The 72,089-nt window shown below is 37.5% G+C and overlaps 1 protein-coding gene, 1 non-coding gene and 1 pseudogene across 2 annotated transcripts; all 3 read right to left on the bottom strand.

The window, feature by feature from the left end:
- Positions 1–34,748: 34,748 nt before the first annotated feature.
- LOC145047029 (CENP-B homolog protein 2-like) lies at positions 34,749–36,072 on the bottom strand (annotated as a pseudogene).
- An 11,901-nt stretch (positions 36,073–47,973) lies between these two features.
- Positions 47,974–48,080, bottom strand: LOC144999061 (small nucleolar RNA R71). The gene has a single exon (XR_013660587.1). It is a non-coding gene; the product is annotated as a small nucleolar RNA R71 (small nucleolar RNA).
- An 11,132-nt stretch (positions 48,081–59,212) lies between these two features.
- Positions 59,213–60,545, bottom strand: LOC145048556 (protein LIGHT-DEPENDENT SHORT HYPOCOTYLS 3-like). Its single transcript, XM_078997089.1, has one exon. It carries the CDS (start codon positions 60,060–60,062, stop codon positions 59,472–59,474), a length of 591 nt encoding a protein of 196 aa, XP_078853215.1. The 5' UTR covers positions 60,063–60,545; the 3' UTR covers positions 59,213–59,471.
- Between the last annotated feature and the right edge of the window lie 11,544 nt (positions 60,546–72,089).

Genomic DNA, 72,089 nt, shown 5'->3' with positions numbered 1-72,089 from the left:
TGAGCTTTGAAGCTCTTAATGTATTAAGTGCTTAGTATGAGGATTGGCTAAAAGTGTTGTACGCAGGGCGTAATGTGGGCTACACCCATCATAGCTTGATTTCTAATCGATTCTAGTTAAGGCTCTATGCCCTGCGTATAGACTTAAAGTACTCCATAAGGTTAAGTATTGACTTTTGGACCACTTTGACTTTTGGTCAACTGTGAGGGGTGGAGGACTTGGAGGGGCAAACTAGTCCTTTGCCCAAATGAGGATTAGTCTTGGTGTTTGGACTTGTTGAGTTGGAATAATTACCTTAATTGTTAATTAGAGCTATTTTTGTATATGATTAGTAGGAAGAGTCTAGTAATGACAGTTCAGGTGTGAGGTTTATCGGTCTTCAATGAGTCGTGAGTCTTCTTACTATATTGTCTATGCCATAGTATGTGTGTATGCTGACTAGTTGGGTCTTACTTGATATTTGTTGTTATGTGTTATCCAGGGTTATTGATAACCCACCGGGCATACTATTAGCCCACTAAGATTGCTGATAGATCCAAGGCTACTGATAACCCACCGGGTGTGTTGTTAGCCTATTAGGATTGCTGATAATCCACAGGGTTGCTGATAACTCATAGTTGTTTATTTTATGGTGTGATGTATGTGATATTTTGGGGAACTTTCTATGTTCCATGCTTATATTTGTTGATTAAATGTTTTTCATGTACTTCAAATAATCACTGGAAGAAGAATGTTTGATTGTACACATTCGCATGCAGTTTTGTGTTTCCGCATATTTTGATACTTTTATATTTTGGGATTACCACATTTGATAATTATGTTTTCTTGATGTGAGTTTTATAAACATTGTTTTATCTAAACGAAAAATGAAAATTTTGGTTAGAAAAAAATGGGATGTTATAATTTGGTATCAGAGCCCTGGTTTAAGGGATTTGGATGAACACTCGTGGGATTTTAGAATCAAACTAAGGATCTGAGAGTTTTCATACAAACTTTTCAAAGGAAACAAATAATTTAAAAGGAGATGAACAAGGTGAAGTAATGTGTATAATTGGCCGGAGCTCGAGCAGTAATTTTCCACAATATCTCTACTTGTTTTATATGTGATGCAGACCTATTATATTATGAGTTGATAGAAATCCATGCTAGATGATATTCTAAGGATCCCTCAGGAAGTAAGTGGTAGTGTTGCTTGACTTGTAATGTCTTTAGCTTAAGAGGTTGCTTTTTAGGAATTCAACCTTTCCTTGTGAATTTCTTTGTGTATGCTGTAGAGTTGTACATAGTTAGGATTTTATAGCCTAGGAATGCATGATTCAACGTTACTTCTTGCTCCTTGTTTGGTTGTTTACTTGAGTTAGAATCATTTATTCAACTGTCTTTCGGGTTCTGAATTATGTACAATTTGTCTACGCAAAGCAATTGGTGAGAGTAGCATATATCTCTGTGAAGCGGAGTTTGTAGCCGAGGGGTAGCCTAAGATGAGTGTATGGATTCTTATTTGTGGTTCTGGGGAACTTATAGGTGTTTAAATACATTGAAGGAATAGTGTTCGTGTAACTTAGGGTCTTGGGAGGACAAACTGACTCAAACACGGATATACATACATATATATATATATATATATATATATATATATATATATATATATATATATATATATATATATATATATGGAAGGTATTATTGGGCATGTACTACTGAAAGCATAAGATCCATATGTGGTTCTGTAAGAAAACTTGGGGCACTAAGGAACGTACAGGAGTTAGTGTAGTGTTTGTGTGCACTTTAGCTTCGTTTTGATGGTTTTTATGTGTATTTCAGCATGGTGATTACTCGAGGTTCAGGCTCCAGCAAACCGAAGAGGTCGGGTACCAGTGACAAGGAAATCTATAGGATCGTTGTTGCCAAGGTGGTCACGGAAATCAGGGAGACTATTCCAGAGATTTTTGGGTCTATCAAGACCACGATAATTAAGCTATTTGATGAGCGCTATGATGCTGTCATTGAGGCTGTTTTTGTCGCAACTACTACTACAGTTGTTGCTGGTAGACCACATGGGGGTTATTCGATGTTATCTCGGATGTGGAGGGATGCTTCTACACTTTTTCATGCTGGGAGAATTTGAAGTTTCCTTTCTTACTGAACCTCCTTCGCCCGAGAGCGAAGCATAGGTGGAAGTTCATGATAGAAGATTATTCACCCGTGGAACTGTCCGTTGTGACTTGTGATCGGTTTAGTGAGATGTTCTGTGCTAAGTTTATGGCTGTGGTAGATAGGGATCGATTGGCCCAGGAGTTCCTATCACTTAGACAAAGGACCGATACTTTAACTAACATCACCAAGATCTTCCATGAGTGTGCCCTATATTCCCATGAGTATGCATCCTCAGAGAAGGCATGTGTGAGTCGATATTTGATCATGCTGAAGAAGGATATTCATGAGTTCATAGTTTACACAAAATATCAGATATTGGTTAATTTGCAGACCAATAACAGGAGGAGGGAGATATAGCTGGAGACCCAGGTGAGAGAGGTTGAGGCAGAGACACATAGGAGAGATAGGAGGCCAACAAAGTCGCAACAGACAACTAAGAGATTCAAACCTGTGAATACTGAGGATGGAGGTCAGAGGGGCCACACTTGCAGCAAGTGCAACAATGGTCATGAGGGTCCCTATCAGTTAGGGATAACTTGCTACATGTGTGGCAAGGAGGGGCTTATCGCGAAGGATTGTCCGAAAGGATTTTAGGTTTGATTTAACTACAACCAGACAAGCCATATGAAGGTCGAGTGTCCACAACTTGCATCGAGGATGGTTTAGGCTTCTGCTCCTATGACCCAACGCATTACCGATGGTCGCCAGGGAAGGTCTAGGATTGCATTTCCTTTTACCAAGTTCACGAGGAAGGGTGTTGTGTTTAGTTGGGGGACTGAGCAGCATGCATCATTCAAACTCTTCGTTAGAGGCTTTTTGAGGCTCCAGTACTTATCCTTTGAGAGGGAGTTGAGGATTTTGTCGTTTATTGTGATGCATCCATCATAGGTCTAGGTGATGTTTTAATTTAGAGATGGTATGTGATTGTGTATGCTTCGAGGAAAATGAAGCCTCATGAAGCAAAGTATCATACTCATGATCCTGAGTTAGGGGCGGTGGTCTTCGTCCTAAATATTTCACAATAATATCTTTATGGGGTTCAGTGTACCATCTACACAAAACAAAAGAGTCTATGATATCTGATGGATCATACTAACCTAAATATGAGGCAGTAGAGGTGGCTCGATGTAGTAAAGGACTATAATTGTGAACTTTTGTATCACCTTGGTAAAGCTATCGTGATGGCTGATGCTCGAAGCTGCAGGGTAGTTAGTGATCCAATTAGCAAGGCATGTTTGAGGATGACAGTGGTGACTCCACTTTTAGAAATGATCTGAGATGCCTAGTTTGTAGGCTGTGACATCCCCATTTTCACGGCCAGAAAAGACCGATTTTGTTTATGCTTTATAAAAATCAGAGTACTTCATTTTATAAAAATGTTGCGGAATTTGTTCCCAGAAAAACATGGTAAATATGTTATTAAAACATTTTCGAAGAAACGTATTTATTTCATTTTAAAACGTTGGGACGTCATCGTTAATACAGAAACATAAGCATAAACAGAACTTACAATTATTTACACTAGTGATCTACATCTCTTTAAATCTCTTAGTGTAATGTCACTTCATATCAACACCTATGATATAAATAAACTGAGTGGGTCAGGTTGGGAAACCTGGTGAGTACATAGGGTTTTCAACCTACAATAATATAATTATTATGTTTAAACAATCAAACAATCAACCCAATTACTCATCCCCATTATCTTCTTTATTCTTAAGGATCTACCCTAAGAATCAGCTATTTCTCATTCATTCATTCCTAAGGATCATCCTAAGGAAACAACATGAAGTCCATTGTTGCCAATGACACATTGGTCAAGCGCAGCTGCTAATATTGTCACTTAGGCTCAGCTGCCAAAATTAGGACATTTTCTATGAGGCGCTTCTGCCGGTATTGACCTTTAAGCACTACTGTCATGGTCATAAGGCTCCCTATTAGGCGCAGCTGGCGATACTATCCTTAGAGCGCAGCTGCTAGGACGTTTACCGTAGATCTAAATCATCTACGGGTTGTGGCGCAGTTGCCAGTGCTCATCTATAGGGTACTAGCTCCACTACTGTCAATGTATACCTATAGGGCACTAGGTCTGTACTACTAATGTTCCTCTATTTCAGCTTTTATCCATCATCATTCATCTACCCATGTTTTACCCAACATATTTTGTAGATATAAAATACTTTATACAGTTTACATCATTTAAAACATGTATAAAAATCTTTCACCGGCATAGACAACAAGTATTCAGACAATATACACACATAACACGTAATTTATATTAAAATACTTCATATCTATGTGTAAGATGAAAGAGACCATGCACTCACCTGATTAGGTGATGATTCCGAACTCAGACAACACTTCGTTATCTCAAAACAATTTTCCTCGACAAAACCTAGTATCAATACCACTAGGGTTTAGTTTTTAACGTTAACCACGACTAATTAATAGTCTAGATATTATTACTATTATATAAGCGTTAAATAACACTCAATATAACTCATAATAATAGCCCAAATAATTATTTTAAGGTCCTAATAATGTTACTATAATTAAATAAAATCTATATTAAATATAGTATAGGCGTAGCTCACTTACAGCGAGTTTTTAATAAAAATCGGGCTTCGCTGGAGCAGCGTTTCCAAGCCGAAAGCTTTTCTTCTCGGAGCCGTCGGGCGCTCTGGGGCTTTCTTCTTGTGCTAGGGAGGTTCCGTAGACTTGGGAGGGGTTTAGGGAGGCTAGAGAGAAGTTAGAGAGAGAAAGAGAGGCTTATGGTGTGAAGAAAATATAAGGAGTTCACCCTTGTATTTATAGGAGTTTTATAGTAAAGTAGTCTCTAAGCTTCGTCCGTAACTTTTGCATACGAGCTTCATTTTTGTCTGTCTTTTTACCATTGAGTTCCTATTAATGAGATCCTCAACTTTCATTTAGACCTCGTTGGCTAATTCTCATTCTATCTCGGATTTACAAAACTGCATCGAATTCGTCGCGCTCGAAAAGTAGGGACTAAGCTTCGACCATAACTTTGGCATACGAGCTCCATTTTTGTCTGTCTTTTTACCGTTGAGTTCCTATTAATGAGATCTTCAACTCTCATTTAGACCTCGTTGGCTAATTCTCATTCTATCTCGGATTTACAAAACTGTATCGAATTCGCCGCGCTCGAAAAGTAGCGACTAAGCTTCGTCTATATCTATCTCATACTATCTCCGTTTTCGACGTTCTTTATATCCATGCGTAGGTAAAAATAATATCTACAACTTTCATTTTGGCTCCGCCGGCTAATTCTCGACCGATTATAAATTTAACAGTAGGAGGCGTTTAGACTGTTAAATGACCGCGAAGAATTCGTAACTCTTTCATACGAACTCCGTTTTCATCCATCTTTTTACTGTTGAGTTCCTATTAATGAGATCTTTAACTCTCATTTAGGTCACGTAAGCCAAAAACCGCTCGAACTAAAATTCGAGTTTCGGGCTGTACACTACTAAGCTGAAACTTTGAAAAATCATAACTTCCTCATACTAAGTCAGATTTGGGCGTTCTTTTTACGGATTTTCTCATTTTAACATACTCTACGACTTTGGTTTAGATAACTAAGGCTAAAAAGTCTTGTATCATAAATTCACTTTTTACGCTTCCCGGTGCTGTGCCGGTTTTGCCATAAAACTTCGACGGGCCATAACTTCTTCGTTATAACTCAGATTTCGGCGTTCTTTATATGTACAAAAACCTTGTGACATATAATATAACTTGGTTAAAATTATTTATTCTAAATAATCTTTTGCCGAAAAGTCGTTTTCGACCTATATTGCCTCTAAATTGACTAGCCCGGATCTACGGGCGTTACAATTATCTCCCCCTTAGGATGATTACGTCCCGGAATCATCAACAAAACAGGATTGTATAATGACTCCATACATTATCTCTTCACCCTAGGTAATAACTGTAACTTCTATGTTGCTTCGAACGAGTATCTAACTCTCGGACTCCTTGACTGCATGCGGTGCTCGGTCTTGCACCTGCTCGTTAGACTTTCAATCATGACCTTCGTGTCACAACCTCATTCTTTATCAGAGACTCCTTCTTCTTCTTAATAAACTTAGGATAAGTTAATTTGATTACTACAATTGACCGATATGTCATATTCTAATGACCTATCATCGTATGTAGCAATGCTTAGACTCAGGTCTCTTAGAGTCAAATTCCGGAATGGAATATGCCTTCCTTCATCGTCTAATGTGATATAATCATCTTTTAACATGTAGCATTTCTAGCTACCAACTTATTTAACAACGATCGTGATACTTCTATTGATCGCTTTGATTTCAATCGTTTGGTTTAAGTCGGATGCTACATCAAACTTGGTTCTCTGAACCACGTAACCTACTCATTGTATTCGGACTCAATGTGATACGACCACTAGGGTCGGGATAACAACAATCTTCTTAGTCATTACCGAAACAATGGTAACGACATACTTGAATAAAATGAAATCAATTACTGGCTTCTTGGTAACCTTGTGACTTTCCCTGATCCAAGTGTGAGTCCTGTGCTTCCAGTAGTATAGGCCTCTACTACCATTCACACCTACTCATATTCGTCCCAAGTATTGTCCCACAGTTTCCCAAGTCACCATGCAGCAAATCACACAATCATTCAACACATTAGATAACAAAACGAAGGTTTTATTTTATTACTTGAAACGATTACATGGGTGTTCAAGTTCACCCTAGATTATGCCTCTAATAGGCTACATCATGTGACACTATCTATATAGCTTCTTCATGACTCGATCTCTATATATCCATCCTTACTCCTGATTCCTTGCAGCGTCAGCTGCTTCGTCAAGGATCATTTGAAATGCTCTTGCCTTTGGTTTTGGCGGCACATTTGGCTTTGTAGCCCCTTCTCTCTTTGGGCAATCTTGCTTGAGGTGCCCTTCCTCGTTACATTCATAACACACCCTTTTGTTGAATTTACACTCGTTGGCATAATGCCCATGCTTCCCACACTTGAAACAAGTCACCTCCTCACCGAATTTTCCAGAGTATTTTTTTTACACTTCTCGCACCATCTTTCTTCACTCCCTCCTCCTCTAAACTTCCTTGTACTGGACTTGCTTCTATCATCGGGCTTCGTAGACCTCTCAAACTTTCTCTTTTCGCCAACCTTGGTCTTGTTGGCGGCTCTTCCCTTGATCATCTCCTCAACCGACTTGGCAGCCCAGATAGTTGCCTCCAAAGTAGGTGCCTGACGCACTGGCACCACGTACTCCCATGGAAGTCCTTTTGCATACTTGTCAACTTTCGTCAGCTCATCCGGAACAAGACGTAATGCGAACTCCATCTTCTCTGTGAAGTTGTTGGTGTATTCATCAATAGACATGCTTCCTTTCTTCAAGGTAAGGAATTTGTTTTCTAGCTCGAGCAGATTTTGGGCTGAGCAGTACCTACGTTTGAATTGCACCAGAAATTCTACCCATGTCAGTTGCAGGGGCTCATTGGGGCTCAGAGTCTTCCCCAAGGTATTCCACCAATGTACAGGGCCTCCTCGAAACTGACGCACTACAAATGTGGTCTGTTGTTTTCCCTTGCAACCGAAAGCTAATTCCATCTCCGCAATCCAATCCATGACCCCGATCGGATCCTCCTTTCCAGTGAAAGTCGATGGCTTGCAAGTCAGAAAATCCTTGTACTTGCATCCATTCCTCTCGACTTCGTCGTCATGGTTCTTTTGTCGAACTATTGGTGGGTTGACTTGACCAACAGTCCCACTGTAGTTCTCATCCTCAGTCTGCCCTTCATTCAACTCGGGACGTTCGATCTGAATAGTCGCTTCCTCTCGATTTTTCTGGATCAAACGTCTGGTTTCCTCCATTTGACGATCCAACATTTCCTGGATCATCGCTTGCACTCCGGCCATCGTTATTGGCTCAGCAGCGGCTACCATAACCGGTATTTGCTCAATCACTGGGGGTTGGTTTCGGTTCCCATTTGCATTCACGTTTCCGCTACGGGTTCTTGCCATCTTGATCTATACACCGAATAAGGTGAATCTAGATCTTTACTTAGGATTGATGGTTAAATCATCCTTATCACTCCGAAACGTTTATATGCTAGTTCTAATATCGTAGTTAAATGCTTAGAATCCTAAACACATAAGGTTTCCAGATCCGGTCGGCAACAGACCATAGATCCGAACAACTAACACTATATCAGGCACAAGTATTTAGCACATAAAAGCATTTTAGGCACAATTCCTAAAATAATCTAGTGCTCACACCTCACAATCATCGCTTAGCATTCTAAGTTTAAGTCTAGAAATAAATCCATATTCCTAGTTCGCTTAAACTAATGCTCTGATACCAACTGTGACATCCCCATTTTCACGGCCAGAAAAGACCGATTTTGTTTATGCTTTATAAAAATCAGAGTACTTCATTTTATAAAAATGTTGTGGAATTTGTTCCCAGAAAAACATGGTAAATACGTTATTAAAACATTTTCGAAGAAACGTATTTATTTCATTTTAAAACGTTGGGACGTCATCGTTAATACAGAAACATAAGCATAAACAGAACTTACAATTATTTACACTAGTGATCTACATCTCTTTAAATCTCTTAGTGTAATGTCACTTCATATCAACACCTGTGATATAAATAAACTGAGTGGGTCAGGTTGGGAAACCTGGTGAGTAGATAGGGTTTTCAACCTACAATAATATAATTATTATGTTTAAACAATCAAACAATCAACCCAATTACCCATCCCCATTATCTTCTTTATTCTTAAGGATCTACCCTAAGAATCAGCTATTTCTCATTCATTCATTCCTAAGGATCATCCTAAGGAAACAACATGAAGTCCATTGTTGCCAGTGACACATTGGTCAAGCGCAGCTGCTAATATTGTCACTTAGGCTCAGCTGCCAGAATTAGGACATTTTCTATGAGGCGCTTCTGCCGGTATTGACCTTTAAACACTACTGTCATGGTCATAAGGCTCCCTATTAGGCGCAGCTGCCAATACTATCCTTAGAGCGCAGCTGCTAGGACGTTTACCGTAGATCTAAATCATCTACGGGTTGTGGCACAGCTGCCAGTGCTCATCTATAGGGTACTAGCTCCACTGCTGTCAATGTATATCTATAGGGCACTAGGTATGTACTACTAATGTTCCTCTATTTCAGCTTTTATCCATCATCATTCATCTACCCATGTTTTACCCAACATATTTTGTAGATATAAAATACTTTATACAGTTTACATCATTTAAAACATGTATAAAAATCTTTCACCAGCATAGACAACAAGTATTCAGACAATATGCACACATAACACGTAATTTATATTAAAATACTTCATATCTATGTGTAAGATGAAAGAGACCATGCACTCACCTGATTAGGTGGTGATTCCGAACTCTGACAGCACTTCGTTATGTCAAAACAATTTTCCTCGACAAAACCTAGTATCAATACCACTAGGGTTTAGTTTTTAACGTTAACCACGACTAATTAATAGTCTAGATATTATTACTATTATATAAGCGTTAAATAACACTCAATATAACTCATAATAATAGCCCAAATAATTATTTTAAGGTCCTAATAATGTTACTATAATTAAATAAAATCTATATTAAATATAGTATAGACGTAGCTCACTTACAGTGAGTTTTTATTAAAAACCGGGCTTCGCTGGAGCAGCGTTTCCAAGCCGAAAGCTTTTCTTCTCGGAGCCGTCGGGTGCTCCGGGGCTTTCTTCTCGTGCTAGGGAGGTTCCGTAGACTTGGGAGGGGTTTAGGGAGGCTAGAGAGAAGTTAGAGAGAGAAAGAGAGGCTTATGGTGTGAAGAAAATATAAGGAGTTCACCCTTGTATTTATAGGAGTTTTATAGTAAAATAGTCTCTAAGCTTCGTCCGTAACTTTTGCATACGAGCTCTGTTTTTGTCTGTCTTTTTACCGTTGAGTTCCTATTAATGAGATCTTCAACTTTCATTTAGACCTCGTTGGCTAATTCTCATTCTATCTCGGATTTACAAAACTGTATCGAATTCGCCGCGCTCGAAAGGTAGGGACTAAGCTTCGTCCATAACTTTCGCATACGAGCTCCATTTTTGTCTGTCTTTTTACCGTTGAGTTCCTATTAATGAGATCTTCAACTCTCATTTAGACCTCGTTGGCTAATTCTCATTCTATCTCGAATTTACAAAACTGTATCGAATTCGCCGCGCTCGAAAAGTAGCGACTAAGCTTCGTCTATATCTATCTCATACTATCTGCGTTTTCGACGTTCTTTATATCCATGTGTAGGTAAAAATAATATCTACAACTTTCATTTTGGCTCCGTCGGCTAATTCTCGACCGATCATAAATTTAACAGTAGGAGGCGTTTAGACTGTTAAATGACCGCGAAGAATTCGTAACTCTTTCATACGAACTCCATTTTCATGCATCTTTTTACTGTTGAGTTCCTATTAATGAGATCTTTAACTCTCATGTAGGTCGCGTAAGCCAAAAACCGCTCGAACTAAAATTCGAGTTTCGGGCTGTACACTACTAAGCTGAAACTTTGAAAAATCATAACTTCCTCATACGAAGTCAGATTTGGGCGTTGTTTTTACGGATTTTCTCATTTTAACATACTCTACGACTTCAGTTTAGATAACTAAGGCTAAAAAGTCTTCTATCATAAATTCACTTTTTACGCTTCCCGGTTCCGTGCTGGTTTTGCTATAAAACTTCGACGGGCCATAACTTCTTCGTTATAACTCAGATTTCGGCGTTCTTTATATGTACGGAAACCTTGTGACATATAATATAACTTGGTTAAAATTAGTTATTCTAAATAATCTTTTGCCGAAAAGTCGTTTTCGACCCATATTGCCTCTAAATTGACTAGCCCGGATCTACGGGCGTTACATGGGCCATCAACGAGGAGAACCGGAAGAGCGAGAGGGTGGTTGGGCAGGTTTCAACTTTTAACATAGACAACAGAGGATTGTTGACACTTCATGCTCAAGGTTGGGTACTTTACACAACTGGAGCGCAATAGGTTTGGATGGAGGAGGCCTACTAATCAAGATTTTCCACCTACTTGGGAGCTACAAAGCTACATCTTGAATTGAGACATGACTATTGTTGGCCATGAATGAAGAGAGATATAGCTTTGTTCGTGGAGCGCTGCTTGACCTATCAGAAGGTCAAGGCCGAACATTATCACTTGCACGATAAGTTACAGCCTTTGAAGGTCCCATTGTGGAAATGGTAACGTATTACGATGGATTTTATTTCAAAACTACTTAGCCTACTAAGGGTTTAGATGTCATCTGGGTGATAGTGGATGATTTGATGAAAAGAGCTCACTATCTGGCTATATGTGAGAGCTCTTCTTCCAATAAATTAGCCGATGTTTATGTTCAGGAGTTGGTAGCCCGACATGGTGTACCTATTTCCATCATGTCTGATCGAGATGTCCATTCACTTCCAAATTTTTGAAAAGGTTTCATGAGGAGTTGATTACCCGGTTGCAATTCAGTACCACCTACCATTTGCAAACAGATGGGCAGGATGAGCAAACTATCCAGAAGCTCGAGGATATGTTGAGGGCCTGCATTATTGATTTTGGTGGCAGCTGGGACTCCTACCTCTCGCTGGCTGAGTTCTCCAACAATAACAACCATCATGCAAGTATTGTTACACCTTGCTTCTAGTTTTTTTATGGGAGGAAGTGTTGGACCCTTATTTGTTAGGTGTAGGTCGTACAGAGGGTCATAGGGAGCACTAAGATAGTGCTAATGAAGATAGAGCTCATACAACAAGTCAGGCAGAGGTTACAGATGGCTCATAGCCTCCAGAAGAGTTATGCGGACAGAAGATGTTCTAAGTTAGAGTTTCAGATTGGGGATATGGTACTCCTAAAGGTATCACCATGGAAACGTGTTATCCGATTCAGGAAGCAGAAGAAGTTGGATCTCATGTTTATTGGTCCTTTCATGGTGGTAGCTAGGGTAGGCAAAGTAGAAAGCTTCCTTGATTCATAATTGAGGAATTGTGTAACCAGGGTAGGCAAAGTAGAAACCTTTGCAGAACAGGGTAGTAAGATTGGTCAAAGTTCAGTGGCAACATCAAAAGGACCCCGAGTAGACTTAGGAGCCCAAGGCTGAGATGCGTGAGTTGTAACGTCCCATTTTCATAACCATAAATTTTCATTTTTATTAAGGTAAAACTTCCCAATTATAAATCCATTATAAGAAAAACCATTTATTCCCAATTATATATATTGAAAATCAGAGTATTATAATAAAAAAATCCTCAATGCTATTGATGAGTGTGTACAGTTCCAGCTTTTCCTTCCCAAGATCACCGAGAGAACTTGAAACATAAAAAAGTGGGTAAGCACAAAGCTTAGTGAGTTTCCCCCAAAATACCCCATACAACAAACATAGTAGCATGCATAACAGGCCTGCAATCACCATATTGGAATATCCTGGCCCAATCAGTCATCAGACTAGAATTCCAAAATGCAACACATCCAATCAATCATTGGACTAGAATACCCATGGTTTGTTGACTTGTCTCCTAAACCTAACTACCTTTACCATGCCTCCATGCCTACAGCTTGCAGTCGGCCAACACCAGGTATCTAGGCCTACAACACATAACAGGACTACTTAAACCTCAGCCACCATCAAATGTTGACATATAAACAAACAAGGATCAATTAGGCACATAATACATGCAATATCAATCATAAATTTCTCTACTACCTACTAGATCTCTCACATCTCACGGCTCTGCTACCAGTTGACCTCCATGGAATGCGTAACCATGAGTAACCGGAGGTGAGATAGCCACTTGAACAGATGATCATACTCTAGAGGCACAACCAAATAAGTAACATGCAAGAATGCTTAGATTAGGAGTTCTTAGGCTATCCTACATGACTACGTACAGTCCGTAGGACACTCTGCTAGACGATAACCTGCCTAATGGTACTCTAACCAGTATACCACTACTGTTGCATCCTATCACACACACACACACACACACACATATATATATATATATATATATATATATGTGTGTGTGTGTGTGTGTGTGTGTGTGTGTGCGTGCATGTTTAGCCCTATATTTAGTAAGGATTTTTATCATTTATTAGCTAATTAATTGCATATTATGGACAAAAGGTACTTAATTATGTTTGTATTATATTATCAGTCCAAAAGAAGTGCTCGGAAGCAAAAGGAAGCAGGAGCGGCTATTGGGAAACTTTGGAGTGAACAAAAGAAGAAAGGACCAAAAAGGACAAAGGACTCGGCAACTAAGGATGTCTACACGACAAGTTCCTACGAAGATTCGTGAAGTTGAAGAGTCCTTGACTTGCCGTACACAGGAATTTAATGAGGGACACGACGAGTCGGTCTTGGACTCGACGAGTCGAGTCAAATCTATAAAAGAAACCGTCCAGATCGATAGATGAGACTTCTAAGAACCCTAGGAGGAGGAGCTACGATTCAGAACGAAGACAGACACCTGGAAGAGTGAAGATCCAACCCAATTCCAATTTTGAAGGATAACTAAGGCATAATTTGATTTCTCCTAACTAGATCTTGTTCTTAAACCATTTTTATGTTATTGAATTTCGTTTTTCAGTTTTCTACGGCGTTAATCATGAGCTAAACTTTCTAGCTTCTGTTTGGGTAAGACAATTTTGAGATTATGGTTTGATTAATGGTAGGATTAACTTTAAATTGGTGATTTTGTTGAATAAGCTTGTTAAAGATCCTTATGCGTTAACGATAACTATTTTCTGTTAATAGGAAGGCAATTAGGCTGCATTAACATCTCTTAATTGTTTACCTCATGTGATTTATGTGAACACTTTATTATGTGCATAGGATTAGTGAATGTGAAACTAGGATTAATTAGAGAATGGGTAAGTTAATGTGTGAGCTTGTTTAATAAACCAACAACAAGAGTTTAATTAAATTGACAATTTGATTAACCATTACAAGTCTTATATAACCCGAATAAATAAACTAGAGAATTAATTAACTTAGACAACTGACCACTTCTTGAATTACTTTATTTTCTAAGGATTAGCATGGAGAATTTGAATCTAATCACCTGAATAGGTAGCCAATAAAAGGTTAATCCATTGCACTATTACCATTAAATCAACCATATGATCAATTGAGTCGAACCTGAACAGAAGTCCCTTTAGATATTGAATTTAGTTGGTCTTTGCTTGCTCGGTTGTTAGTTAGTTATTTAGTTTAATTGTTAGTAAGTTTCTAGTCTTGTAAAACTAGAGAAAACCCCTCTTTTATTATTTGTTATTTCATTTTTAGATAATTTTAGTAATTAGTTTAATTTTCATTCTCTAATTTCGATACCCTGCTTACTAGATGTATACCACCAGTTGACAGGTCCACTGCCTTTTGTGTGATTAATTTACAATTTAGAAGTAGGAATAAAACTGGTTAGTTTAACATACATACATACATACATACATACATACATACATACATAGATACATACATATATATATATATATATATATATATATATATATATATATATATATATGTATATATATATATATCAGATCGCTACAACAAAACAACATCCAATACATAAGGATACATAAGTAACTCTACAAGGAATGTGTAACTATTGGTACTAGTAGTGAGATAAACACCCGGATAGATGATCCTAATTTAGATCCACAACCAAAAAATAACTAGGAACAAAAGCCTAGATCAAGATTTTTTAGACTATCCTACATTACTACATACAATTCCTAGGGCATCCTTTTAATAAATGATAATCAAAGCTAGTGGTCCTACATTAGTGCCTTCAACCCACGGGTACAATGAGGATAACTCGCCTAAAATGAAAACCTCGAAATACTGATACGTGCTTCCATTTCTACATTGCTTGCTCCCACGAATCCAATAATCACCAAAACTAGTTAAAATATTAATCCACAATCGAAAATCCCTAAGTTTTACCCAAAGTCAACCTTTATTAAAAAGTTAACGGGTAATGGAAGTCAAAGAAAATCAAGGCAAGCGGAGTACGCCCAACATACTCCATTTGTACGCATGATCTATGGGACTCAGACCTAGTACGTAGTGCATACTCACGAGTTACCCTCAACATACTTACATCCCAAAACAAGACCTTTGTTTACTGCTTATTCCCTTAAGAATTTTCATCCATACTCAGATCTAGTCCCAAATGACATCCTAAATCATAAAGTTTCCTTCTTTGTGAACTTTCATTGCTAGGAAGGGTCCAAATGCAAAAACCTAACTTATTATAAGATTCAAAGCTTCATTATTCATGCATGAGGGGAATAACAAGACCAAGATTACATTTTTATGACTTAACACTCTCAAATACCAAAAGGAAATATATTCAACATCTAAGATAGATCTATCAATGGAGACATAGAGGTACTAACTTTATACCTCCTGAAGATGAATGAGGGACAAGAGGCTCTAGATCCAAAGTTGTTTCAAGCTTTGAAGCACTATCACCACCTTTTATTCCTTCAAAAGCACCCACAAATATACTTTTTCGCTCACAATGCTCAAACGAGGGTTATGGTTTTAAGAGAGGATGTTGGATTAATGTAGGCTAAGAATGGAAGAGGTCTAAAAGAGTTCTCATTTTGTGTAAGGTGTTGGACCCTATACTAGCTTAACAGTTACCTGATGATCATCATGGGATGGCTGGAGTCCTAGAGACCGATGTTTGAGTAATCAGTTCTTCTATTTATTCGATTGTTGTAGTGGTTGTATTCCTCTGTAATTTTTGTTTATGCTTCTAAGTTCAGTTGTAATCTTGGATGATCAGTTGAATGGAATTATCTTATTTAGCTCTATTTTTAATTGATTTCTTATTATGAATGGATTAATTATCATGGTCCTTGATTGCATACATTTTGGAATTTGTGAATGTTGTGTGGGATTAGACTCTCCTGTATGCCTGTATACTGGTGGTTGGGATCACATAGTAGAGTTCAAGATGGTCTGGGTGTCAAAGGATTATGAAGTTGTCAGATTCTAGCATATTCCAAGTAGGGGAGAATGGAACAACGTAGCAGGAAGACCTTATGCCAAAGTGAAGTTCTCATTTGTTTTTCTCTAAGTTCAAGACTTATGGGCAGTTGTTCAATCTTTCGATTTCACATCAAGATCATCGCCAATTGTTGGATTTCCCTTAAGCCGTATTAGTTTTTTAGTTGCGATAGAAATATATAGGGCATTCTTGTGCTTTTACCTCTACGGTGTCAGGAGACCAGGTTGAGGGATGTGATTTTGTCTTCATTTTTGTTCTTATTTTATTAGGGTGTGGAAGTCCGAGTCATGGCCCAAAGGTTTGATAGGGTTAGTTAATTCTTGTTAGGATTGATGTGTATCTTGTTAGGCTGTGAGTGTTGTTGCTGGTTTATGGATCAGGGATAAGCCAAAGTGTTGTTGTTGGTTACTGGATCGGGGGTAAGATCGAGTGTTGTTTCTGTCTAGTGGATCAGGGGTAAGACCGAGTGTTGTTTCTGGTTAGTGGATCGGGGGTGAGCCTGAGTGTTGTCAGTGGATAGCTAAGCAAGGTTGTCAACTCCGAGTAGGAGCATGGACTGGTTTAGTGTGTGACCAGTTTCTTTTCATCATGATAGTGACTTTATGTGTGGGATTTGCATGATGGTGTTTGGCAGAGAAGGTTTTCGGCAGGTCAAATATGTCGATTTTTGGTAAGTTTGGTTGATGTGAGGGTTGCATCAGGTTCTGGGTAAGGAAGGGGTTCTTTCTTGTTGGATTAATGTCTAAGTCCATAACTATAATTTGTAAGACTTGACCCGACCCGGCATGGTCCATTTGGGTTGCATGGGATCATGCACTTGGATAGACTATAATGAGAGAAATAAGACACTTATGGTTATTGATATATTATAAGTTCTAGTATATCAATAATAAGAATAATAAGATTATTTAATTAGTATTGATCAAGAATTAATCTAGGATTAATTAAGTGATCAAAAGAAGACTAATTAAATATATGGGTTGATTGTACAAATCATCCATACTTGTATAGTGGGCTAATGCTCTATGGATTATCTAGTTGGGCCAAAACCCATATGATGCTCCATGGATGCTCCATGGTGTATTTGAACCCATGGATCCAAGGAAATGGAAAGTCATGACAATTAGGGTTTGCCCTAATTGTAACACTATATAAAGATATTATTCTTGACAAAATCGGCCACTAGAGACAGTAAGAAAGGGCTAGCCGATTTCAAGAAGTGTAGAATTCTCTCTAAGTTATTCCAAGTGCTTATGGTGTTGTGTGAACCATTTGAGGTGTCACACTTGGGGCACTAGGCACTCAAGCTTCATGAAGACAAGCACTAACAAAAGGTATGTATTCTATCTTGTTATATTGATAGTTTTTTTGTATGCTAGATTAGGATAATACCTTGGATGTTCATATTTGTATGTATAATAGAGAAAACATAGATCCAAGGTATTTAGGGTTGCATGTACACTTAGGAGTGTTAGAATGCTCATAACCCAACAGTGGTATCAGAGCCTAGGCTTGTTTTCTTGTTATACTTGCAAATGGAGCTGAAAAAAACGAGTTTTGATGCTGTCTGCCCAGCAGACTCGCCGAGTCCATGAAGGGACTCGACGAGTCCAAGGTAAAAAGCATCCAACTCGCCGAGTTGGTTAGTGCACTCGACGAGTTGGACTCCCAGACATCATAAATTCGACTTTTTTGGCTGGAATTGGACTAAGAAAATTACCCTAAAATGTTTTTGAACTTATAAACATGTTTTTGATGTGGTAATGTTCATGCTAATCCAATTTCAAAGATAATTGTCAATAGATTCATGTTTTGTATTAGTTTAAAGGTTAGACTAATTACATGAAAAAGTTTGATTTGAATTATCTTGTTCTTATGAGTTGCTTAGATTAATAGAAAAGTTGAGTGAAAAAGTTGTTTTCAATCCAAATTAATCTAAGAGTTGATTCTAAAATGTGTTTTTGTAACTTTTCCTCAAGTTATATGAAAAGTCACATTTAAGTTGCATAAAACTCATAAAAGTTGGCAAAAGGTTACAAAATGAAGAGTCTAGTTCTAATTAATTGGAGTTATGACTCCATAATTTGTCCTCAAGTTATGGAGGACCAAGAGTCTCTTCATTAAATAAAAAAATAAAAAAAATAATGTAACCTTAATTAATTCCATAAGTTATAAAATAAAGAAAAGTTAATTCTTTTATTAGTTTAAAGTCTTCCATAACTTGTCCTCAAGTTATGGAACTTGAAGAGTTTTTGGATTAAAACTACTTTAAATACATAAGTTATGGAATTAATTAGTTTTGAATAGTTTCAAAACTTGCCCTCAAGTTTTGGAATTTGTAAAGTTTTCTCTTATGAATACTTTAATTCCAAGTTAGCCCTTAGAATTTTAAAAGTTAAAATTCAACCCTTATACTTTATAATATTATAAGTTAATAATATATATGTATAAGAGTAAAGTCGGTCTTACCACTAGTACGCCTCATTCACGAAGCCGGTCTATAAGGTGGGTATAAGGTTGTTGCCTATAAAATGGCAACTTAATGGGTGTCCACTCTCACCCACCGCTTGCTTGACTGGTGGAGGGTCGTTAGCCGAACGGGTTTGACAGGACTATAATTCTCCCTTCATTAAAAGTATTAATGATAAATACTAAGTAACTAAAATCTTAATAATACCCAATCTTAGTTACTTAGGAAAATGTGAATAAGGTGCTAATCCATGAAATTACACTTTACACTTTGTCTAAGTCGTTAGTGGAGCGTGTGTGGTTAACCGGCACACTAACTTGGACTTAACAAGGTAGGTAAAGGGTAACTTAATGTTTATCATAGTATCGATGGAGTGTGTGTGGTTAACTGGCACATCGATTAAGGGGTAAACACTTAAGGGTACCAAGTAATTTGCATGGTTACTTCACACCTTGTTTTGTGATCCTCGGCATCCCAGTCACAAAACCTAAAGGGCACACTCGAGATTGATACATGCCATTGAACAGTTCAATGAATCTCAAAAGATCTAGGAGTTTCAAAACCAGTTAAAACCTAATAATACATTTCGTTTATCTTGGTGGAAATTGGTGAATCGTCATTCACCTACCTTCAAATTGTTTTATATCTTGGATTACGGCATACCTCTTCTAAGTTATAAAATAGTTTGATGGGTCCTAGCCTTAATATTTCATATTGGGTGTCATATTAAGGACCTTAAAATCAACTATCTTGAATATCTCCCAAAAGATGTCTGGTTTAGACATTTATGATCTTCCCAAATCTCTTGAAACAAGCTTTCCTAAATGAAGATGATGTCCCTTGGAAATCATACTTCATTCACCTCCTCCAATTATTCTCCCTACCCCACAAGTTCTTGAAAAGTTTAAGGTCACTCGAGCCCTATTTGGCAAGTAAAGGTCTTGGTGTGGTCACATCTTGGAGATGTAGTCACATATTGACAAGCCGGGAGAGTTGGGTGTCAAAGTCTTGAGAAAGTTGGTGGTTCAACTACTTTCTAAGTCACATAGTGAGTTCTTTTGGAACACCTATGAAACAGACTATGACAAGACCCTTAATGATCTTATCTATTTGCTAAGATCAACTTCCTAAAACTTTATGGACATTGACAATGATGACATTGGATATCCAGTAAAGCTCTATCTTCCCAGTGGAAAGGGATCGGCCATAGTCAACTCGGTTGAACAAATGGTAAAGAGAAAAGCTAAGTCTGTAATAGTCCCGTGTACCATTATCAAAGGGTCCATATGTTTATATTGCCAAAGGAAGGGTCATTAGTTGTGAAGCTACCAAATTTACCTAAGGATGTTAAAGTCAATAAGGTTGACTCTACTTCAGGTAAAATCCACTAATCTAGCTCTGTTAAGTTTCTATTCCGAGGTTCCGGATACATGATGTGACTGGTTCACATGGTAATGTTTTAAGAATCAAAGAAAAGTGAAGGAACTTAAAGAAAGAATATACTGAATCTGATCGCATAGATGGATTTCTATCGCATAGTTTGAAGATCGGAGTCTTGAGCTACTTCTTAGGAGTTATGAGGTATTGCTTAGGAATAGATAACAACAAGTTTTCATATGGATTGTAAGGATAAGTTTTTCCGCGTAGTTTTAAAATAAAAGGAAATTTTTTGATTTTATTTATTTTAAAATATCCTTACAATGGCATTTGAGGAAAAATTGTTGCTTATATGATTACATTAATAGCAAGAGTGGAAATATGAAATTGATTCCTTCATTTGTGGTAATGTCTATATTTACCAAATAAGGAAAGATTCTCATCATCCAAAGTCTCAATTGGACCGGGACTTGGAATCATGCAAGTTGTATAGCATGATGAATGAGAACTTTCAAGTATTGGAAAAATTAAGACTAATTACTTGTTCACATGGATGTGTGAGTCAAGTAATGGACTAAGGGATCGAGTACATAGTCATGTGCACTGATTAAGTCCACCACAAAAGATTGATAAGGCTATTCGTCATAGTTTACTAAAACTCAGTAAATATGATTATACTTACAAGCTTAAGTGTAACTTTGAGACATTGGAAAAGGTTCCAACGTATGGCAGAGCGAATAAGAAGAATCAACTTAGGTAGAAAGATAAAAGTTTCTCAAATCTGAAAAGATTGGAGAGTACTTTAGTATCAGTTTTATGATCATCTTAATGATTAAGAAACCATATCAAAATTAGTTCTCTAAGGAAGTCTTAGTGCATTCTTATGACTAAGAAGAAGGGATCTTGAATTGTTGAAATGGTTAAATCAAGAAGATGATTCATACTTCGTTCCAATACAAGTCTTAGAGTCATACTCCAAGATTGTATTTTGAGTGACATGTCTTAGAGAAGGTTTAAAAACACAAGTCAAATGTAAGAGTAAAAGTTATCTACTCTTGGACATTTGAAATTGGTAAGTTGTGATGTTTTAGATAAAACAAAGACCAACTAAGGCCAATTGTGTGAAGTGTTTGTCTTGATTAGAATCCGCACTATCTCTTGGATGTTTGACAAGGGAGTCTTATAGGTCAAGAGGACAGCGGGAGTCTTAAAGGTCTTGAAAGTCTCAAGAACTAATCAAGAATAGAACCTGGAGTTTTTCTCTAGCACACGACTTAAGGTTTATAACCTATCGTGTTGACATATTCTGTGCCCATTCCAATTAAAGTTGGCTTTGCATATGAGTTCTTAGAGTTCTCAATTGGTTGCATAACAACTAGGAAGCAATGGCAGGCCCTTGAGCTGCAAGGTGGCAAGAAGTTAAGATTAAGTTCAGTCCATAGGAGTTTGGATTTGTCATTATCCTTGTCTTGTGACTATGGTTTTGATAATTCACATGGATAAGAACACATACACCATTAAATCTAAGTGTCATAAGGTTTCTCTCCGATTCATGAAAATGATGGTGAGGAAACACTTTCACTAAGTAGATTTTAGCTAGATAGCAATTGTGATATTTGCATTCTCAAAGTCGTTAGTGGAGCGTGTGTGGTTTACCGGCACACTAACCTGGACTTGTGAGAAGTGGCAAAAAGGTCTAACCATTATGATTACGTCATCCCTCTTCATAATTGTTTAGACACACAAGTGTGCTATCTAAGGGAAGGTGTATGTTTTTTATAAAGTTTTATCAAAACAATCTGGTATTAGAAATCTGAACTTTGGTAAGAAAGTCAGCTGATTTCTGAGTACATGTCAAAGCTAGTGGGAGCATAAGTGTTATGCTAATAATCATCATCTTAGTGGGAGCATGATAATTATGATAAATATTGCAAGTTAGCAATGTTAATTATAGAAAACAAAACGTTTCAATTGGGAAAAAGTTGTTTTGCTATAATTAAGGGAGAGGAAATTATACTTCATCTCAAATCTATAAGCTTAGATCGTGAGGTTTTAATCATTTAGTCAAGGATATATATATGAATTTCATGTTGGAATGGCTCAACATAAGGAAATTCTGTATATGGGTCCATTATTTGCGTTCTAAAATTCGGTTATGATTACGGCATCCCTTTTCATAATCTGAATTATGAGAACTTGGCAAATAGAAATGGAAATAGTATAGCAAAAGACTGGTTTAGTCTTTATGTGAGACATCATGAATCGTGTCCCATATGCTTCGGATATAGGATCGGTTACATGTGCTATATTCATCCTTTCTAAAATTTTCCAAATGCCTGGGGCATTAAGAAGGGAAAAGGTTTAGAACTGGATATGACTAAAAGGATTAAACAATTGTCGAGGACAATCTAAGGTTTACCAAAGATTGGTTGCTCAAGGACAGTTGCAAGTATAATGATAATTCTGGAAGGACCATATTGACATAATCTGTAAGGAGGCAACTCTTATTCAGAAGTGATAGTCAAAATGAATTTGGAAATGTTTAAAAGTCAGAAATTTCAATCTGTGTAAGATTAAGGAAACTTAATGCAAGAAGGATGTTTCTAAGGAGTTGATCTCCTTTGGAATACTCTGTAATGATTGTTGCCAAGTCTTTGTGAATTTGTGCATAATCGTTACAAGAGGATCAATGCATATAAGTTTAGAATCTAACAGATTTCAGTAAATGGCATGAATTTGGAATTCTTGCTTTTGCAGTAAGGATTTGGAAGTGTGAAAAGAGAATCATTGAAGTTATGTTCAATGGACCTAGTTCACAAAGTAAAGATCATAGACAAACATAGTATGCATACTTGGTGTATGGCATGACTAGTGTTTAGAAAACATAGTGTGCATGCTTGGAGCATGGGACAACTATTGTTTTAAATTCAAGAATAAAGTTGATAGCTGAAACAGTATACAATGAATAATGTGTAATCATATGGTGATAAATAAAAGGTGTTTTATTTATGTTCATAGGTTTTGATACCATATTGGATTAAATTATTATTGTGTTTCACTTTGCATGTTTTGACTTCCCGAATAAACTAGGTTATTCTTCCGGAATGACTAAGTTATTCAGACCATCCACAGTCGGTCATATGTTGGAAGTAGATATGAATTAAGACTGTCATGGGTTGGCTTGTAGAGGTCTAAGGTGTTGGACAAAGGGCTACAACACTCATGAGTGCTCATAAGTTCTGAGTATTGGATTCAACCTGCGCTCATTGGAATCACTTCATGGATTTCATCACGAGTGATCATGAGATGATAATATCTTATATTCTACAAACCTAGAGATATGAGTTGTTACAATGAGTTGATAGTACATTGATTACACGAAACCGCATTTGGTAACTCGGTGCTATAAAACGTGTGTTTGTGTATGATTCAACAAGTAGTAGAACAAGCCATATGAGTTGAAGTTTATCCATTCCTTTTACCTTCGGGAGGTGCTCGGCCGGGCCAGGACTGATTTGATTTGTTCAATTAGTCAGTCGTCATAAATCGGAAATCGAGAAACAACAAATGGATAGAGAGAATGATTATAATCCATGTCTCAGTCCATATGATATCTAGAATGGAGGAATATATGATCCCTTATCTAATGGAAAAGTCATTGACAAAGGTCAGCGTTTATCGACAAGGTCAGAGTTCGACAGAAGCTTTTGAGAACTACGATTACCAGTTGGTTCCTGAAGTCATACGCAATAATAGTTTTAGACTTATCCAAGTGGGAGATTGTTGGATTAATGTCTAAGTCCATAACTATAATTGGTAAGACTTGACCCGACCCGGCATGGTCCATTTGGGTTGCATGGCGTCATGCACTTGGATAGACTATAACGAGAGAAATAAGACACTTATGGTTATTAATATATTATAAGTTCTAGTATATCAATAATAAGAATAATAAGATTATTTAATTAGTATTGATCAAGAATTAATCTAGATTAATTAAGTGATCAAAAGAAGACTAATTAAATATATGGGTTGATTGTACAAATCATCCATACTTGTATAGTGGGCTAATGCGCCATGGATTATCTAGTTGGGCCAAAACCCATATGATGCTCCATGGATGCTCCATGGTGTATTTGAACCCATGGATCCAAGGAAATGGAAAGTCATGACAAATAGGGTTTGCCCTAATTGTAACACTATATAAAGATACTATTCTTGACAAAATCGGCCACTAGAGATAGTAAGAAAGGGCTAGCCGATTTCATGAAGTGTAGAATTCTCTCTAAGTTATTCCAAGTGCTTATGGTGTTGTGTGAACCATTTGAGGTGTCACACTTGGGGCACTAGGCACTAAAGCTTCATGAAGACAAGCAGTAACAAAAGGTATGTATTCTATCTTGTTATATTGATAGTTTTTTTGTATGCTAGATTAGGATAATACCTTGGATGTTCATATTTGTATGTATAATAGAGAAAATATAGATCCAAGGTATTTAGGGTTGCATGTACACTTAGGAGTGTTAGAATGCTCATAACCCAACATTTCCATCATAATTTAAGGAGGTTGCATGGAGATGTTTTCTTCAGGCCACGTGGTATCACCAAAATTTCTAGGCTTGTATAATTTTCGAGAGATGGTTGACTGCTGAATATGCTACAATAAAGCTGAATATGATCTTGGAGTCAGTTTGAAGGACCCTCATAGAGTTACATTGAGAAATGGGAGAGAGAACTGATTTCGAGGACGATATCTAATTTAAGTGAGGGAGAATTGTAACATCCTCTTTCTTGTTATTTTTTATTTTAGGGTCGTGTGCCAGAAGTTGATTGTGTAAAGGATTTGGGCCGTATGGAGATAAACTTTATACCTTTTGGGAGGTGATAATGATAGTTGTAAGATCTAAACCTTGAATTTTGTGTTGCACTGAAGGGTAAAAACGGAAAAATCATATACCTGGTTTCTTACATGAATTATAGCTTTTTACTTGAGAAGTTCTTAGTCCAAAATAACTGTATTAGATTACGGGGCTCTTTAACACCTTTTTGTGCATATAAAGAACGCCAAATTTTGAATTTAAAGGAAGAAGTTGTAGCAGGTTAAATCTTGAGTAGTTATGGAATGTGGTAGAACGTTGGGCATACTCAAGGTACGTTGGGCGTACTGGTTTCCAGAAAATGTGCCTTCAAGGGCGTACATTTGGCATACCATTTGATACGTTGGGCATACATGGCCCGATCCCAAACCTTAAATTTGGGATTTTGAGCCCTATTTAAACACCTTAAGGGAAAACGAGCTCTAATGTCGCCCACCTGGCCGTCATGGAAGCAAACTTGATTACTCCGTCTGAAATCCATACAAAATCGACCCTCCTCGCCACACATGCGATATACAAAAGATCGGCATCATGAAAATACCCACACCAGCCACACTCGGAACTCCTCCCCTCATCTAATCTTAAAATCGAATGGGAGAACTTAAAATGCTTGGTCTTGGATAATATTGTTCTGAAGTTGCCCTCTCTTCCTTCTTCTAGGTCTCTAACTCAATCTCTTTCCTCATGGCACTTGACTGCAACTCAACCAAAGTCCGACATGGTTGGGCCGATACAAACTTTCGAATATCTAATTTGAGCATGCTCATGTATCGAGACATCTACACCTGTTCTGAAGCGGCATACTCTGGGAAGAAAAGAGATCTCTCCATAAAGATCCTGGTGATATCTATCACCAACTCTGACGTCTTCTTGAGCAATAGATACTCCTGATCTAGTCGTTCTCGCTCTACAAGAGGAACATACTCTACACTGAACATATCTAGAAAATGCTCCCAATTTACCACAACTCACTCGGCCTGCAAAAAGCCCTGATTTACAGTCTCCCAACAGTCCTTCACACCCCAACGAAGAAGATTAAGTGAAAATATCACCTTCTGGTCTTGGGGACACAAACACATGAAGAAACATCTCTCCATATCAGAAATCCATCCAAAAACGATGATCGGTTCCATGTCGCCTCTGAACTCCGAAGGCTTCGTATCACTGAACTCCTGCTACAGCATCTCCCCGCATCTTTGAGATCTTGCAATGGCGATGGCTACTATGGATGCATCAGTAGTTACCTGTGTTACGACAGTCAAAGTCCTTGATCAACGTGGTCTTGAATGACCCAAACAACTCCAAAATCACCTCTGTTACTCCGGAAAAAATGATCCTATAGATCTCCTCCTCACCCAGGCCTGCTCTCCTAGTGCCAACAACTCCTGATCCTAAACGTTCAATAGTCTCGATACTTAAAATCTACCATGGAAAGATGAAACAATAAAACACATTGCTTAACACACCTGTCCACACTCCTATTATTTCCTCAGTAGCCTTGAGGTTCCTCCTGAATCTCATATGGATCTTATTCTTTCAGTAGTATGAGCGAATACTACCCTCCACACATATCCATAGTTGACTCATAATTCATCCCACGGTCCTAAGTCACTATACTAGACCACTCTTAGGCATTCTAACACCTACATGCTCCTATAAACTACAACTAACTTCCTAGGTACTCCTAGGATTATCCTCACTCTTGCACTACAAGTTGCTTTTGTGCATGCTTGTTGTACACAATACGAGATCAGATAGACTATCAAATAATCAACTCTACTGTAAGTCCACAACCAAACAAGGAACAGGAAATAAGGCTAACTCGATCATTATAAGGCTATTTAATCCCGACCATATAAAATTAATCAACATGCACGTAGGAATCACACAATCAGGTAGCATATAATAAGCAACTCCCTATATCATAAGGCATCACAAATTTAAGACATTATTATCCGACAGTTCCTAAAAGAACCTTATCCACTAGCATGCTCTTCTAACAATCCGCAAATTAGAAAAATCAAAACTCAGCACATATAATAAGTATGGGTATTTTATGAACCACTCTCCTGTTCGAGCTCTAGCTAATTGTACACACTACATCTACTTGTAAAAACAAAGTTAATTGAAGGTCCATGTCCCAGATCCCATGCCAACAATCAAACAAGAACATGACAAGAGACCAATCCCATGTCCCTAACCCAACCTTTTCTTATAGATTCTTTTCTTAAAACATTTTGTGAAAGTTATAGGATCCAAGTTTGAGCCTGGATTCACACAAGCGCTACTCAAATTCGCTTAAACTAGGGCTCTAATACCAAATTGTAACATCCCATTTTCATAACCAAAAATTTTCATTTTTATTAAGGTAAAACTTCACAATTATAAATCCATAATAAGAAAAACGATTTATTCCCAATTACATTTATTGAAAATAAGAGTATTATAATAAATGCGGAATCCTCAATGATATTAATGAGTGTGTAGAGTCCCGCCTTCACCTTCCCACAATCACTGATGGAATCTGAAACATAAACAATTGGGTAAGCACAAATCTTACTAAGTTTCTCCCAAAATACCTGATACAATGAACATACTAGAATGCATAACAGGCTCACAATCATCAAAGTGGAATATCCTGGCCCAATCAGTTATCGGACTCGAATGCCAACATGAAACGGTTCCACTTAGTCATCGAACTGGAATATCTAATGTTTGTTGGCCTACTGCCTCAACCCAATTTCTCTTCCTGAGCATCCATCCCTACAACTTATAGCTAGCCTACACTAGGTATCTTGGCTTACAACACCTAACATGACCGCCTCCACCTCAACCACCACCATATATCAACAAATAAATAAATAAAAATCAATTAATCACGTAACACATGCAATATCAATTACAAAGTTCACTACTGCCTGCTATATTTCTCATAGAACACTGCTCCACTACCAACTAACCTCTATGGAATGCATAATTGAAGGTGAGATAGCTACCTGAACAGATGATCCTACTATAGACCCACAACCAAACAAGGAACATGCAAGAAAGCCTAGATCAGAAGTTCTCAGGCTATCCTACATGACTATGTACAGTCCCTAGGACACTCAACAAGACGATAACCTACCTACTGGTACTCTAACGAGCATACCACTACTGATGCATCCTATCACAGTAGGATATATATACATACATACATACATACATACATACATATATATATATATATATATATATATATATATATATATTAGATCATTGCAGCATAATAACATCAAATTCACAAGGATATGTGACTAAATCGGCATGGAATGCATACTCGTATGTACAAGTGGTCAGATAGACAAGCGAACGGATGATCCTACTCTAAAGCTAGAACCAAACAAGGAACAAATAGAAAAGCCTGGATCATGAGTCCTCAGTCTATGCTACGTTACTATATATATATATATATATACATATATATATATATATATATATATATATATATATATATATATCCCTAGGACATCCTCCTAATAAATGATAATGGTAGATAATGGGTCGACATTGATGCCTTCGACCCACGGGTACAGTGAGGAGAACTCACCTGAAATGAAAACCCTGAAATATTGAGATGCGCTTCCCTTTCTACACTGGTTGCTCCTACAAATTCACTAATCACCAAAACTAGGTAAAATCTTAATCCACAGTCCAAAACCCCTAAGTACACAAAGTCAAAATTGGTCAAAATTTAATGGTCAACAAAAGTTAAATAAAGTCAAAGTCCAAGGAAGGTTGAGTACGTTTAGCATACTCCATTTGTATGCAAAGCATACGGGATGCAAACCCATTTTGCGTTACGTCCTTACAAGGTACGCTTAGCGTACTTACGTCCCAAAACAATTCCTTTATTTATTGCTTATTCCCTTAAGAATTTTCATCCAAAACTTAGATCTAGTCCTAAATTATATGTTGAGTCATAAAGTTTCCAACTTTATGACTTTGCATGGCCACAAAGGGTTGAATTCCAAAACCCTAACCTATCATAATATTGAAAGCTTCATAATTCATGCATGATGGAAGAATAATACCAAGATTGTATTTTATGACTTAACACTCTCAAATACACCTTTAAATGCATCTCACAAGCTCTGGAACAACTCACAGTCAAATAGAACAATTTGTGGGTCAAAACGACATTACTTTAACATCTAAGCTAGATCTATCAAGGGAGACATAAAGGTACAAATTTTATACTTCCCATAGATGAATGAAGGAGGAGAACTTCCAGATCCAAAATTGTTTCAAGCTTCCAAGCACTAGCACCACCTTTTTCTTCCATCAAAGAAACTTAAAAACACACTTTTTGACTCACAATGCTCAAAATAGGGTTAGGGTTTCAAGGGTGGACGTTGGAGAAGTGGAGACTGAGAATGGAAGAGGTTTGGAAGAGCTAAGGTTCGTATGTAGGGCTCAAACCCCAAATTTATGGTTTCGGATCTGGCTGCGTACACCCACCATACCAAATTCTATGCCCAACATTCACCCTTGGAGGCGTGTTTTCTAGAAACTAGTACACCCAACATAACTTGAGTACGCCTATGGTACTACCACATGCCATAACCACTCAAGATTTAACCCACTACAACTTCTTCATCTTAATTCTAATTTTGGCATTCTTTGCATGCATAAAAAGGTGTTGAAGAGCCCCACAGTATAATCTAATTATTTTGGACTAACAAATTCTCAAATAAAAATCTATAATTCATGCAAGAAACCCGATCTATGATTGTTGCTTTTTTACCCTTAGGCCCAATACAAAGTTTAAGGGTTAGATCTTACAACCATCATTATCACCTCCCAAAAGGTCTAAACTTTACCTCCTTAATCGACTTCCGACCTACAACCCTAAAATAAGAAATGACAAGAACCAGGATGTTACATGAGCATTAACCTGATCTATTCATTGCTGACGACTTCGAGGACAAAGTCTGATTTAAGTGGGGTAGAATTGTAACACCCATTCCTAAGGTATATTTCTTTATGATTTTAAATTTTGATAATTTTTGAGAAATAAGAGTCTACGTTGGGCGTAATTCACTAACCTCATGCGAGGATATTATGCCCTATGCAGAGCGTAACCTTGGTTACATATGGCGTAGTGGCGCAAAGTGCAAAACCTAATTTTTGGGGTTTTGAGCCTTATTTAAGGACCTTAACCCCTTGAGAGATTTCTTATGACCAACCCCCATCTTGAAACCCTTCTCCCTTGGAGTGTGTTTTGGAGCTAGAAAGTGATTTTTGGTGTATCTTTTTTATTTTGAAGGAAGGCCATTGTAGAAGTTATGCTGCACTCAAGCTTGTGGATCCAGATTTTGCATCATTTTGTCCATCTTCAGAAGGTGTCAAGTTCAAACCTTGATGAGTGCTTTGTTAGATCTTGCTATTTTATGACTTTATGTACTTTGTGTCATATATTGTTGGTTTTCTTGGCCATTAACCATTTCATATCTTTTGAGTAGCATTTCTAGACATTTTGGAGTGTATTAAGTCATAAAAATGAAATCTTGGACCCGTCCTTCCATCCATGCATGGGATGTGGCTCATGAGAATGAGTAAATGGTTAGGGCTCTAGATTTAAGCTCTCTTTAGCCTTGCAAAGGCATAAAGCTAGAGAGTTTATGATTTAGAATGGTCATTAGGGTCAGTTATGAGCTTTAAGTTAAAGATTTTAAGATTTTAAGTTCTTAAAATGAGAATTCACTAAACGTGTTGTACACGGGGCATAATATGGGCTATGCCTAGCGTAGCCTGATTTTCAACCGATTATGTTAAAGGCTCTACACCATGCGTAGAAACTTGGAGTGTGCGACGTGTAAGTCAACATAAGGTTGACTGCTGACTTTCTGACCAGTTTAACTTTTGGTCAACTGTGAAGGGGTGAGGACTTGGGGAAGTAAAATTGTCCTTTTCCCAAATAAGGATTAGTCTTGGTTTTTGGACTTGTTGAGTTGGAATAATTAACTTAATTGATAATTAAGGCTATTTTTGATATGATTAGTAGGAGGAGTCTAGTATTGGCAGTAGAGTGTGAGGTTTATCAGCCTTTTGTGAGAAGTGAGTCTTCTCACTATATTCTATTTGTCATAGTACGTGTGCATACTGACCAACTGGATCTTTCTTGATATTTGCTATTATGTGTTATCCAGGGTTGTGAACCACCATGCATACTGTTCGCTGAGTAAAATTGTTGATAGTATCTAGGGTTGCTGATAACCTACCAGGCGTGCTGTTAGCCCATTGGGATTGTTCATAATCCCTAGGGTTGCTGATAACCCTTAGTTGTTTATTTTATGATGTGTTGTATGTGATATTTTGTGGAAGTCGCTAAGCTTCATGCTTACAGTTATTGATAAAATGTTTTTTAGGTACTTTAGATGATCGGTGGAAGGTGAAGGTTTGATTGCACACATTCGCCTGCAATTATGTATTCATGGATATTTTGATACTCTTATATTTTGGGATGATTGTATTTGATACTTATGTTTTCTTGATGTGGGTTTTTTTGAACATTGTTTTATATAAATTAAAAATGAAAATTTTGGTTTTAAAAGAATGGGATGTAACAAAGACTTTATGGGCATGGTGGTTCGTCTCTAAGGTGGGAGATGCCTAAGTATGGTCAAGGCTAATAAGAGGCTCTATAACTGATCAAAAGTTGCCTACAATCTCTAGGTTAGAGAAGATCCTTCAGAAGAAGGAGGACATTTTCTATTTTTAGGGGACCATTAGGTGAAGGAAGTTAGGCCAAACAAATTCAAGCCCAACTAGCCAAGGTTGGGTTGAGCTGTCAGGAAATGCTACCATGCAGGGCCTTCGGGAAGAGCCATCGAGCGGTGCTATATCACCAATTAGTTGACTCGCTATCTAGCCAAAGCACCGACAATCAAGTCTAGCATATAGACCTACACCAATAAGTAACCCCAATCTGATGTGACTGGTGCAGCTACTAGTATTAGACTAAGCATCAAATGTGCACCAACAAAAATGGAACAACTGACCTTGCCCATAATAGGTCAAAGTGTTGTAGGAGATCCTCAGTCATGCTTGGATCTATGTAGTGTAAGGCTAGTTTGTTAGATTGCAACACCGTTGCAGTCTAGATAACATGTAGTAAGGCTGATGACTAGCTAATATGCATTAAGGATGTGTTGGAGATAATTGTGAAGTAAGGTTGCTTTCGAGATGATATGAAGAAATGCTACCATTACGAATGCTTCACGACATCGATGTTGTCAAGATATTCGCCAAGATAGCTAAGACGTGTGACCTTACCATGAAGCCATATCGGTACAATAACACAACAAGGTTGTTGCTGGCGTTATGTCGAGCAAGGCTGCTGTGACAATGCAACATGGATGTTATAATAATGTTGCAAGGCTCCTATGACAAAAATGTAAAAGTTGTGGTTATGCTTCTATCACCTCATAGTGGAATGTCACTGATAATAGACATCACAAGTTTCTTTGCAAGATCTTCAAGAATATTCTCCATACTCTTTCTTGTACTAATTATGCCCAACTAATTTCCCCCATGTATGATGTGGATAAATTAATAGGTACCTGCATCAGACTAAACTAAATAAAGTACAATACTATAATAAGTAGCAGGGTAGTTGTGAAGGCAACAGGTAGTAAGGCCGCTGCCAAGATAATATGAACATGAGAGCTCATGTAGAGATAATAAACCACAGAGTTGCTATCGATATAATATTGTAATTAAAGAATAACCTTGTTGTGGTGATATACAATGTGATAAATGCTATTCATGATCTGACTAGAGGAAGGGATTGTGTTGGTCCTTCAGTGGTTATCTTTGCTGGTTTTGAATCACATCAAATGTATAATGCTAAGCACGACTTAGTCTTATGATGTGCAAATTATGGTTCATGGCGGTGTGCGACTTACATTACGTGGATTATGAGTGAGATTAGTAGCCATTAATCATGAAAGTGTCACATGGGAGAGCATCGTGTGGAAAAAATTGGGCTTACCAACTAGCGATCGTGAAAACATCATGCAGGAGAGAATCGCATGGAAATGAATCAGGCTTAGTAGCCAAAAATCATGAAAATATCACGCGGGAGAGCATCACATGGAAATGGATTGGGCTTAGCAGCCAGTGGTTGTGAAAACGTCATGCAAGAGAGCATCCCGTGGAAATGGATCCGGCTTAGCAACCAACGATCGTGAAAACGACACATGGGAGATCATCACATGGAAATAGATCGGGCTTAGTAAGAAATGATCGTGAAAACATCACGTAGGAGAGCATCTCATGGAAATATATCGGGCTTATCAGCTAGTGATCATGAAAACATCATGCGGGAGAGCATCACTTGGAAATGGGTTAGGCTTAGCAGCTAGCGATCGTGAAAAATCACGTGAGAGACCATCGTGTGGAAATAGATTGGGCTTAAAAGCCAATAGTTGTGAAAATATCATGCAGGAGAGTATCCCATGGAAATGTATCGAGCTTAGCAACCAATGATCGTGAAAACGTCACATAGGAGAGTATCGCATGGAAATGGATCAGGCTTAGCAGCCTGCGATCATGAAATCATCACATGGGAGAGTGTTTCATGGAAATGGTTCGAGCTTAGCAGCCAACGATCATGAAAAATTGATGCAAGTGAGCATCAAGTGGAAATAGATCAGGCATAGTTGCCAACGATCATGAAAACCTCATGCGGGAGAGCATCGCATGGAAATGAATTGGGATTAGCATCCAATGATCATGAAAGCATCACATCGGAGAGAATCCCATGGAAATGGATCATGGTTACCATCCATCGATTGTGAATACATCTCACAGAAGATCATTAGGTGGAAATGGATCTGGTTTAGCCACCAACGATTGTAAAAACATCATGCAGGAGAGCATCACGTGGAAATGGATAGGGCTTAGTAGCTAGATATCATGAAAACATCATGCAGGAGAGCATCAGATGGAAATGGATTCGGTTTTGTAGCCATTGATTGTGAAAACTTCACGTTGGAGTGCACCCCATTTTATCAACCAGCGATCATGAAAACATCACGTAGGATAGCATCACGTGGAAATAAATTTGGTTTAGCTGTCATCGATTGTGAAAACATCAAATGAGAGAGCATCGTGTGGAAATGAATTAGGCTTAGCAGCTAGCGATTGTGAAGATTATTGGATTAAGGTGTCTAATTCAATAACTAAATTGGTATATACATGAACTAAAATCAAAATCCTTTTTGGGTTGCTTCAAAACTAGTAATTGACTAAAATGACTTTTAGAGAGAGAGAGAGAGAGAGAGAGAGAGAGAGGCTGATTTATTGATTTATTATTTGATTAATAAATATAATAGAACATCTACAATTTAATAATCGATAAATTAATAACCTCGATAAAATTAATAATTTGTCCGGTTCCAACTTGGGACCAATACAAAATTGGACCCTAATTGATAAAATAATAAAATAATCATTTTTTGAAGTTCCAATGTAAATACACTGGTCCCAGTGAAACTATAAATTAATAATTACTAAAATAGTCCAAAATTCTAGAATTGTTTAGTAAAAAAATGAATTTATAGTCACTTGTTTTTTTGTGAACTTCAAATCTATCTTGTGTTCATCTTTAAATCTCCAAATTGCACTTAAGAGTTAAGGCTCTATATTCTTGTATTGCAACAAAAAGTTGTGAAGAGTTGTTGCTGCTAGAAAAGATTATTTTTGAGTGACCGGTTCCAAAGGTACTCAATCATTATCAACCGAATTTTGAATAATATCCGCGATGATTTCTTCAATGCTTTGAACCGCGTGACATTCATTATTTTCACCTGGATAATCCAACAACTCATTCACATCCATTTTGCGCCGATAATGCATTCCCGTAATCAAGTTCTCAATCTCACGAATGTCTTCTCCAGAATTTACATCATTTAAATCATTTGAGTCAGTTGTATTAGCCGAAAAAAATTTACAGTCTCAAAAGCAATTTGCTATGGACTCTTGTTTGACATTTCTCCAAGCCGAGACGCCCAAGTTGATGGCATCTAAAATATAATCTTTTCTAGGGAATAAATGTCCAAATCATAACCTTCCAAAATCTTATGATAACACCTTTTACGGTGGTACAGTTTAAAGGCTCTAATTATCCGAACATCACATGGTTGAATTTTTGAAGTCATGTTTGGCGGTAGAAAAAAAAAATTCATGTTTTGCAACCCTTGAATAGTTTTTGAATGGGCTGGACAATTATCCACTACCAAGAGGATTTTTTGACCATGCATTTGATTATCTAGCCAACAAACATATTCTTCGAAAAGCAACCCAGCCATCCATGCTCTTTTGTTGGCACAATATTCACAATCTAGGCTATTCATGCTGACATTCTTAAAACAATGTGGCTTTGCATACTTACCAATGATCCATAGATGAATTTTTTTCGAGCCATCCGTATTGTAACAGATAACAATTGTAAGCCTTTCCTTGTCCTATTTCCCACCTTCAAGTTGTTTTCTTGCAAGTGGATGGTCAACTTGTAACCTGTAAAACAAACCAAATTCATCCATATTAAAAACATATTTCATTGGAAATTGATTAATTTTTTTTCTTCTAGACTCTAATTTTTCTCCATCTCATGTGTGTCGACTGATCCACTTTCTCCAAATTGGCGATACGATTTGATAACATGCCGTAACTTGAATTTCTCAAGCCAACCTTGTGAAACATTAGGCTCAGAAGAATCATGTAGATATAAAAGCTTCATAATCTCAAATGCCTTCTCTCTGATTAACTCTCTTGTTATATTCACATGCTCCTGATGTTGGAGAACCCATTTATAAACAACTTTCTCCATGTTCGAATACTTGGCTGCTTTGTAACGCTCGGAAGCTCCATCACTATCAAAGTTGGCCAATAAGGACTTTGATGATCTCTTAAGAGTGTTTGATATTGTTCCTTGACTAACTTTCAAATCGAAAGTTTTGTCAACCCACTTCACCAAATCTTGTTGAGTGCATCCTTAGCCATCTTTATGATACTTGCATAATAGTTTTCGTTGTTGATTGGTTATCATTGATATTTTAAAACCTTTTAGTTTAAAACCTTTTCGTTGTTGAGTGCATCCTTATCATTAGACATTTTATAGTGATCAATCTAGATCTATCTACATTGAACTTGACAAGTTGATTAATGTGTTAATGTACATGGGAATTTTGAACATCCTTGTTTTTGTTTGATTTAAATAGGTAAATTGAACGGACATGGGAATTTAGAAGGTCGATGCATTAATTTGAGAGTTGCTCACGAATATAAGCAAACTCTTTAAATTAATAATTTATTAATTTATTGATATAATAATATCTTGCTAAATTAACAAAATATCTCAGTCCCAACATAATTAATTTATAGAGATTTTACTGTAGAAATAAATAATTTGTTAATATATTCTGAGAATAATATAATAGTTAGAAATAGTGTTATTTAATTAACTATTAACAATAAATTAAATGGAATTAATATTGGGATTAATATGTTTAATTAAAAGTACATGGACTTAAGCTAGAATTGTTCAATATTTGGATAATTAAGGAGTTGGATAATTAATGAATTTGAAATATTAGTATTATATTCAAATTACGGTTACTAAGGCTCCTTATATGAGCTATAAATAGAGCCCATTGGCTCCTCATTTCCGTCCATCACTTATACCAAAGGAATAGCCGAATTTCCTACTCCCTATCCTCTCTCCTCAAGTGTTATAATTGTTAGGGTTTAGGTACAAACTATTACATAAATTGGATTTATTGTGCTTGCTTTCTAACACATTTGAAGAAAGGATTTAACTTGATTATTTGCTATAATAACAAAAGGTATGTAAACCCTAAGCCCTTGTAATTTTCAATTATTGTGAGGCTTTCTTAGGGTTTTTTATATTCATTAAGTTATAGCTATCAATAGAAAAAACTTAGATTAAAATAAGTTGCATGTGAACTTGAGGGTTAAGTTATCAATGGTACCAGAGACATAGGTTATATTGCTTTGAATATGCAATGGTATGACTTGCATCATGCTTTGATTGTGTATACTAAGGAATAGATCAAAATTAGGGTTTATAGAAATTAAACCCTAAAGGCCTTGGTTTTTTGACTTTGCTAGGGTTTCTTGAAACCTTAGCCTCCCTAACCATTTATTCGAAAAGAGGGTGTGATAATGAGTTTATGTGATTCTAAAAATGAAAATTTTATTTTATAATTTATGGTGTTACAAGTTGGTATCAGAGCCTTGGTTTTAAAGATTTGGATGTACTCTAAGGTATGTCTGGACTCAAACTAAGGACTTGAGAAAAAATTTCGAAAAGAAATGCTTTTTCTAAAACGAGTAAGAGTTTAAAGAGAAAACGAGACGGAGTAGTGTGTATAAACAGCCAGAGCCCGAGTGGTCATTTCCCAAAATACCATTATTTTTTTGCATTATGAGATATTTATGAAATAGTATAGCTGCATGCTAGAGGATATGCTAGTTATTTCAAAATTAGGGCTAGAGTTGCCTGATATTCATGATGCCTTAGCCTAGGGAATGTTGTTGATTGATATTATCTGCTATTTGCTCTGTGTATGTGCTGAGTAAAAGTAACTAGCAAGAATCTTTTAGAGAGAGCTTTCAGTAGAGGAGTAATCTAGGAGAGATACCTAGATGTATATTTTAGAAATCTACTAAGAGAGTAGTGAGATACCCATGAGAGGTAGGGTTGCTTGAGTTCAATAATTCCTTTTAGAGTTGTGAATAGCATGAGTGGAGTTGTATGCCAGAGTTATGTTATGGGTTGGTGGAGGTGATTTGATGCCCAATGTTGCTTGATTTGTGCTTTATGGAACTCTTAACAATAGGAAATAGCTACTAAGTGAATACAACGATATTTAGGAGGTGGATGGCTGGTATCATGAGGAGTTCTTCAACAGATGATGGCAGAAAAGTTTGAGAACCTAGAAAGAGCCTAGGGAGTGACTATAGTCAAATGAGTACGCTGATAGAGGAGAGTATTCTCTAGAGAGTGAACATGTGTAACGAGATTGGTGATCGAGAAGGTTGAGCAGCTACTTAGGAAATCTAGGACGATCCATGTGGAATGTATGAGTAGATATGGTAGGTAGTATGGGCCCATACTACTGAAAGAAGAGGACCCATACTCGAAACAGGGAGGATTCCAGAGGTTCTAAATAGCATGTAGTAGGGAGATAACATGGTTCGGGTACCATGATTTGTAGCATAGCATGTTTCCATCTTTACCAGTTATCCGATGATAGGTGTTCAGATTGAGAATGGATATGGTAAACTGTGCGGCCAGAGGGCCATGATGGTTGAGCTTCGATTGAGTGTACCTTGTGAGGAAATTGAGTTTAGATCCCGAGGAGTTAACTGGTGGGCTGCCAGTTGGAGTCATAGGACTTGAGGAAAAGTAGGGGTGATACACTAAAGAGGATTGCGGTCAGGGTTGAGTGATAGATCGATGGTTGAGATGTCACATCCTATGACGATAATTATACTATTTCCGCTTCTCGTGTGGAGCAAACAAGATAACAAGCTTTTGGCTCCAGAGTTTGGAGGTAATTCCGAGGGGTAGCACATAATTGCGTTATTTTTCACCAGAGTAATTGTGGTATGTTTGCTGCGAGGTATTTCTTATACCGTGGTGGAGTCATCGATGAGGATTGAGATAGATGAGGACAAGGAGATCCCTTAGTTGAGTAAGGAATACTTTTTAACACTATTTGTAGGTAATCAAGAGGAGTATACCGGGGCGGCAACCCTCGTTTCCTACATTGTGTTACGACTGTGATAGTGATGTCTCTTGCTCCTATAATAGCTTCCGCCATGGAATGTTGGTTGAGGAACCAGAGACAAGGTGTGTGATAGTGCATTATTTCGAGATTGAGAGTTATGAATAATTTGGGACAGTTGGGATATTTGGTGGGGTATCGGTATGAGATTTCAGAAGGACTAGAGGCAGTCACATTGGGAGGATTCCAAGGTTTTCCTTTGAGATACGGGATATTTGGAGTTATTTGGTCATTATCTGGAAGATCATCGAGTGTTGCGTAGTACATTCCATTAGTCGGAAATGGTACATCTGGCGAGCCAGTCTGTAGTGTGTCAAGTTTGGTATGTCAATGGATGATGGTTCGAACCCTAAGTGGGGGAAAACTGGGGATTATGTCGGGGAAGGATCCTCAATCTGATGTGGAACAGAAGTTGGGTTATGAGAATCTGCAGTGCGAGTGTATGAGACGGGAGTCATGTGGCAGTCGAGACTATATAGAACACGTGATTATGCATGTCATATACTCGCATATTCTCAGGAGAAAATGAGTGACTTCATGACAAGTTGCCTTAAGACAGGAATCTGAATATGGTTTGTGTTTCTTCGGGTGTGCCAATGTTTGAGTTTCGAGATGGTTGGGTCACCAAGGTCGAGATTTGATTTCGGAGAGACTAATAGTTCGATGTATGGATGGTTATTTGTACTCCAGGAGGGTAATAATTGATTTTTCAATTGACTACAACTCAATATGAAAATTTCGCATGGGCTTGATTAGTGGCAGATGAGGCTTAGGATTGTCGTTAATGTGTTCCCAATCGTGACGATTCCTCCATGCTTCCCATTGTGAGTTGGAATACTTCAAGCCTTCGAGTTGTGTGAGTGGAAGATCAGTGATTGTGAAAAAAACATTGTGAGATTCCATAATGATATCGAGGTATCCATGTATGATGCTTTAGGTTGTTGGATTATTGTGAGACTTGGGTATGTAAGACGGCAAGTGGAACATCAAGCGACTATATTTCCAGATGTCCAATCATCAGCTAATGGTCGCTAGATGGGAATTGTTCAAGAGTGTGGTTGTACTGAGGAAAGTGTCCTGTCTACGAGAACTTAAGTCAAGAGTAGTGATGCATAATGTAGGTAGGTGAGTGCACCTAAATATGATTGGACCATGGACTAATAGATAATAAACTCAATATAGTGACGACTTGTAGATGAGATTGTGAGGTGATATGAGAGTGAACGAATCCAGGTAGGAGTAATCACTTAGGACTATCAGGGGAGACCATGGAGTGAGCCCATGGATTGTAAGAGAGGGTATCATAATACTACGGGGAGTCGTAGCATTTACGATGTCAGTACAAGGGAGTATCGTAATACTATGGGGAGTCGTAGCATTCACGAGTCCGTACGAGAGAGCATCATGATACTACAGGGAGCCGTAGCATTCATGAGTCAGAGAGAGAGAGAGAGAGAGAGAGAGAGAGAGAGAGAGTATGAATACAGAGAGCCATAGCATACATAAGTAAGGGAGAGAGAGAGAGAGAGAGAGAGAGAGAGAAAGAGAGTATGACTGCAAGGAGCCGTAGCATACATGAGTCAGAGAAAGGTTATCGTGTGACTGTGGGGATCCGTAGCATACATGAGTCAGAGAGAGGGTATCGTGTGACTGCAGGGAGCCGTAGCATACATGAGTCAGAGGGATGATATCGTGTGATTATGGAGAGCCATAACATACGTTAGTCAGGAAGAAAGTATCGAAAGACTACGGGGAGCTGTAGCAATCGTGAGTCAGCACGAGAGAGAGAGAGAGAGTGTGTGTGTGTGTGTCTATTGTAAGCCTGTAGGGAGCCGTAGCATTCACGAGTCAGCGAGAGAGTGTCGTAAGCCTGCAGGGATCCATAGCATTCACGAGTCAGTGGGGTAGTCTTATGACTACGGGGAGTCGTAGCACTCATTAGTCAATAAGAAAGAATGTTGTGACTACATGGAGTTGTAGTATTCACTAGTCAGAGCATGACGCATAGGAGTTCTTAGGCTTGGGTAGCCTTACTAGTTGAGTCTATAGGAAACTGGCGGTCGGACCAGGGGCGAGACTGGGGTCTTCATGATGGTTGGGAATTGTTACATCCCGATTCGAGAAGTGGTGTACACATAAATTTGTGGATCGCAGGGCGTAATTTGAGTATTAGATTGGAGATTAGTGGTTCCAATTCTTCTATTGAATCAGACTCCCGAGCTTGAGTTTGGCTCTACTTATGTAATGAGTAGGCAGGATGAGATTTTGGAATTTTGGATGGGTTTCATTTTGAAAGTTAATGGGTATCATCTAATGTCTTAGACCTGAGTGGGTCAGTTCGTTGGTTTGGGGAGGACCACGAGACGCATGGAGCTAGTGAGTGGTAGACGACAGAGTTCGGAGGTGAAGCGACATTAAATAGGGTTGTAGTAGTCACTCGAGGTAAAGCGAACTTTGTGATTAGTGTGTCACATGATGGGAAGAGATAGTTATTCTGTAAAGGAAGTCTATAGAGTCGATTTATTGGGTTTGCAATAGGTAGCCTTTGGAGGCTCCACTGTTGGGTCGGGAGCTTAACTTGTGCTCAGTGTTGGAGGGGGTATTTGAGAGGAAGCTGGGGCTTATGAGTATAGATGTCAGAGGATAATTCCGAGCAGGCATGATCATTTTATTGTGTCTGAGGACAGAGTATTGAGGTTCATTTATTAGATGGAATCTGATAACAGTACAGGTGGTGGATAACTAGTGAAATGTGACCATTCTGTTCCTTTTAAGCTACGATCTAGATCGAGTGGTATATCTTACATGAGTGATCGGTAGCCAATTATTGGTCAACGACTTGTTTCTATCAGCCGCAACAAGAAAATCAGAGTTGCCAGTGTGTTATCAGGGTCTATTATTCGATGAGCGAGTAACATGGTGATATCTTGCATGGGAGGTCTAGAAGGGAGACAGACCCTTAGAGTTTCCGGGTTCTGGAGAGTCAGAACTGGTACCGCAGTGGAAGACGGGTCCATCCTTCTTCAGGAATTGGGAGTTCCTGATTAGGTTCGGGTGTCATGGAAGGGAGATTGTTGTATGATATGAGATTTTTGGTGGTGCTTCTCGAGTTATTGGGTTTGATCTATGTGTTGTCAAGGAGTGATTTTGAGGGCGAAATCTAATTCAAGTGGGGGAGAATTGTAACACCCCAAATCCTGGATGAGAAATTTAAGAGTTATAATGGACTTTGAAGGACCTACTCGACGAGTTGGTTGGTCCCGACTTGTCGTGTAGGGACTGAGCTGGACACCCGAGTTATGAAGCCTACTCGTTGAGTCAAAGGACTGGACTTGACAAGTTAATTATGTATTAAGAAAACCCTAATTTTAGGTCTTGCACCCTGTTTAAAGGCCCTTAAGCCCTCATTTCAACCTCCCTGACCATTTAGAAACATTGAGAGAAACCGTAGATGAGTTGTGGTCATTGTGACAAAGAGAAAGGTTAAACATCTTATGTTCAAGTGCATTTTTAGAAGAGGATTAAAGAGAAAGAACGTTTGGAATGAGAAAAAGCTTTGGATCTAGTGTTCTTTCGATGCTAACTGTCAATTGGAGGTAAAAAGCTATCTCCCTGATCATTCCTTTTGCTAGATTTCTTTTTGGAGATTTTTAGGGCTTTATTCCATCCATATTTTGGTTTGGAATTGTTGAACTGGTCATGGAAGTTGAGACTACAGATCTGAGCTATATGAGTCCCTATGAGCCCAAAGATCTGAGCTTTATCAAGCTTTGGCAAGTCTTCAAGCATAAAGACCTTTATGGAGCTTGTTTTGGCATTTTTAGCCCTATATGCCATGCATGAACGTAAAGCTTGCAACTTTATGTGATGATTCAGCCTTAGGAGGCTAGATCCAAAGTATGAGACCTTATTTCTCTCCAAAATCATCTAATTAAGGAAATGGATTGAAGAGACTCGACGAGTTGGTCAGCCGACTCGATGAGTCGGTTAGGGTTTACCCTGATGGTTTGGACGCTTTACAGACTTGGCGAGTTGGTGAGACAACTCGACAAGTTGAGAGGGTTTTACCCGTCTTTGGATTCAAAGTGGACACGAAGAGTTGGTGAGACAACTCGATGAGTAAGTGGGGTTCCCTGGCCTTTTGGATGTTGCATGGACTCGACAAGTTGGCTATCAACTCGGCGAGTAGAACTGGGTTTTCACGATTTACTGAGTTCAGAGGGACTCGATGAGTTCATGAGCTATACTTGGCGAGTTGAATCAACATGGACTCGGAATTTAGGTATGGACTTTTGTTGACTTTTAGAGATGGATCAGTTTTGACTATTGACTTCCATTGACATTAGAGTTTTCGTCAATTGTGGATTATGGAGACTATGGAAAGGCGGATATTTGACCAACAACTCGAATGTAGGATACATTGCTTTACTTTGCGAGGTGAGTCTTCTCACTAAACATACCTGAGTGGTACTACTGAGTGACCGAAGGGTCTTATTTGAGTTATGTGATATTATGCATTTTGTCTTTGTGATATATGCTTTATTAGTTTGTGCTTTACTGATTAGGACTGGAGGGTCCAAACCGAGTTGCAAGACCGGAGGGTCCATACCGAGTCGTGAGACCGGAGGGTCCTCACCGAGGCACGTGACCGGAGGGTCCAGGCCTAGCTATAGCCATGAGAGGCTTATTATTTGTGTCTGTGGCATTTTAGGGAACTCACTAAGCTTCATGCTTACTGTGTTGTGTGATATGTGCTTCAGGTACTTTTCAGGATCGTGGGAATGCGCCGGCTTGATTATACACACCAGTTAGAGATTATGACTTCGAGGATTCTAGGATTTTATCAAATATTATTGACTTGTGTTTTGACAACTTATACATTTTGTGGTTATTGAGAAATGTGATAATGACTTTATGTGATCCTAAAAATGAAATTTTTATTTGAAAATTTATTGTGGTACACATATACATTGCACATACAGATTATGTCTATAGCCCAATGTTGTAAAAGTCCATTATAAAACCACCAAAATGGATACTAGTACGATTTCAAAAGAAGTCAAACACACAAAACAACCAAGGAAAAGACGATTTTCATGGAATAAACATCGAAAGGATCATTCTAATTACCATGTACATACAGTATGGGGTAGTAGAGAAAAAAGAAAATAAATTGGTTATGCTTGAAAGCAACCACTGTTTTGACACATGCAATTACACCAAAAAGGAAGAAGCATAACCAACACAAAATGTGAGATTCATATAGATCCAAAAACAAGATGAGTCCTGAGAACTTGGTTCTCCCGAACACATGCCTCGTAATCAACTTCCAAAAGTGACCGTTGATTCTCCAACAAAACTATCCTCTCTTAGGCAACACGATACCAGTGAGACAACTCGGCATGTAGGTAATCAGCTCTAAATACCATGTCTTCACCATCCAATTTCATACCTTCAGCAGCTCACAAATTAACTTCTGAAGAAAGATACTGGTCACACAAAAGTAGCAATCCATCCAACAACTTAGATTTTTCACAATTTGCAATGGAAATAATGGCTTCAACATGACAAACAGAGCGACAAGCTTCATCCAACTATTTTTGTAACATAAGACAGCAAGAGAAATCCCCTACAACATAGAATAAAAGCTAAGAACCGAAAGCAGCAGAAGCAAAAGTTAAATAATGATACAAAATGTTTTTACCTTCAATAATGGGAAGTTGAAATCAAGAAGTATGTGGGGGAAAGGAGATAGGGGACGTCGTCAAGTCGTAATTTTTTTTTCATACTGGTGGGGTGTTGACAAGTGTTTGCATTTACAAGATGTGGTAGGAACCAAAGAAAAAGCAGCTTCAAAACCAAAAGGCAAAGGAAAAAAGCAACGTGTATCGACGGAGGAAACTGGTGAAGTGCCTAGAAGTTGATTAACTGAAAATGCATCTGACCCGAATCAGAGTAGTTGCAGAGGTGACCCGGATCGATAAATTACCAAGTCTGACCCTTTATCTGAAACCACCTCTTCCAACATAATATCTTGAGGAAACATTTCATCAGAGATATACATAGAAAAATTAAAAGTGCATTTACTTTTCACTACAACATTAAATGTGCAAAAAGAAACAGGAGAACAACATTTATATGAAGTAAAACTGGGAATAAGAAGTAGGGATACATTACTTAATCAAAAGCCTAAAGCCATTATTACTAACACGGATGATTAACTAATAGCACTGGTAGTTGATTTCAAGATTTCCAATTCGAGCTCATATGACATAACGCCAACACAATCTCACGGAAAAAAGACCTCTTTATGCAATAACGACAAAATAAAGGGGTACACCTAAACAAGTCTATAAATGACACTTCGTCTTCTAAGTTAGGCAGAGGACTAAGAACATTAAGGAGGCAAAGGCTTTTTGAATCAACCCAGCATAATTTGTTTTTGCATCCACCGTTGGTACCAGGAAGATCATGAGAAAATTGGAAATGATTGTTACTAAAAGAATACCAATTTCCATATATATATATATATATATATATATATATATATATATATATATATATATATATATATATATATTCAATTGATAACAATACTGATATAGTACACATGCAGAGGAATTCGACATGATACACAAAAAGCTTCAAAGGTAACAAGCTTTGAAACATCATTAGGGCAAAGTTGAATCAGATAGATTACATAAAAATATAACACTTCTAAGAAGAATGTTGTAGGAGGAAGCCTTAATCCATAAATGATATGTATAAGGTAAACCCCTACCTTACCAGTAGGAGCATCAAGAATACATGAATACGATTAAGGAAGGGCAATGTCATATACTGAAGAAAGTTGGTACTTGTGAACATACCGATCTAGTGTAAAGTTGTCAACCTAAGAATATACCGATGGCATGTCACAAGTGATATTGCCATATTTATACCTATTTTTAGGCAATATCTAAGTACATTTTTATTAATAAGTTGATGATATGTTTAGAATAATGATAATTATGACCTTAAATTGTTATTTTCATTCAATTAGAAGTATTTTCGAAGAGATGGGCCACAAGCGACAATTTATAGAACATGGGAGACTTGGAATACAAGAGATGAATAAATCCACGAAAATTACTAAACCCAAAACATGGCATGGATGCCCACGACGTGGCATGAGTATTCTAGAAGATAAAGATCACGTAAAGAAAGAGTCCTTGCCCGATACGGATTGCTTGGGGATCACGACGTGGTACGGTATTTATGAGGATATTTAAGAAATCTCGGTTATTACGAATAGAGACTTTTGGTGGCCAGAAAAAGGGATTCCAGAAGGCGATTTTGAGCAGAAGAAAAGTCTTGAAGGTCTATAATTTAGGTTACTTATTTGTTACTTAGGAACATGTTTCAATATACTTTGATTTGTGTTAGTGTATTAGTTGCTATTATGAGCAACTGAATCTAGCTACTCTTGTTTAGCTAGATGAAGCTTCCAACTTATGAATAGCTTAATTTTTATGGATTTATTTAGTTGGTGAATTGCTTGTGTTGGATTTATAGTTACCTAGAATGCTTGTGTTTGCTTCTCTAGTTGCTTGACTCCATGTTCTGTGTAGATTAGTGACCATTAACTGCATGAACTTGTTTACCTAATGATTTAGTGAACATTAATTTATTAGAGCTAGGATTGACCAATCTTAGTTAGTAATTAGAGTAAATAAACTTAGTTGTGTTAGAGAACGTGAATTGTGACTATAATTGTGTTTGCATAATAATTCTTACATAGCATATTCATATTCATAATTAGCTCTGTGTTTAATTGTATGTGACCATGCATAGTTTGACATGAATTAATTGATTATTGGTAAAGTTAGACTTAAATTACTAATACAATTACAACCAACTTGATAATCCATAATTATTAGCTAGCCATAAGGACGAAGTGGATTCGAACTAGACAAGAGTGTTTTTACTTAATTGATTGAATTCGAGTTAAGTTCGTCTGATCTTGTAAAATCAAATAAAACCCCTTTCCAAACTTGTTAATAATTAGGTTAATTTGATAGCAAGTAGATTAATTAGTAACACCATTCCCTGTGATCGACACACGACTTACCCAAGCTATACTGTAATCTGACTAGGTACACTGCCTATACGTGCATAGTTAGTTTAAGTTTGTTATGCTATAAATATTAAAATTAGTAGGTACTTTCGTGCACATCAAGGTTTTGGCGCCGTTGCCAGGGAACGGCTTAGTTTATTAGCTTATTTATTTGCATTAAATTAATCGATCCTTCTTGTGGGGTAAAACCCACAAAAAGTTAATTTTTCACCAAAATTTAATTTTTTTATTTTAGTCACAGAGTCTACGACGTGGCCAGATAAGTGCCACGACATGGACACCTAGAATTTTAGATTTTTTAGTTTTTACTTAATTTTTCTATTTTAGTTCAGTTTAACGTTTTGTTTATTTAGTTAATCTTCAGGAGTTCATGACCAGAGGCTCAAACACACCCTTGGTGACACCACTTGAAGATCCCGAGTCTGCAATTCACAAGAAAAAGATGCCCTTACAAGAATTTAAATCAGTGTTTTCAAAGAAATCAGGGAAGAAGATTGGGGAGTCAAGTTCATCCTCGAAGAGCAAAAGCAATCTTGAACACTTGGATCAAATACCCTTCCAAACCGAATCCGAGTACGATACCGAGCCCGAATTTGAAGAACATACGAGTGAACACAAGAAAGAGCCAAGGCACGAGATGGAAAATATTTAGGAAATGTCCATGGGAGCTTACAGAAAGAGAATTCGAGAAGATGTTGGTCCAGGCTTAGTATAACCTGCAATCCCTGCCACTGCCACATTCGAGCTAAAGGTACATATCCTTTCCGCACTAAAGGATATCCTATTCTATGGAAATGATCACAAGGATGCATTCAAACACTTAAATGAAGTAAATGACTTTTTCGATTACTTCATTGTCCCAAATATTAACAGAGACACCATTTTGCTAAGGATGCTCCCCGTTACCTTTAAAGGAGCTGCTAAGGATTGGTTAAAAGCACTTTCACCCGGTACCGTAACTACTTGGGCTCAAATGCATGAGCAGTTTTTAGATCAATATTGTCCACCATCCAAGATTGCTAAACTCAAAAAGGCAATAGCCAATTTTGAGCAAAACCCGAGAGAGTCACTTTACGAAGCTTGGGACCGTTACAAAGGGTTGTTAAGGAATTGTCCTCAACATGACCTTAACATTCAAAAGGAGGTATCAATATTTTATGATGGGGTAAACATGATGACAAGACAACTCCTTGATTCTCAAGAACCACTTACAAGGAAAAATCTGGGCGAAGTCATGGAATTAATTGAAGAATTCGCGAAACTCTCTCGCGAATAACACAACCCTAGGCAGGAAGGAATTAAAGGCGGAGGAGGATCCCAAACTAAAGAAATAGCAGCCATGATGGCTATGCTAAATAATATGGACCAGAGGTTGACACAAATGGATCACTCAATTCATGCCATAAGAGTGGGTTACGAGAGGTGTAGTGGTCCGCACTTGACAAAGGACTGCAATTTAGATGAGTTTGGGAATAGAAAAGCTCAAGTGTGCTACTCGAGTGGGGATAAGTTTGATGAAGACTGGAGGAATCCAAAGAAGGAGTGGCTGCCATATGAAGAGTATAAGAAGCAAAAAGAAGAGAAGTACAGGCAGACAGGTCGAGGCTTCTATCAAAAGGAGCAGCCACCAGCCGAGAAGAAACCCGATCTAGAGACCATGTTGATGAAGTTTATGGAAGACTCGGAAAAGAGACACGATGCTACTGATTCTTCTATTAATGAACAGCAAGCTTTACTAAAGAATCAACAAGCCTCCCTCAATAACCTTGAAGTACAACTTGGTCAACTAGCTACTCTGGTTCATGAGACGTTGTCCCCGAAAAATCCCGAAATGAAGACCCAATCTCATGTAATGGCCATAGATACTGAAGAAGATGCCATCTCTGAGTTCCTAGAGGCACTAGAAGAAGAACAACAGCAGCCCAATCCAAAGTTGAAGAAGCCCAAGCGCGAAAATCAAGATGCTGTTGAATATCAGAATTCACGATGTGAACCATATCAGTTCACGACGTGGGCCCATCAGGAATAGAAAAATTTTGAAGTTGGTTCGGTTTATCAACCGCCTTTGCCGTTTCCTTCCCGAGCTGACCTTAGTCCACTAGAAAGAGAACATACCGAGTTTATTAAGCACGTGAAGGGTATCCCGATTAATACTCCCTTTGTCGAGTCCTTATCCAAAATTCCCGAGTATCAAAAATTACTGCAAGATCTGATAGACACTCGTAACCAATTAAAGAAATATTCTAAGGTGATTCTAAGTGAGCAAAGCTCAAAAGCTGTGTTAGGAGAGATACCAGAGAAGATGGGGGATCCTGCACGCCTCACTCTTCCGTGTGAATTTAGTAACAAAATGAAGGTTAATGCTTTAGCTGATTATGGGGCTAGCATTAATTTGATGCCTTATTCATTTTATCAGAAGTTAGAAGTTCAAAAGATGAAGGCTACAAGAATGACTATTCGCATGGCGAACCGTTCAGTGACACAACCCCGGGGCATCGTGGAGGATATTTTAGTAAAATTGGAAAATTTATTTTTCCGATAGATTTTGTAGTATTGGATATGAAGGAAGACCCTGATGTTCCAATTATCCTTGGTCGTCCATTGCTTAACACTGCTGGAACTCTTGTTGATATTTGAGAGTCTAAGCTCACCTTGAGGGTTGGAGATGAAAAAGAAGTTTTTGGGATAAAAGTTGGCTTCCAAAGGAATCATGTTAAAGAAGAGGTGTTCATAATAAATGAAGATAATGAACTAGAAGAACTGGAAAAGCTTATGGAAGAAGAAATCAAGGTAGTTCATCAAGTCAAAAGAACAAAACCAAGAGCATCTGTTCCATATTTGGTTGAAGTTGTTTCTTACAAGAGTCCACCTTCTTGGGTAAGCGAGGAAGATGAGATGATAAGTGATGAAGAGGAGGTTACTTCAAGGGTGACAAAGACATTAGTAAAAGAGGAGAATGATGCTACAGAGTGCAGGGAGGAAATAAAAGGGAGCAAACGCAAGCTTGATGAAGAAGAGGTCAAAGTTAAAAAGGAGAATTCAAAGAAGGCGTACAAAAGACGAGTCCAAGCTTACAAGAGGCGTTTCAAGGAACAAAAGGTCCAGCTGGGGATGAACTCTTCAGAAGATTCAACGTAGGAGGCACGGAGTCCAGCTCCAGACTCCAAGAAAAAGAAGCGCTTCTCGGGAGGCAACCCGAGCTTGGTTTGCATTTTCTTTTCTTTTAATTTTTGAGTTTTAATTAGGAAAGATATCAACTCATCGTCTAATAAATGATACTTAGTAAGAATTAGTTGTGGGGAGCTTTAATTAATAAATAAAATACAAAGTAATTAATTAAAAAAATTGTTATTTAACTCATTTTTTTGAGATCAGACGTAATCCACATAGTGGCTTGTCAATGCCACATCGTGGTTAAAGAGCAATTACGGAGATAAGAAAAAAAACATTAACAGATTATAATCTTTCACAATCCACGATGTGGCAAAGCCTGCCATGACGTGGCCTTTAAAAAGTCATGGGAAGGGGAACATTTATTAAACCCTTTGACCGTACATTCCCCATTTGCTTGCTGCCTCACGAAAACAAGGTCCCCATAGCCGATTTCTTAATTTGTCCTCCAAATCCTTCGCATTTTCTTGTCTTGTAACTCCATTTGGTATGTATTCTATCCATTAATTGTAGTTATTACTTTCAATTTTTACATCTTCATGATTAGGGTTTATGTGAATAATGAGATTCATGAAATTGGGGGAAAATAGTTGTTGATTTTAGGTTGCATGTTCTTTGAATAGCAATAGGAACAAACCCCAAGTATTGTTTTTGGTTAAAATCGTATATAGCGTGATCGATCCAGACCCATGTCCCGATTGCAGTCCACGACGTAGCGTGCTTGGCCACGTCGTGATTCCTGGACAAACAGGTTAATTTTTTTTAATGTTTTGGGTGTTTGCTGCTTTGGTTTAATTTTATTTGCAGAAATGGGACCTCGAAGGGCTGTTCCACAGGAGGAAAATCCGATTGATGTGGCGAGTATTCATCCCTTATACCGGTTTCCACAAAACATTCCTCGACCGTTATTGGCTACATATGAAAATCGGTTGGGATGGTTGTACAACAAAGAATTTGTGATAGCTCCGATTGTCGATTGGGGATGGCTCGGTGGTGTCGGAATGGTTGCTGAGCTAGAACGATATTGGATAAAAATATACGAAGGGGATCATTTTTCTTTCACTTGTCTTGGGTGGAGGAATTTGTTCGCGATTCAATAGCCCATGTATCGGGAGTTATCGGCGGAGTTTTTCTCTACCGTATGCTTCGAGGAACGCACCATTGACTTTACTTACAATCAGGCACTTGTGTTCCGGTTGGGCGGTGTTTATAGGGAGTGTAGTCTTTGGGAGTTTTCTTGGCGAATGGGACTTTATACGGAGGTGGAGACTCAATATCCGTTCTTCATATCGTTTCTACATGGGTGTGTTCGGGATTTTAATCCCGGTATTATGGATGTCCAGTTCTGGCGGAGTATTTCCAACCATGAGTATAATACTCGTGACTCTAGTGAGTCACAAATTCAGAATCTTGTTTTCCGATTTCTACATCGCCTTATCACTTTTTCTATAAATCACAAGCATCATGGCGATAAAGTTCCTATTCATAATTTGTTCTATCTGTGCAGTCTATTAATCCTGGGGTTTGCTGTGATTTACCATATATGTTGGCGAGGTTCATGGGGAAGAAAGAGGCTAATTCTAAGCCCGTGAGTCAGATTACGGGAGGACATTTGGTTACTCGCCTTGCTCGGTCGTATCATATTTTGACTCACGACTTTATGAGGAATCTTACCCGATTCCCGGACACTGATTTAACCATTCAAGTTTTGGGAGGTATGCGGGTAGTGGTGAATGTCAGGGGCGGTTTTGTTATACCGCCAGTAGATGACGAGCAGGAGGAGGCGCAACCAGAGCAACCACCGTCTAGACTGAGGCGAAGAAATGTTCGCGCTAGAGGAGAGATAGAGGGAGAGCGTGCTGCTCCACAGCAATTATAAGGAGTACCCACCGACCCTATTCAGAGTCGAGTGGGAACTTATTTGGATAACCTACGGGGGCATGCTATTTATAATACCCAGCTTACTGAGGGTATTTATTCGCATTTGGGTGTGACATGGCCACCTTCTATGCCACCACATTATCCTTATTTTCCAACATGGGAGGAGCTTTGGAATCCGCAGAATGATGGGGAAGGACCGAGTGGAGCACAAGGACAAGGAGATGATGATTGATTTTCTTTTCTATTTAGTGTCTTTTCTTTTGGTTTTAAGTAGTTTTTTATGATGGACTTTGGTTTGTGATGTAAGACTTTGTTAATCTATGATGTTACTCTTTTATTTCTTTTGGGTTGTTTCGCTTTTCAAATTAGCATTGGCATTTTCAGAAGCACATAAGGCTAAGTCAAGAGCTGTGTTTGTCTAGTTGAGTCAAGGAAGGTTAAAGTCATGAGTCGGAACCCACAATTCAAGATAAGTGTGGGGTACGTTAGAGGGGGAGAGGTTACAGTTGGGAAGTATATTTACATAAAAGAGTTTTAACCCATTTAGACACGGGTCAAGCTGCTAGGATGAATAAAGCAATAAGGAATTTTTTCTGACGATCAGTTTCCACGACATGGGCTTCTTACACCACATCGTGGCTTTCATCCAATTTGAAGAATTGAAAGAGCCTTCTGTTCGCGTTTTGATCTAAGGTCACGATGTGGTATTTTATGCCACGACGTGAATCATTTCATACTTTCCCACATTTTTCTACATATTTGCACCCACTTTGAAGAATTGAAGTTTCGAGTCATGTTTGTGGTTTATCTACATATTCATCCAGTTCTACACCAACTTTATCCCAGGGGAGTTTGTTCCTTTTTCTCCCTTTTTCTTAATTTTGATATATTCTATGCATACAATGAGGATATTGTTTGAAATATGTGTGGGGTAGGGGTAGAAAAAGTAAATTACTAGGGAATTTGAAAATTGAAATCTTTTAATAATTAAATCTAGTAATAATAATTTGAACTGTAGTTGTTGGTGTCATATGGGATGATCCGATAAAAGTTCAAATGTTTAGTTGAGGCAATACACGTTATAGTGCATTTGTGGCCTCCCTTATTTTAGTGAAATCATGGAACAAAAACATAACCCCGCTTGGTTTGAGGGATGCAATATGTTTAGCATCGTGTACCAGAAATGTATCCAAGCAAATTATTATCTTTAACCAATAAAGGTTGAAGTTGAGCGCCCCTGCTTAAGCATGTAGGATTTGAGTGAAAAAAAAAGTGAGGTACACGTGAAAAAAAAGAAAGAGAATTGCAATAAAAGTTTGAAGAATTTTGGAGCAACTAAAGTGAAGATCAAAAGATCAAAATTCCGAAGAAATTCAAAAAGTTGAAGATACCAGAAATCAAATCAAACAAGGTGGTGAATTCAAAGAAATCAAAGATTAAATTATTAAGGAAGTGAAAAATTCAAAAGTGCTCCATAGTGGTATCATAAACTGTAATTATAGATTATGTATGCTTGGGTTGCTCAACCAAAAATACCTTGTGGTTAGGGGGTTTTCTGAGGATGGATTCGGAGGGATGCATAAAATGAGCATTGTTCGGAAGAAGTGGGCGAGTGTTTATGAAGATTATGAGTATTTAAAGTATGGGGGGGTACTTTAGGAAAATTTTAGACACAAATGCATGTGTTGAGGTCTTGGAATAAAGGTTGAGCTGGAATCAGATTGTCCTATGTGATTTTAGTAATAAAGGGTTAAGTTTAGATTTGCTTGAGGGCAAGCAAAGCCTAAGTGTGGGGTATTTTGATATTGCCATATTTATACCTATTTTTAGGAAATATCTAAGTACATTTTTATTAATAAGTTGATAATATGTTTAGAATAATGATACTTATGACCTTAAATTGTTATTTTCAGTCAATTAGAAGTATTTTCAAAGAGAGGGACCAAAAGCGACAATTTATAGAACATGGGACTTGAAATACAAGAGATGAATAAATCCACGAAAATTACTAAACCCACGACATGGCATGGATGCCCACGACGTGGCATGAGTATTCTAGAAGATAAAGATCGCGTAAAGAAAGAGTCCTTGCCCGATACGGATTGCTTGGGGATTACGACGTGGCCAAGCTAGCCATGACGTGACGCGGTATTTTTGAGGATATTTAAGCAATCTCGGTTATTACGAATAGAGACTTTTGGTGGCCAGAAAAAGGGATTCCAGAAGGCGATTTTGAGTAGAAGAAAAGTCCTGGGAAGAAGCTTTCAACACCAAAAGAGTGAAGGTCTATAATTTAGGTTACTTATTTGTTACTTAGGAACATGTTTCAATGTACTTTGATTTGTGTTAGTGTGTTAGTTGCTATTATGAGCAGCTAAATCTAGCTACTCTTGTTTATCTAGATGAAGCTTCCAACTTATGAATAGCTTAATTTTTATGGATTTATTTAGTTGGTGAATTGCTTGTGTTGGATCTATAGTTACCTAGCATGCTTGTGTTTGTTTCTCTAGTTGCTTGACTCCATGTTCTGTGTAGATTAGTGACCATTAACTGCATGAACTTGTTTACCTAATGATTTAGTGAACATTAAATTATTAGAGCTAGGATTGACCAATCTTAGTTAGTAATTAGAGTAAATAAACTTAGTTGTGTTAGAGAACGTGAATTGTGACTATAATTGTGTTTGCATAATAATTCTTACATAGCATATTCATATTCATAATTAGCTCTGTGTTTAATTGTGTGTGACCATGCATAGTTTGACATGAATTAATTAATTATTGGTAAAGTTAGACTTAAATTACTAATACAATTACAACCAACTTGATAATCCATAATTATTAGCTAGCCATAAGGATGAAGTGGATTCGAACTAGAGAAGAGTGTTTTTACTTAATTGATTGAATTCGAGTTAAGTTCGTCTGATCTTGTAAAATCAAATAAAACCCCTTTCGAAACTTGTTAATAATTAGGTTAATTTGATAGCAAGTAGATTAATTAGTAACACAGTTCCCTGTAATCGACACCCGACTTACCCAAGCTATACTTTACTCTGACTAAGTACACTCACAATAAGTGCATAGTTAGTTTAAGTTTGTTAGGTTATAAATATTAAAATTAGTGGGTACTTTCGTGCACATCAACAAGTCATGGAAAAAGCAACGTGAAAAGCAAGAAAGATCATAAATTAGAATATTCTAAAATGGTGTTTACCCAATATATAAAATAAGAGACTGATTAAGGCATTAATTAGGAAATGTAATCAAATAAAATAGACGTGACTGACTAACGACGGAACTATTTAATGAACCCTACAATTATAACACACGAGACATTTCGCCTATTGAAAAAGATTTAAAACTCTGAATGGTAAAACAACTTTAGCGCCATTCTTTTACCCTTCGTAATGGCGGCTTAATGGTGTACTCGTGTCGGTTCATCATCAGACCTACGTCAACCTAGTCACAATAGATCGGTTTATAAATAATAAGGCACAACAGTTCAGCCCACCAAACCAACATTGACCTGGCCACAATAGACCAGTTTATAAATAACAAAGTACAGATGTTCAAAGTAATCGACGCTTAAGGCAACACCAAAGCAAAACAAGCAAACGGTGGGAAATAATACATATCCTAGAAGCCGTGCAATTAGAGGATCCTAGAAATGGTAAAATACAAAACAGTACACATAACCTAGCTGTCTTTACCAAGGTGACGAAAGCTATTCGGTAAGACCTAGTACCAAGGAATATAGAGATGCCTTATAAAACCTTTGAAGACACAATGGTAAGGTAACGTTTTCAAGACACGGAACTATTTGCAAATATGATTTATAGATTCAAGTGACATCTAACTTAGGCATCAGAGAGAAATACTAGGGTCTAACCTTCAGTATGGCTTTCTAACCTATTAGTTGTCTTGTTTTGCAGTGTATCTTCTCGAATATCCATTAGGAAAGGTTATCGATAATTGTTTACCACGTATTTAGAAGACCACATAGCAACAATAAGCCATTAATATGAACATTCCGGTTGATGTATTTTTTTCAAATATGATGTACGATAACTGCAATGTTTTATGTCAAATTAGTATAAGAAATGTTATTCCATGGTTAGTAACGAAGATGTAGTTATCATCAACAACATATATTTGTTGTTATTTTAACTATATAATTGTGTAATGTAAATCATGTACGTATTTACATAGTATATATAAGACTGTGTACAACCACACAAAGTGTTTTAAGTGAATTAAGTTATTACAAAGTTCAATTTAATCGATTTGTAGTGTTTTAAATACGTCAAGTTCTAATAAAGTTTTTGTTCAACCACATTTTATATGATTTCACCACTTTCTGACATGAACAATGCATTATACTCTATAAAACTTAGAGGATTATCACACTAGAATTCTATTTCTCTCATACAAATTTACTAATTTTTTTTAAACGGTAAGGTTAGTGGTTAACAGTTAGTATCACGAAATCATCAACGCTTGAATTAGAACTCGAAACCTTCAATCTAAAAGACAAAGCCTCCAACAAGTGGACTAGTCCCACTTGGCGAAACAACAGTCGACACCACCAAGCTATCTATACTTTTATATTACTTATGGTACTTTGCATTCTATAAAGTTTGCTGAAGTATATTTAAAGAAATTAAAAAAATTAGTTGTTTTTTTTTTCATTATTTACTCTGCATTCTATAATGTTTACTAAAATATATTTAAAGAAATTAAAGAAATTAGTTTCTTTTTTCAATTCATATTTCATTGGCCATTACAGTTAAAATTTGTTGAATGCGAACTAAACATTAAATTCTGCTATACTTTTTAAAATTTCATTGAATTCGGCTATTATCGAATTTAATCTAAGGTTTAGGTCATTTTTTATCATTTAACTTTTGGTTTTGCGTTCATTTGGTTACTTAACTATTTTTAAGTTTTAAAATGTCATCAAACTTTTGACTTTGTGCTCATTTAGGTGATATTTGTTTTTTCGAAGAGAAAATGTTTTAAGTCTGCGGATCACCTCTGCAATCCTCTGTAGCAGAAGAGGTGGAACAAAAGGCTGCAGCATTTAATAAAAAATATGTTTGTTTTTTAACGTCTGCAGACTGCTGCAGTAAGTTAAAGTAAGGCGCGAAGAGGTTTGAAGCAGTTGGTTTAGTGTTGCGCCACGCAGCACATACGCAACAATTTTTAAGTCAGAAGTCTTCAGGAAAACAAACAGCTGCGAAAGGCCAAGTGTTGCGCATGTGCTGCACGGCGCAACAATAAATGGTTTGAAGTGATTTTTTTAAAAAAACAAACAGCACCTTAGTTACTTAACTTTTGGTTTGGTCACATTTAGTCACTTAACTTTTAGATTTGTGTTCATTTAGTCACTAAACTTTTTTAAAAATTTAAAAGATTAGTGACTAAATGAGCATAATTTTAAAAGTTAGGTGACTAAATATGATCAAATCAAAAGTTAAATGACTAAATGAGCACGAAACCAAAAGTTTGATGACTTTTTAAAAACTAAAAAAAATTAAGTGATCAAATAAATAAAAAACCAAAAGTTAAACGATTAAAATTGACCTAAAGCTTTTAATCTATTGCATTCTAAAGTACTAGTATCCGACTTCATTAATCTATTCTTATAAACCAAAAATTGTTTAGAACCTATGACTATATATATATATATATATATATATATATATATATATATATATATATATATATATATATATATATATATATATATATATATATATATATATATATATATATATATATATATAGGGTAAAGTGAATATACCTAACAACCTTATATAAGCTTAGGTACCTAACCTCATCAAACTACATCATTTTGCATTAAATTTTCATTGCAATCATCCAAGGTTCTTAAACTTCATCCCTAAACTTGATTTACTTCAAAAAAATTTGGAAATTCATCATTATATTTCTCCTACATCCTTTCATTTGTAGCGGTAGGATATGAAGCCCATCAAGTGGTGTTTGATAGAAAGACATGATGTAAAAGAAAGATATTTGTGAAAGTCCAAAGATTTTGGAAGTAATCAAGTTATGGGGTTGAAGTTTAACAACCTTAGGCAATTACAATGTAAATATGATACAAACCGATGTAGTATTATGGAGTTAGGTACCTAAGCTTAGATAAGGTTGTTAGGTATATTCACTTTACTATATATATATATATATATATATATATATATATATATATATATATATATATATATATATATATATATATATATATATATATATATATATATATATATATATATATATATATATATATATATATATATATATATATATAAAAGGCATCAGTTATTTAATAAAACAAAACATAAATAAATTATGCAACAGAATTGATGGATTCAACTTTAGGTCTACCTCAACAAAGAATTATTTATTGTCTGCCAATTTGTTTGATCACTCTCTTCTTTGGTTCATACTGAAACGACAACACCAAATAATGACTCACATTCCACTCGATAATCGAATGGAACATAATCAAACGTTTAGCATCTCATGTAAGAATTCTTATGATCCAAACACCGTCAGATTTGCTTTTTCATGTTCTTTTTTTAATTTCTCCATTTATTGCAACCTTGGAAAGATGATTGGCGATAAGTAGTATTCTTTGCTAAAAGGAAATTTTTTCCTGATCAGTAAACTTAATAAAATTATTTGACACAATTGGAGACATATTGACTTTTGAGCATTACTATTCCCACTAAAATTTTAGTTAAACAAAAAAAAAATGTTAATTAAGTTTTAATGAAGTCGTGTTGTTAAAAACAGAAAAAGAGAAAACATGCTAATTGAACTCAAGTTGAAGTGCTTATCCAGCTTTCGAATGCTCCTCAATTTGTACTCCTAGCTTCTTGCTAGTTATTCTTAATTGATTTCAGAAGAAAAAAAAAATCAAGTTTTAAGTTAATTATGCATCACCCATTGGGCAAATCTTCGAACATGTTGAAATTAAAGCATGGTCAAAGAATGAAAGAAACACAAGATCTAGCAGTTTGATACTCGATCAATCTATTAGTTGAAACCAAGAACAAATCGAAGTACTTTCTGTCTCCATTTCATAAATACAATAGAAAGTACATTTACTGCTACTAAAACTGCTGCAACCACTAAACGTCAATAATTACTAGTAGTAGTGCTGCTGCTTCTGGTATCATGTAAGCATTTAGATTAATCAACCACTTACATAAATAAAATTGCACATTAACGTAAGCCATGTTCATAGTTGCATTGCTACAATTCATATTTCTAGATTACACCAAAAAGATAGAACTAAAACTAGCCCAAGGGCACCAACAGGCAGGTAATCTTGATAATCCTACAAGGGAACATAACATCAAAGAAATTTAAATCGAGATTATATCAAGATCCAATATAATATAATACGTGTATTAATTCTGTTTTTTCCTTCCCTTTTTGAAGTTTAGATGTGATCGCCTGGTGGAAGAGGGAGAGCTTGAAATGTTGAAAAGCTTGGCAACTGATGATGTTCGTGTGTTGGACCTCTCTTTCGTTTCTTTTTCTCGTAACTGATCCCTCTTGCTTTTGATTGCAAATCACGAACCTCTCGCAGGTACAGTCTCACTGCTCGAGCCCCAAAAGGATTCGTCTCAGGAGGCCACCCGTTCTCCTCGTAGGCTGCTCTAAGTCGGCCGATCAATGCATCCAAACTGCCCCATGCTTGCCGAAGTGGGCAAGGGCAAGGGGCAGGAGGGTCTGGATGCCCGTAAAACGGGCATATCGGTGTATGGACTTTAGTCTTTCCAAACTGATCGAGGTAGCGGAGGAATTCAAGGACATGGGCGCCGCTGCACCGGGAGAGTGAAAGCGGCGGACGGTGATTTTTCAAGTACTGACCGAACGTGTTCCAGTCTCGACGCTTCTGGTTCTCGTAGCGGCTTGGAGTGGAGGTGGTTGATGGTGAAGAGGCAGCTGCTGCGGTGACCAAACTGCTTATAGCGTGATGACTGTTATCTGAGTTGTTGCAGCTTTCTACTTCAGGGTAAAGATCCATTCTTTTAGAGAAAGAAAAAATGGATTTTCTTGAATCTGATATGATCTAGGGTTTTTGCTGATACGGTTTCTCTTTTTAGGGTTTCTTTTTGCTCTTTCCTGCAACTTCTAGGGTTTCTTTGCTAATCACAAAAGCAGTAACACACGTCCATGGTACATAAAAAGAAAGAAACAGATAATCAGATGCTAGATCAAGCACACCCACAAACAAAGACAGGTAGCTTTCTTTGGGCAAGAAATGTAGAAGAAGAAAATAGAAGAGACTGGTCTTGTACTACTACCACTACATGGAAAGGGGTTTGATTGATGTTACCATATTTGTGATGAGAGAGAGAGAGAGAGAGAGAGAGAGAGAGAGAGAGAGAGATTGATTGATATATAAGAGTGTTCTGGTTTCTTGAATGTTTGAGGTAAAATGGATGTTAAAAGAAAGTTTTGGGAGAATAGAATAGGTGCGTGTCTTTGTGTAATGGTGTAAATAATAAAGCTTTGATTTTGGGTTTCCTCCAACAAGGCAAGGCAAGCAAACTACCATAACTGTAGTTCAACTCAAAAATATATATTAACCTAAAATATTATTATTATCATTATAATAGGTTTGGCATTATAACACCTTCAGTCCATAATTTTCGATTCAGTAAGGATAGTTAATTGGTTCCTAATTCAAACTAAAATAGCATTGTTCATCCCTCCCTATACGTGTATTTGCTCGGGTGAGTTGCATATGAGAGCCTTTATGTCATTTCCATCCCTTCTGTCTCTTCACCCCTTTTTCCTTTTCCTTTTCAACTCTTCAATTCTTCTTCCACGCTTCTACAAACACACACATGGGACAAGCAAAGATGTTATTTGATCTACCAAAAGTTATTGATATTCTAATGTATCAACTCTTCGTTCTAGATTTGTGTTTGGGAGTAAATATAGAATTTGACAAGGGTTGTATAGTGGTGAGGCGGCAAAGGCGATGGCCCATGAACTCCAAATTTTTAGGATCCATTTCATTATTACAAGAAAAAATGTTTGGTATTAAGTCTTCATAGACAGCACCAAAAAAAGAAAAACGACATTAGAGCTAAAATTGATGTAGAAGATGGAGAAATTACAATGGATTCTTTAGGGGTCTAAGCAATTACTTATATTTTTGTTTAAAAAATTACTGTTAAGGATCTCATTCTTTTTTGTTGTTTGGAACGTCAAATCTACTTGAATCAACCGTGAATTTGACAATTGTTTTCAATATCTATCCTTCACAAACTGTTGATAACAAATATAATATTTACATCTCGAAATCTTCGTATCAAAATTGTTCTTTGAAACTCACCATCTTCAATGTTACAACGGCACCACAAAAGTTGCAAAAACAAATGCTTATCCAAAATAACTTGTTTTCGAAACCAAAATATACATTAACTTGATAAAAGCCTCTCAATAATCCTCACATGGGCTTTATTGAAAATCTAACACTATTTACATATATCAATCTAGCTTAAAACTAGATGAGACTATAATCCATGTAATCAAACTTTCTAAACTAACCCTATTCAGACAACACTATCAAAATTCAAAGTATACATCCAACACAAAATATTAGGTATTTAATATGCATTAATCTTTTTAAGTAATAATACTCTTCCTAATATTATCATGTAATGAATACCATATATACACTTAACACATATATAACAATATTCGGTTCAAACAATGCATCTTATCAAATATTCCTTTAACACATAATTCAAATAATAAGCAACTAATTCACATACAAACTTTCAACAGATAATAAGTACTTTGTATTAAAATCATATTCTTAAAAGTAACTATGCACTTACCAGATATATGTGGAAAAATCATGGGAAAGTCATATCTTTGAATGATACTTCATGTTCTCTTTTAAAACGACCTAAACATGAATATTACTAAGCCTTAGTATTTGTTCATGTTTATAAAGTTTAACTGTTATAAGTTTTTATCAGATTTATCAATGATCTCAAATGAAACATCGATGTATAGCTAATAAGAAACAACCAAGTAAGATCGTATCGGAGGTAGGATCCATTTGATATATAAAGATATACTATTTGGAAAATCCACTTGAAACACCTCACTGATCTAGTCTTGTCATCATTCCTATAAGTAGATCGGTCAGCATAACGACTAATATTACTGATAGATCTTATTTATAAGTCCATAATAACGATTATAAACAAAAATATAAGTTTTCCTTAAAACACGGTAAGCATAACTCAACTTACAGCTTTTTTGACGAAAAATCAGACATTACACGGGCACAACTTAGAAACCAAAATCCCTATTACTCGGGGCTCTCTGGTGCTCCAGAGCTTCGCCACTAACACCTAAGAACTACTAGGGTCGGGCATCGGTGCCTCGAGAAAGTTTAAGAGAGATTGGGAAGAGTTTGAGCACCAAATGAACAAGAATTTGAGGCTTTCTATAGGAAAATATAAAGACGTGTCGCGCCCTGCCTACGTGGCAACTTCTCATTTGTCTATATGTTAGAATCTGGGGGTTGTCTTGGGGAGAAAGGGTACTACCATATCATGTCACATTTCGCTCATCCGTGGTGCCACGTGTCACTTATCTGTGGTGCCACTTGTCCCGATCGTGACGATCAAAATTTAATATTTTCCTAAAAATCATAACTTTCATATATGGATTCTGCTTTTTACGGTCTTTATATCCACGCATGACTATCAACGAGTACTACAACTTTCATTTATACTATTTTCCCTAAATTACAAGTTATTTTCGTGTTTTAGTTCGAGTAAGCTTGGACTATAAATAACGTTGTAAAATTCATAACTTATTCATACGAATTTCATTTTTTACTGTCTTTATATCTCTGACTTTGTATCGAAGGGTACTACAACTTTCATCAAAAATATTTATCCTAAATAGTCTTTTATTTTTAGACGTAGTTTTCTGATTTTATAATAATTTATTTAAATATTATAAGTCCATAATATTTTCCCATAAACATTTACAAAGTAAAAATATATTTTATATAGTTTATAAATCCTTAAAATGTCTAGTCTGAATTCGTGGACGTTACATGTGTTTACAAAGCCTTTGGGAATGCAAAATTTTCACTCTCTACTTGACAAGTTGGACGTTGTTAATCTCCATGCACCAACTTGAAGGAAAGTAATAACAATGATTTATTAGGGAATATCTCTTCTTATTTTACTGATTAATTATAGGCTCAATCCACTCTTCTGCTTTCATAGATGGCTTTTGTATTCATGTATTTATATTGTGTCGTCCTTTTTGTAATCAATCATAAAAACAAAATGAATATATACCTTGATAACTAATTTTATTACATTCAACGTGTCGATCCACTTGTGGGTTCTATGTCTATATTGGCGATAATCTTGTCTCCTGATCCTTTAAATGGCAACATGTTGTTTCTTGCTCTATTGTTGAAATCGAGTACTGAGGGTAGCCGGTGTAGTTACTGAATCTGCATAACTAAAGAATCTTCTTCTTGATTTATATTGCCTTCTTTTGTGTGCTATCGTCGTCTATTATGATGATGTTGTTGGATTAGTTGTCTAAGCCCATAATTATAATTGGTATGTACTTGAATTGATAGTAGCAATGTCCTTTTGGGATGCCTTCAAACCTAGCAATTGAATATGATAACTGTTGGAGAGAGAAGAATGATTTATTAATTTATTACTTGGTTAATGATTAATTTTAAATCAAGATAAATGATTTATTAATGTATTATGGATATAATATATTAATTAGAAATCATATTGTTTAATTAATATTTAATCAGAAATTAATTTGGAATTAATATTGGGATTAAAGGAATTAATTGAAATTGCAGGGACTAAATGTGACAATGTTCAAAAGTTGAGCATTAAGCATTCTAGAACCTCCTTTAGAGGTTGGGAACGAAATCTAGAGTGTCCTAGGGTTTCCTTGGGCTCTAAGGGTGCCTTGGAAGCCTTAGGGAGGAAGTTAAGGGATTGAGGTTATCTAAGATACACATGTATTATCCTAAACCTTCCTTATCACCTATATAAACCCCTATAGGTTTGCATTTCATCCTATATCCTCCAAGAAAGGCTTAGAGTCTAATTTTCACTTCCCGTCTCTCTCTCCATAGTAATCCTTAGTTGATAGGTTTGTTTGTGAGCCATTAGAGGCGCGACACTTGTGGTGCTTGCTACCAAAGTTCAAGATCTTCAATGATTTGATTGTTATTATAATATTACAATAAAGGTATCTATCTTAACCCTAATTATATGTTAATTTCGAAAATTACATGTGCCTCCTAGGGTTTGTAGTTTTTTGTGTTCAATGCTTGTATGTCTAATAATGAAAACATAGATCCTCAAATTAGGGTTGCATGCACACATATGATTGTTCACTATGTATAAAACTCATCAATGTTATCAGAGCGTATGGTTTTTGTTTTCAATTAGATTTAGTACAATTGATTGAACTCGAAAAAATTAGGTTTTATGGCTATTAAACCCTAAGTTCATTAAATTTTCGCAAATTAGGGTTTAAGAACCCTGTTTTTCGAAAATCCCTAAGGGTTTTTAAACCCTTTCCTATGGTCACCTTAGAGTCAAAATCTAGGGTTTCCTAACCCTAGGGTTTTTGATTTTACGCAAGGTTGAAAGCCTTGCCTTCCGCTCCAAGTAGAAGATTTCAAAATCTAAGGAATTAGGTAGTAAGTTGTTATTTTTGGTAATTATCTTGTTAATTGTTTAATTAGATAATTATTGATATCCCTACCTAAATTTTAAAATCCATGGATAAAGGATTAAAATAAGTTAATATGTTTAATTTAAGTTGGTAATCCTTATTTGATTTAATAATTTAACTAATTGTTTAATTTTTGAATAATTATTAAATTAAAAGTTTTTTATTTTTAAAAAATTTAAATTAAATTGTTTTAATTTTTGAAAATTTTAATAAAATTAAAAAAAAAAAAAAAAAAAAAAAAACCTAGTATATTAAAAGTTTAAAATACACCTTTATACTATATAAAATTAAAAGTTTAATATATTATATGTATAAGTAAAAGGTCAGTCTTACCGTTAGTAGGCCTCATTCACGAAGCTGATCTATAAGGGGTGTTTGTCACACCCCAAAACCAAGAACGGCAGAAACGTTCTGGGGCGGAGGACGTCATGTAAAGTATCACAACACAATAAATGTAAATAAGCAAACAACATCATCCATTGCATTAAATATATAATTTTAATACAAGCGTGTTCTGTACAGTTTTAGACACCAAAAATATAATGTAAATCAAAATAATATGATGAGTCTTGAATGCGCTCTATCTTCTCAAAAGCTGGCATCGATACCTGTCTACTGATGACCTGAGAATACAAGTTATTTTGAAAGAGTTTGTCAGCATTAAGCTGGTGAGTTCATAAGTGTTTTAGTGTCGAGGTTTGTTATCAAAACATTTGAACCTATCACAAGTATGAGTTGTAAATGTATGTAAGTGTTTGTAAAAGTTTGAATCTCTCAGAAAAACCTATATTTTCTGTTAAAGTAGCCTTCTACCAAGGCTTAACTGTTTTGTATGCTCGTTTGATGTAAAAGTGTGTAATTTCCCAAGTGTAACTATCTTTTAACAAAATATAGTTTGTACATTAAAGTTTACGTGAGGTTATCACCAAAATGTAATGGGTAAATCATTGTAGTACTGTAGTTTTGTTTTATAGGAACTACTGCTGCACTAACTACCTTAAACCGGGTTTATATTAAGGTATCATGTGATAAATTTGCACCATACTATCGACTGCTAACAACGACAACGTATAGTCAAAAATAAGTATGACGTTTGGCACCCGCAGACCTGTCGGTCCCGCTGTAGCTAGCAGCGAGGTGTAGGATAGTCAATCCAGTATAGATCTATACGCAAACTCACGCTCTCCCTCCAAGAGACTCTGGCTACAACTCGGGTCATGACAATTAAGACATGCTCCCATACAGTGGATCACAATTGTTAACGTATTCGTGTATATGTAATATAATGTTACTTGTTCTAGTATCGTTGTATATGTTCTCTTAGTAATAAGTATTGACTCCTGAATGAACTGACCCGTTGATCTAGAAATTGTAGTAGTATGCTCCTGTGTTACCCCGATGGTAACTTATTAATGATGTGTTTATGAGTATGAGTATGGAAGTACTTTTATGTCTATATGTGTATAGTTGATATATAATTAATATTGAAACGACCTTCGGATGGTTACCCGAAATCCCACCAGACCACATCTCAATGCGCGAAAAGGAAATAGGGTGGATAGCCTTCCTAAGCCCTTTAAACATTTCTTATATATTTATACATATATGGGCATGCAATTTATAAGAAGTAAAACTAAGTTTAATAAAAGCATTTGATAAGTAGAAGAGTTTGTAAAACATTTTGAAGTGAAACAGTTTGATAAACAGTTTGAACAGTGATAAAATCATTGGTTTTCTAGTTATTAATCACATGTGATTGATGTAATAACTGTAAGTGTTTAACTTGTATCCCCCCCCCCCCCCCATAAAGTATTTAAAACATTTAAAAGCATTTCAAAGGTTGATTAAAGGGGTATGAACTCACTTGGAAGTTTGAAGATAGCGAGATGGAAAACCGGGCAGAGTTTCGTCTCGGGAAACGGATTTTTCTCGGGATTCTCGGGAGTAAAATCGACCCTCGGGACTTGAGCAAAAAGACCAGAGCTTCAGGTTTGAACGGGCACGGAAATCGAGGCAAGATCGTGAGAGAAAGAGAGAAAATGAGCAAATTTTTCGGAAAGGCTCGCATCCCTTTTATAGGGGTGTTGAACCGCCTCCGTACGCGGGGCGTACGGGCGTACGCAGTGCGTACCCGTGCGTCATCGCTTACGCACTTCGGACGGGACGGGTCGGTAGCTTCGCATAGGGCGACGTGGACGATCCGAGGCCAAGGCCCTCGGGTACACGGGGCGTACGGGGTTACGCGGCGCGTACCTCGGATGAGGACGCTGACACCCCTTCGGATATTACTAGCATTTTTGATTTAAATTTAATTATAATTTATTAAATAACTTCAAAAAATCATATCTTCTTCATACGAACTCCGTTTTCGACGTTCTTTATATCCCCGTGAAGGTGAGACTACGATCTACAACTTTCGTTTAGATTCCGTTGGCAAATTCTGAAATTATTTTTATTATTTATTTATTAAAATGACGTGATTAAGGAATTTCTTTAAAAATTCATAACTTCTTTATCTGACGTCGGTTTTAGCCAGACTTTTTACCGCTGAAATACCATTGTCGAGACCTTCGATTCTCGTTTAGGTCATTCCGGCCAAAAGTCGCTCGATCTCCGATTCAAGTTTTTAGTTTTCTGTTGCTAAGCCGAACTTGGAAAAATCATAACTTCAATATACGAAGTCGGATTTGGGTGTTCTTTTTACGTACGATCATGGTTTAATGAAATTTAAACATAGAAGAATTTAAATAGAAACTTTTTGGACATTTTATTATCAAAGTTAATTTTATTAACTCAAAAGTGGTTACAATACTTGACTTTTTAGGTCACTACAAAGAGTTGAAATATCGGGTTGTCACATCATCCCCCCGTTAGAGGGAATTTCGTCCCGAAATTTAAAGTAAGAGAACACTTTTGGATTAGGGAAACAGATGTGGGTACTTGCGTTGCATCTGATCTTCGCGTTCCCATGTGAATTCAGGTCCTCGCTTTGCATTCTAGCGGACCTTCACGATAGGGATGCGACTTTGCTTGGTTTGCTTGACCTCTCGGTCCATGATTTCTATTGGTTCCTCCACGAAATTGAGGCTCTCGTTGATCTCGATCTCGTCGAGTGGGATTACAAGAGTCTCGTCGGATAGACACTTTTTCAAGTTAGATACGTGGAATGTAGAATGTACGTTACGAAGTGCGCCTGGTAGGTCGAGTTTGTAAGCTACGGGGCCGACTCTTGCGAGAATCTCGAAAGGCCCTATGTACCTCGGATTAAGCTTCCCACGCTTGCCGAAGCGTATCAAGCCCTTCCAGGGTGAGACTTTGAGAAGGACTCGGTCTCCCACCTGAAATTCCAAAGGTTTCCTTCGTTTATCTGCGTAGCTCTTCTGTCGGTCTCTAGAGGCTTTCAATCGTTCACGGATTTGAACGATTTTCTCTGTCGTTTCCCGAATGATCTCCAGACCGGTGAGAGTACTGTCGGAAGCTTTCCCCCTGGCTAATTGGGTATCACCCACCTCAGCCCAGCACAGAGGGGATCTGCACTTTCGGCCGTAGAGAGCTTCAAATGGAGTAGCCTTGACGCTCGTGTGATAACTGTTATTATAGGAAAACTCGACAAGGGGTAAAGTCAATCACGCAGGCTCGCAACATATCTTCCAGAGTTTGGATGGTCCTCTCACTCTGTCCGTCGGTCTGAGGATGGTAGGCTGTGCTCATAAGACAACGACGGTGGGTCGAGCTACTCAGTGATTACGAATGCTACTACGTTGGCTTTACCCGGATGATAACGAATATCGCATTCGTAATCACTGAGTAGCTCGACCCACCGTCGTTGTCTCATGTTGAGCTCCTTTTGATCGAAAATGTGTTGTAAACTCTTGTGGTCGGTAAAGATAGTGCTCTTCGTTCCATACAAGTAATGTCTCCAGATCTTTAGAGCAAACACCACTGCTCCTAGTTCAACATCGTGGGTCGTGTAGTTAACCTCGTGTGTCTTCAACTGTCTCGGGGCGTAGGCGATGACCTTACATCGCTGCATCAGGACACATCCGAGCCCTTGATTCGATGCATCGCAATAGACTACGAAGTCTTCTATTCCTTCGGGAAGGGATAGTATTGGTGCGGTGCACAAGGCTCGTTTGAGCGTTTGGAACGCTCTTTCTTGTTTCTCTTTCCAGTCAAAGGCCACGCCTTTCTGGGTTAGGGTTGTAAGAGGTTTCACTATTTGAGAGAAGTTCTGAATGAATCTGCGGTAGTAGCCAGCGAGACCTAGAAATTGACGAATTTCTATAGGCGTCTTAGGTGCTAACCAGTTCTCAATGGCTTTAATTTTGGATGGGTCCACGTGGATTCCCTCTTCGCTTACCACGTGTCCTAAGAATTCAACTCTCCGAATCCAAAATTCACATTTCGAGAACTTCGCATAAAGCTTCTCTTTTCGTAATGTCTCTAGTACTTGCCGCAGGTGATCGCCATGCTCTTTCTTACTTCGGGAGTAGATCAGGATGTCGTCAATGAAAACGATGATGAACTGATCCAAATAAGGTCAGCATACTCTATTCATCAGATCCATGAAGACTGCGGGCGCATTGGTCAATCCGAATGGCATCACCACAAACTCGTAATGTTCGTAACGAGTTCGGAAGGCTATCTTCAGCACATCCTCCTCTAGCACTCGTAACTGGTGATATCCGGATCTCAGATCAATCTTAGAAAAATAGTTCGCCCCTTGCAGTTGGTCGAATAGATCATCTATGCGAGGCAGAGGGTAACGATTCTTGACCGTCAGTTTGTTGAGTTCTCTGTAGTCAATACACATACGGAATGATCCGTCTTTCTTCTTAACAAACAATACCGGTGCTCCCCAAGGTGAGAAGCTTGGTCTTATGAAGCCCTTGCTGAGCAGTTCGTTAAGTTGACCAGAGAGTTCCTGCATCTCAGCCGGTGCTAAGCGGTAGGGCGACTTGGCTACTGGGGTAGCTCTTGGGACTAAGTCGATTCTGAACTCGACCTGTTGTTGCGGAGGTAACCCGGGTAGTTCTTCTGGGAAAATGTCAGGGAAGTCGCTCACTACATGGATTTTCTTTAGTTCTTTCGTTTCGAGGCTCGTGTCGACGACGTAAGCAAGGAATGCATGGTATTCCTTACGCAGATACTTCTGTGCTTGAATACTTGATATGATGCGAAGACTTGCACTGGGTTTGTCGTCGTAGACTATAAGAGTTTTGTTAGACGGAAGGTTTATATGGACTGCTTTCTCGTAGCACATGATGTCGGCACAATGAAGACTTAACCAATCCATGCCAATGATAACGTCAAAACTTTTTATTGAGACTGGCATGAGGTCGATTGGGAATGAATGGTTATCTAGAGTTAGGGTACAACCTAAGTATATGCTACTCGTACTTTCAGTTTTTCCATTAGCCATTTCTACTGTTAATAGTTCTTTGAGTGCGTGCGGTGGTTGATTAAGCATGCGAGCAAATTTATGGTTTACGAAGCTTCGCTCCGCTCTACTATCGAATAGAATGCATGCATAAGAGTTATTGAGGAGGAACGTACCAGTCACCACTGTCGGGTCAACAACTGCTTCCCCGTGGCCTATAGCTAGTACCCTCCCTACTCCTCCAGCATTTTTCTCCTTGGGGCAGTCCCTCTTATAGTGGCCTGCTTCGCCACATCCATAGCAGGTCGGGCTCGCGCCAGAGCCGGGGACTTGGGCGATCGGTCTCGCCGGAGATTTACAGAAACGGACTATGTGTCCTCTCTTGTAGCAGTTAGAGCACTGCATTTCATGGCAGGGGCCATTGTGGTGGTAGTTGCATTTGTTGCACTTGGGTAAACCTCCAGCATACTGTCCTATCGGAGCAGTAGTAGCAGCAGCAACAGGGGTTATTGCAGCATGCACCGCCACAATTTGCTGCTTTTTGGAAGCTCGTTTCGTCTTCTTCCTTTCCTCCTAGAGTTTCCGCTTTGTGTCAGCGGGTTTGGAGGGTTCTGAGATGGCTAGCGTTGTTGTTGTTGTAGGGGTTTTGTCCCCATGGTCAATGAGTCGTTGTGCCAATCGTTTGGCACTATCGAAGGTAGCGAGGTTTGACGATAGGATGTTCCCCTGATACGGAGGCACTAGCCCCCATATGTACCTTTCGATCTTTTTTCCCTTCAGTGGGAAACATATTAGGGCAGAGGGCCACCAGTTCGCTGAATCTGGCGGTATAAGCAACAATATTTGTGCCCTTCATGGTCAGGCTCCAAAGCTCCTGCTCTAGTTTCTGGATCTCGCCCCTCGGGTAGTATTCCTCAATCATGAGGTCTTTCATCGTTTCCCAGCCTATGTCGTTGGCTACGACGAGAGTTAGAGATTTAACGTGGCCATTCCACCATGTCAGGGCCTTTCCTTCAAAGGTGCATGCGGCATATTTCACTTTGCTCGCAGCAGGGCATGAACAAATTTCGAAGACCGCTTCAGTCTTCTCGAACCATTGCGAGAGGGCAATGACTCCGCCGGTCCCATGAAAGGACTTCGGCTAGGAGTTGGTGAAATCCTTGTAAGAGCACTCTCTCGAGCGCACAGGGGTTTCAACCGGAATGGAGTTAACAGGGGTTCCACCTCTGCTGGCATCAGTAGAGTGATACTGTGCCATGGCAGTTGCCACTGCTGCAGCTACGGCAGCATTTAGGGCTGCTGTATCGATGACCGGAGGTGGAGGAGGTGGTGGTGCAGGATTATTCCTGGGAGATTTGCGAGGAGGCATCTTTCAGCTATAAGTTTATAAAGATAAGAAAAATGGTAAGAATCAATTTGTAAGCAACGTGAGAGTGACACATGGACTAACTAACCATAGCCCAACAGTTGAATGAGTGTTTGAAATCACAGTAAGAAATATTAGTAGGAAAGCACAAGTGTATAGATTTTTCCCACAGATTACATAGATTTCAATAATACTGGTATTCCTAATGTAATAAGTGATGGGTTTTAGCCATAAGAACTTTCCTATGTGCGCATGCAAAACCCTAATGCTTGGATCTAGGCTTTCTAATTAAACATGCTTTGAATCCAAGACTTCTAATGGCTAATTAGGTTAAATAACAACATTGAAACAGATCTAGAATCATACCTTTGAGTTCCTTGTTGATCTTGTTGTCTTGGAGCTTCTAGAGTCACAAATGTTACTCCTCTAATGGCTTACAAACACCAATAGCAAGCAAGATGATTTAAGAGAGAGGAGAGGGGAGGAATTCGGCCAGAGTATCTCTACTTTAGATGGTGTGTCGAATTTCCTCACCCCTA

This window comes from Lactuca saligna, chromosome 5, assembly GCF_052625555.1.
Source record: "Lactuca saligna cultivar CGN05327 chromosome 5, ASM5262555v1, whole genome shotgun sequence".
In the NCBI taxonomy this organism is placed as follows: Eukaryota; Viridiplantae; Streptophyta; class Magnoliopsida; order Asterales; family Asteraceae; genus Lactuca; species Lactuca saligna.
This window is presented reverse-complemented; position numbering and strand designations above follow the sequence as displayed.

Coding starts and splice junctions, on each gene's coding strand:
- LOC145048556 (XM_078997089.1), bottom strand. CDS start 60,062: ATGGATCTTTACCCTGAAGTAGAAAGCTGCAACAACTCAGATAACAGT.